The following is a 72,089-nucleotide window of genomic DNA, read 5'->3' on the forward strand; positions in this document are numbered from 1 at the left end:
TCAAAGTATATACTAGCTAGAATTAGTTTTTTCAGTAAGAATGTCTTACCACATTCACTAGGACCAGATATTATTCATCTAAAGTTATCTGGGAATGCGGCTTCGGTAATTATACCATCATCATTTGACCATAAATATAGATCATCATTTATGTTTACAGATATCGGTGTAACCGCTTCACGGATATTATTAGTAGGACTATTACTAATGCTATTACTATTGCTATTCCTATTAGATTTACTCCTTTGATATTTTTCATCAAATAGATATATAAAATTATCATTATCATTATCATTATCATTATCATTATCACTATCATTATCATCATCATTATCATTATCATTATCATTATCATTATCATTATCATTATCAATGACATTATCCTTATCATTAACATTATCATTATCATTAACATTATCATTATCATTTTTAGCAAAGCTACTTCGTAGTTCATTAACATTATCATTAACATTATTCTTATCTTTATCACCACCTCTACTACAACTTAAACAAGAACACTCATTATATATTCCTGGATATTTACATTGATTAACTAGAATATTCAAAGCACTTTTAATTCTAAATCCTCTATCAATAAGATAGTTCATATATAAACAATAAGCCCCACAATAAGATTCATCATATTGTTGTATTCTCTCATTAGAGCCCAGATCATTATATTCTTCTAAAATAAAGGTGGAGTTTCTACACCAAAACTTTCAAAGTAATATGTTGGACCACCTTCTCTTCTTATAACTAAAACCCAATGTGCATCTTCAGTTGGATGTAGATTTACAATAATGTTAGAGTTAGGTTCACTTACCATTTCTGGTTTATCATCTCTCATTACAATCTCAATTGGTGTTAGACTTATATCTTTACCTATATATTTTATTCTGATATCACTCATAGCATTATTATCAATATTAAATTTATTATTGAATTCCTCAAAAGTTAGGATGAACATTTTTATATAATAAATTTATTAAATCTAAGTCTAAGTCTCAGTCTAAATCTAAATCTAAATCAAATATATAATTTATTATATAAAAATGGAAACAGGTAGTGCAGTTTTTATTTTTATTATTATAATTGGATTTTGTTATATATTATATGATTCAAGACCAAGTAAATATACAAAACTAGAAGAAAGCTTTGGTGGATTTATGAATAGGAGTCTAGTTAGATTTGAATATGAAAAGTCACCACTACATACTATTGTTTATGGTGGAACTGGGACGGGTAAAACATATTTTATTAGACAATACTTAAAGTTATACTTAGACCATGATCAAGTTCAAGATCAAGTTCAAGATCAAGTTCAACATCAAGTTCAAGTTCAAGATCAAGTTCAAGATCAAATTCAAGATCCAGTTCAACATCAAGTTCAAGATCAAGATCAAGTTCACGATCAAGTTCAAGATCTGCGAAGCAGTTTCACTGATCAAGTTCGAGATCAAGTTCAACATCAAGTTCAAGATCAAGATCAAGTTCAAGATCAAGACCAAAGGTCCATAGTTATAGTTTGTAAAGATGACAGAGACTGGATAGATCCTGAGTCTAATAAATTTTGTACTGGGTTTAATAAATGTGATATAAATATGATCACAAAAAAAAATGCATAAATTTCAAAATTGTGTAATAGTACTTGATGATATGGGTGATAGGTTAAATAAGGTTATAGGTTATTATTTTACTGAAGGTAGACATTATAATATTCAAATGATTGTAATGTGTCATAAACCAGTTCAAATAATTAATACAGCAAGAATGAGTTGTTATACTATTTATTTAACAACTTATAATGGACCTGACCTATTTAAAAACTTTAATGAGATATATAAATGTGAACATGACTTCAATAAAATAATTAGTGAATTAAATAGTAACTATTATAATTGTACAGATGGAATGTCAGATGAACTTCGTTATGGTATAATTAAAAATAATAAAAACGAAAATACTTTTATTATTATTAGTAGTAATAGAACAATGATATATGATTCAAGAGTTGGTTTCCTTGACTTAAAAGGTCTTAGTTTAAAAGATGATATAGAATGAGAAGATATAAATAAACTTAAAGCATATATGAAACCACTAATGATTAATGCAACAGATAGAAATGTTATTTATCATGATAATTATCAGTTTTATTTTAATAAACTTCTTACTTTAAATAATATTAAAATTCAGAATGATGTTTTAACAAAAGAGATGATTGAGGGCAAAGGAATGAAAATTTTATCAAATATTGGTGGAATTATAGGCACAAGTTTATTTATATTTAATTGTTTTTATCCTGATTCAATATCAAGAAATGCTGAAACTGTAGCAATGGGAGCAAGCACAATGTTGAGTAGAGTAAATACATTAGTTAATGTTGGATTTGGAGAAGAGTTGGAAGGTGAAACACGAAGCAGTTATACTGATCAGGGAAGCAGTTATACTGATCAGTGTAACTGTGACTTCGTCAAGGAAGAGATGGGAATTTTGAATAGAAAGGGAGGAAAGTTTTTAAACAAACTATATATGAATAATGAAGAATTTAGATAAGAGATTATAAATTTTGTTAAAGATAAAAAAGAATTAGACCTTGATTTGATCTTAGATAAGAGATGTAAAACTAATACACTCAATAATTTAGGAAATAAATATTTAACAGAGTGTATCACATCTAAAGATAATACTAAAGATTTAATTGAAATCATGGCTATATATTATCCACAAAGTCTGTACACCGATTCTACAGCATAGCTAATATTATCTGCGAATTTGCAAAACAACTCCGTTGAGCAGTTTGGTAAACCATGAACAAAGTTCGTTGGAGAACCACGAGCAAAGCTCGTTCACTGATAATTTTATCTATTAAAAATGCTTTTACAATGTTTAGAGTATAACTATAAATGTGGAAACATTGCTGTTTTAAAATATCATTATGAATTATATCATAAAGATAAAACTGATAAATGTATGTGTGGTAATATAATATTAAGTGGTATTTGTGCTAATGATTTTTCCCCATGGGGTTGTTAATTAAAAAATGAATCTAGTTCTAGTTCTAATTCTAGTTCTAACCCTAGTTCTAATTCTAATTCTAATTCTAGTTCTAACCCTAGTTCTAGTTCTAACCCTAATTCTAACTCTAGTTCTAACCCTAGTTCTAGTTCTAGTTTTAGTTCTGGTTCTGGTTCTAACCCCAGTTCTAGCTCTAGTTCTGGTTCTGGTTCCTAACCCTAACCCTAACCCTAACCTTATCCCCAACTCTAACCCTAACCTTATCCCTAACCCTAACCTTAACCCCAGCTCAAAAGTATTAACTAGATGTTGTAATAAGTGTAATTATATAAAACCACTAAAATTTGATGATGAGGGTAAGTCTACATGTAGAAGTTGTACTTCAGCTAAAGTTAATTGTCCATATTGTAGTTCTGTTGTGAGATAGGATGGGATACGGGCTCATGTAAAGAAACAACGTCCAGATATAGAATTGACTAGAGGATTTATTAGAAATATAACTAATCGGTGTAACCGCTTCGCGGATAAAACAATTACTCCTAGTTGGCAAAGTCCTAGAGCTGTAAGTCCTTTAGTTAATGTTGGATTTGGAGAAGAGTTGGAAGGTGAAACACGAAGCAGTTATACTGATCAGGGAAGCAGTTATACTGATCAGTGTAACTTTGACTTCGTCGAGGAAGAGATGGGAATTTTGAATAGAAAGGGAGGAAAGTTTTTAAACAAACTATATATAAATAATGAAGAATTTAGATAAGAGATTATAAATTTTGTTAAAGATAAAAAAGAATTAGACCTTGATTTGATCTTAGATAAGAGATGTAAAACTAATACACTCAATACTTTAGGAAATAAATATTTAACAGAGTGTATCACATCTAAAGATAATACTAAAGATTTAATTGAAATCATGGCTAAATATTATCCACAAAGTTTGTACACCGATTCTACAGCATAGCTATTATTATCTGCGAATTTGCAAAACAACTCCGTTGAGCAGTTTGGTAAACCATGAACAACTTTCGTTGGAGAACCGCGAGCAAAGCTCGTTCACTGATAATTTTATCTATTAAAAATGCTATCACAATGTTTAGAGTATAACTATAAATGTGGAAACATTGCTGTTTTAAAATATCATTATGAATTAAATCATAAAGATAAAACTGATAAATGTATGTGTGGTAATATAATATTAAATGGTATTTGTGCTAATGATTTTTCCCCATGGGTTCTTCATTAAAAAATGAATCTAGTTCTAGTTCTAATTCTAGTTCTAACCCTAGTTCTAATTCTAATTCTTATTCTAGTTCTAACCCTAGTTCTAGTTCTAACACAAATTCTAACTCTAGTTCTAACCCTAGTTCTAGTTCTAGTTCTAGTTCTGGTTCTGGTTCTAACCCAAGTTCTAGCTCTAGTTCTGGTTCTGGTTCCTAACCCTAACCCTAACCCTAGCCTTATCCCCAACCCTAACCCTAACCTTATCCCTAACCCTAACCTTAACCCCAGCTCAAAAGTATTAACTAGATGTTGTAATAAGTGTAATTATATAAAACCACTAAATAATTTTGATGAGGGTAAGTCTACATGTAGAAGTTGTACTTCAGCTAAAGTTAATTGACCATATTGTACTTCTGTTGTGAGATATGATGGGATACGCGCTCATGTAAAGAAACAACGTCCAGATATAGAATTGACTAGAGGATTTAGTAGAAATATAACTAATCGGTGTAACCGCTTCGCGGATAAAACAATTAATCCTAGTTGGCAAAGTCCTAGAGCTGTAAGTCCTTTAGTTAATGTTGGACTTGGCGATGAGTTGGAAGGTGAAACACGAAGCAGTTATACTGATCAGGGAAGCAGTTATACTGATCAGTGTAACTGTGACTTCGTCAAGGAAGAAATGGGAATTTTGAATAGAAAGGGAGGAAAGTTTTTAAACAAACTATATATAAATAAGGAAGAATTTAGATAAGAGATTATAAATTTTGTTAAAGATAAAAAAGAATTTGACCTTGATTTGATCTTAGATAAGAGATGTGAAACTAATACACTCAATACTTTAGGAAATAAATATTTAACAGAGTGCATCACATCTAAAGATAATACTAAAGATTTAATTGAAATCATGGCTAAATATTATCCACAAAGTTTGTACACCGATTCTACAGCATAGCTAATATTATCTGCGAATTTGCAAAACAACTCCGTTGAGCAGTTTGGTAAACCATGAACAAAGTTCGTTGGAGAACCACGAGCAAAGCTCGTTCACTGATAATTTTATCTATTAAAAATGCTTTTACAATGTTTAGAGTATAACTATAATTGTGGAAACATTGCTGTTTTAAAACATCATTATGAATTATATCATAAAGATAAAACTGATAAATGTATGTGTGGTAATAAAATATTAAGTGGTATTTGTGCTAATGATTTTTCCCCATGGGGTTGTTCATTAAAAAATGAATCTAGTTCTAGTTCTAATTCTAGTTCTAACCCTAGTTCTAATTCTAATTCTAACTCTAGTTCTAACCCTAGTTCTAGTTCTAACCCTAATTCTAACTCTAGTTCTAACCCTAGTTCTAGTTCTAGTTCTAGTTCTGGTTCTGGTTCTAACCCCAGTTCTAGCTCTAGTTCTGGTTCTGGTTCCTAACCCTAACCCTAACCCTAACCTTATCCCCAACCCTAACCCTAACCTTATCTCTAACCCTAACCTTAACCCCAGCTCAAAAGTATTAACTAGATGTTGTAATAAGTGTAATTATATAAAACCACTAAATAATTTTGATGAGGGTAAGTCTACATGTAGAAGTTGTACTTCAGCTAAAGTTAATTGTCCATATTGTACTTCTGTTGTGAGATATGATGGGATACAGGCTCATGTAAAGAAACAACGTCCAGATATAGAATTGACTAGAGGATTTAGTAGAAATATAACTAATCGGTGTAACCGCTTCGCGGATAAAACAATTAATCCTAGTTGGCAAAGTCCTAGAGCTGTAAGTCCTTTAGTTATTAACCAAACAGAGGATCTGCGATGCAATTTCACTGATAGTTGTTCATGTAAATACTATAATTTTGTATCATTTCTTATTAATAATGGAATAAATATAGAAAAAAATAAAAGAAAATATAAATTTATTGAAAAGTATAGATAATTTGAAATAAAAAGTATAAAAAAATAATAAAATATCAAAAAAGAGGGATTCACTCTTTAAGAGCGAAAAAGAGCGATCTTTTCCACTGGGGATAACTCCGAATAAGAGTGAATCACTCTTAAAGAGTGAAATGTAAATTTTGCTTCGATTTTTTGATTTTTTGTTTTTATTTTTGATTTTAATTGATTTTTTATTGAATATAGAGCTAATATATAGTAGTGGATAAAACAAGGGATTCAACAAACAGTAAAATTTGGCCCGATTCGATATGCGCGATTAGCGTTAGGAGAAAGGGACAAAATTTACTGGTGGTTGAATCCCTTGTTTTATCCACTACTGTTCTCAAGTTGTTGTTTTCATTTTAAATTTTCATCAAATAACTTGCCAGCTTCGATTTAAGCTTTCATTTAGTCAACTATCTGTTTCTAGTTAGTGAAGAAGATACTAAAGTAACATAAACACACCCTCAAAACAAAAGACTGTTAATGAAAATTTTTCGACATACTATAATGGCGTTGGAACTATATTTTTGAACGGATTTCTTCTTGTTCAGTCAATTTTGGCCGATCTATATATTCATCGTAGGAGGTTGTGAGTGGCATCACAAGACAGCCCGTCCAGCGTAGAATTAAAAAGACTTTTTCTTCAATATCATTTTTCCACTGAGTTATCGAGACTTCACTTTTGACTAAGTTTTGTTATTTTTGTTCCCATTTCCCCTATCTTTACATATTTTTTGCCAATTTCGCCGAAAAATATGTTTAACCCGCTAACCAGAGCGTTAACCAACCAATAATTTTGGATTAACCTCTAAAGATAAAAAATATTTCATAAGTAGTATGATCTTTTTTATGGCTAAAAGTTTTTGCTATACTTTTTTGAAATAAGCCGCTTTTTTAATTTAAAAACACGGCATTAAATAAAGTTGTTCAATCCACTCTGTTTGAATTTGCTGGTTTAATCTTACTGAAAACTGCTTACACAATATTCGTTAACCCCAAAACAGCTAGTTGATTTTTTGCGTCCTGTTAACGTGTTCTTGATTGAAAACTCTGCTGGTTTCTTGCTAACTTAATTCGATAATTATGAAAGATGCATAATTTATATTTTGTTTATTGATTTTTTTGGTCAATCTATCCGTATCCAAAACATTAGGAACAATTACGTGACCCTATTGAACGAACAGCATTATTAACAGCAGTTTTCATTTGACCGATGTTTCTTACAGTCCAAAAGGAGTTCGGATCATAATCAATCGTGGTATTTTTTTGCGTTTTTCTTCTTTTATGTTAATTACAGAAGAAGACAGTGTAAACCAAGGTTTAATAAAGACTTCCTAGCATTTTAATTACTATGGAGTTTCAACGAAACCTATCTAGTTAGTTGGAAGCTTATGGTTGTTTTGATTTTTAGAAAACACTTGCTTTCAAAATAAAAACAAATTATTGCGCCATTTATCTTCTGTTTTATGACATATCGTACTGTCTTTGTAATGGATTATGAATTAAATTTTTTCTGTTTTTTTTTGTTTTAAATAATTGTGTTCGACTTTTGACAAGAAATGAAGTTCTCTTTCGTGTTTTGCCACGTTTTTGACAGGTGAAATATCCCATTTCTGAAAAACCTAAAATATTTTTTTGAAACGCAAAATTAAATACATCATTTTTTCAGTGAATAGATTATGGTTTTAACGGCTTCCAAGTTGTCCTCTACAGAAAATAACCGAAATTTAATTTGTACTCACTTTGTGTTCTTTTTGTGGTCGTTTGAAAAACACTTAATATTATTTAACCTTAGCAGCCTCCTATGGATAAAAATCCTCTTGCTGATTTCACCTCATAGCTAACTCATTTTCATAACTTTAAGGTCACACGTTTTAAAAAATATTCCCAAACGTATTTTTTTGATCTTCTTTTTTGTTTATTTGATACCGACTCTCGTCAACTACCTTTAATTGCCAGCCGCATGAAACTTCATTGTTGTGTGTTGAAAAAAAAATTGAGCACATCTGATCTCTTTACAGCGTTAAATACTTTTCAAACTGCTTTGAAACAGGTTTTTCGCCAAAACTTATTTTTTTTGGATTATTTTCAGTATTTGTCCGCTTTTTGTAGACTTGTGAAATATTCTGAATAATGAGAAGTCTCAATGGTTTTTTCTGTGAAATAAATGAAACTATTTAATGATTTTATTTCATAACTAATACTTTTACAACAACGAAAGTAATTGTTTTCGAAAAACACATGCGCATTATGTTTGAACTTTACACTTTTTGTCTTTTCGTCTATTTGTTATCTAGTGTCGCACATTAATTTTGAGCTTTACACTTCTTGTCTTTTTGTTTAATTATTATCTAGTGTCACTATTCGAAGGTCAAATATCAAATATGTGGTATGCAAAAAAGGCGCCATTGACTATGTCTTTTTGAAAATTTAGTTGAGTTTTTTATTTTTGTCTGAAGTTGTTGCTTGTTTTTGTAGGCGTAGGGCTCTGGATAATGAAAGACGTCAATGTCTTCATATTCAGGTTTGAATGAACATAAATTTATTTAAGATTTCCGTTGATATCTAAAGATTTTCATTGCTTGAAATTATTTGCTTTCAAAAATAAACGTGTTTTTAAACTTGGCCATATTTGTTTACTTGTTACCGAGTCTAATCAAGGACCAAAACCCTTTTTTTACTGAAGAAAATAATATGTGTGGCCCTATTTTGTTTGACTTATTTTGACTACATTATTCAAAAGTAGACGTTGGGTTTTGGATACAAATAAATTTTGTTGTTTTCACTTGATTTTGTTTTTGTCTTGTCTCGTAGTCCTAATAATTACAGATCTTATTGGTTTTCTAATGCTTTAATGTAATATTATTCACTTTACTGAGAGATTTGAGTTGGATGCTCTATCGCGCATTGTTTTTTTTCAAAACATTATTTGAAAATTTGAACTTTTTTGAACTCTTCCCATCTGGTTGACAAGTAAACCAAGTATGTTTTTGAACGGTGACGCAGCATCACGTTCGAACAAGCCGCCTTTTTCTTGTTTTATGTGTCATATATGACCTTGTATGTTTTCCAAGAAATTTCCTCAACTTCTATAGAAAATGAAAATTATGCAGCTTTCAGGCTTTCTAGGAAGTTATATATGATCTTTCTAGGATCTTTTAAGCTTTCTAGGAAATTATATATGATCTCGCATGAATACGAGGAGTTCATACAAATTATATATGACCTAGTATGATTACTAAGAATCATATATGACCTACTATGACTACTTAGAGTTTTGTATGATGAGCAACCCGAGTCCATCAGAAATTTAAAACTCCGAACGATAATCCAAAGTGTAAAGTTTTCTGAAGTACTTTTAGTTGTCCTTTGATGACGGCGTTTGATGACAGTTTTTTCACTATCAACAGAGTTTTGAATATACACACCAGATCGTGTATATGCAATTTTAGAAAGTGTGAGCAACCTTCGAGTGCATCTGCATAATAATGTGATCTCATATTCTCACTGTTCTAATTTGGATATCGTCTTCGAGATAAAAAAAAAAGAGACACAAAGACAACGCATTTCAAATTGAGATTAATTTGAGATTGACTTTAGATAAAATATAGTGTAGTTAATATTTTACGAATTATTAGTTTGAATCTTTGCTCCTGTTTGAGTTTTAGTTTGATCAATTAACATATTGTATGTTACAGATCAACTTCTAGTAGTTAGTAGTGGATAAAACAGATTATGTGCAAAAATAAAATTTTACTCGCAATAAGGATATTCAATCAAATCAAAACATCAACTTTAAGCTTGTGAATGTGTAAATGTATTTAATTAAAATAATTGTTGCGATGTGGAACACTCTTAGATTAACATCTGTGGTTTAGTTTTCTTTTTTAAATCAGTATTACCACTGCATCATTGTTTTTAGTTGGTGAATATCCTTATTTCGAGTATAATTCTGTTGGTACCTAATTTCCTAATAACTTAATTTATTCACTACTGGCACATACCGTAATTGTGAACTTATGCGTTGCCACTTTACTGCCTGTGATCTCCTCCGTTGGCTCTGTCGACTGGTCGTCCCAGGACCACAGAAATGTCTGGTTCACCATTCCTACAAAACAAACATTGGTGGACACATTGTGAAACATAACTTGAGACATAATTTCCGGACACGAAAAACCTTCATTTCCTGGACATGACCTGGAATTGCTAATCAATACTTCGTTGGGCTAAAATTTCATGCTAAATCTTAAAATTCCTCGGTAAGATCAGTCTAAAGTTCTTGATCTTGAACTCGGAAAAATGTTAAGATATTAAAGGTTTGTTCACATCTGCTTTGAGGTGTGCATTTGAGGAAACCTGTCTAGATTTTGTCATCTTTTTTCAATGATGCGTTCGTAGTCGTGGTAATACAGTTTTTGGCCAATATCAGACGTGATCAAACCATCCTCAATCAAAATTCGGTATGAAAAAAATGGTTTTCTTTATATTATTTGTGCTTGGATTTTAGTGTGACACTAATTTTTGAATTAAGGCGAAATTCAAAAATTGATCAACATTTATTGAACCAAGAAATTTCAAAAGTCTTAAAAGTCATTAGCTTTTAACTAAATAATCCTTGATAAGTAATTAAAAAGTTACGACAAAACAAAAAGGCCTTGTCTTTGGGTAGTTTAAGACTTACAAACGAACTAAAGAAAAACTTTAAAAAACGATTTGCGAAAACACAAACTATTGCTACCATTAAAATCATTAGCTATTATTTGAATAATGTATTTTTAATTCTGAAATAATGTATTTTTAATTCTATTATCTGGATAATGTAATTTTTAAAGAAAAAAATGGTTTCCGTTTCCTTTATATTATTCGTGCTTGGATTTTAGTGTGACACTATAATTACTGTTCCCAATAACCGCAGCAACTTCCGCGGTTTTAATTTTACACCAAACATTAAGATACTAAAGATCTTTCCTAACTTTTTCGCAGTAAATTTTTCATAGTTCTGTGATATTAAAAACTGCTGAAAAAAACAGTACTTTACATTCCAATTTAATTCAATTGTGCTTATAATATGAAGCCCTCGAAACATCATCTTAGTCATCATTAGTTGTCCGCAATAGAAAATGAAAAAAAAAATTAGTGGCCAATAGGTTTAAGAATTTTTTTCTATTTTTCAAGTATAAAAAAGGCGGCTGGTTAATGTGCGTTTGCAAATGATGTTCCGACCCGAGCTCATCTATACTTTTAACTTAATTGTCAACCAAATGAAGAAATAACAAAAATAGATGTTTGAGTATAAAACAATCGCTACACTACCTATCTACTAATTCATTTACATAATGCCATGCCTTATTACAACCCCAATGAGATCTGACTTAAAAGAGACTACGAGACAAAAAAAACAACCAAAAAATTAGCAAAAACAAAAATTTCACAGCAACAACTGAATATCTAAATTTAAAAACACATAGTAATAACGTCAAAATGCAGTCAGACAAAACCTTAACCACTGAATTTTTATTTCTCCTGAAAATACAGCGGATGGAAAGTTTTCTTAATGAGACTATGTCACAAGTCAACAAAGAGAACGATAATTAAGGCGAAATTCAAAAATTTATCAACATTTATTGAACCAAGAAATTTCAAAAGGCTTAAAAATCATTAGCTTTTAACTAAATAATCCTTGATAAGTAATTAAAAAGTTACAAAACAAAAAAGCCTTGTCTTTGGGTAGTTTAAGACTTACAAACGAACTAAAGAAAAACTTTACAAAACGATTTGCGAAAACACAAACTATTGCTACCATTAAAATCATTAGCTATTATTTGAATAATGTATTTTTAATTCTGAAATAATGTATTTTTAATTCTATTATCTGGATAATGTAATTTTTAAAGAAAAAAATGGTTTCCTTTATATTATTTGTGCTGGGATTTTAGTGTGACACTATAATTACTGTTCCCAATAACCGCAGCAACTTCTGCGGTTTTTATTTTACACCAAACATTAAGATACTAAAGATCTTTCCTAACTTTTTTGCAGTAAATTTTTCATAATTCTGTGATATTAAAAACTGCTGACAATAAACAGTACTTAAACATTCCAATTTAATTCAATTGTGCTTATAATATGAAGCCCTCGAAACATCATCTTAGTCATCATTAGTTGTCCGAAATAGAAAATGAAAAAAAATTAGTGGCCAATAGGTTTAAGAATTTTTTTCTATTTTTCAAGTATAAAAAAGGCGGCTGGTTAACGTGCGTTTGCAAATGATGTTCCGACCCGAGCTCATTTATACTTTTAACTTAATTGTCAACCAAATGAAGAAATAACAAAAATAGATGTTTGAGTATAAAACAATCGCTACACTACCTATCTACTAATTGAATTACATAATGCCATGCCTTATTACAGCGCCAACAAGATCTGACCTGAAAGAGACAGCGAGACAAAAAAACAACCAAAAAATTAGCAAAAACAAAAATTTCACAGCAAAAACTGAATATCTAAATTTAAAAACACATAGTAATAACGTCAAAATGCAGTCAGACAAAACCTTAACTACTGAATTTTTATTTCTCCTAAAAAAACAGCGGATGGAAATTTTTTTCTTAATGAGACTATGTCACAAGGGATCTGTTACTACGCGATTGTTCTGAAAAAAGAGAAAAAGGAGCGCAAAAATGACCACTCAAAAAACGTTTATAAACTTTTACCGCATTACAGCTAAATTTGAGTGCGTGTGTTATGCCTCTTGCTACTGCTAGTTTTTTGTTCTCTTTTAACCTCCAGCTATATTTTGAAATTTTTAAATTTTTTTGAGGAATGAGTCAAAGTCTTGAAAAAACCAATCTCAATTTAGGCAAAGTTCGGGGCTCATTTGCACCTTTGTAAATAAAATCACAACTTTTTAGAAGTTCCTTTTTATTTGCCCTTAATGTTCTTTGTAGAATCGCTGATTGAGATGATAGTTCTGGATGCTATTTTATATATTTCATGAGAATGCTGCAGTAATTGACGACTACAATTTTTAATCTAGAGCAGCTGAATCTAAACAAGAAATTGTTTTAGCTGAACAATTGGAACTTTTCTCCGCCAGAATGGTTTTTCTTTATTTGTTTCCAGAAATTAGTTTTTGGTTTTATAAGCGTAATTAAATTTTTAATCTACATTCCCAAATGTACACAAAAGGGTTTTTCTTATTCCCTTGACTTGGACTAAAGCTATTTTTGAGGATTAAACGCACTCGTTAAAAAATTGAAATGTATAGGAAAATTGTCAAATGAGAACAAGTCAAAGTCACAGCTTTGAAAATTCATTAGCAAAAAAGATTGTTAAAAAACCAACCATAGATTTTAATCAAAGATGCATTCATATAAGAACATTGTCATATGAGAGAACATCTGAGCTTTGGAAATTCAATAGCCAAAAAAGATTGTAAAAAAACCAACCATAGAAGCAAATTATAAATTCAAGCTAAATCAGATTGTTTATTACGCCTGCTTATAACGCCTGCATTGCCATTTTCTTGTTTTATTGGGACTCGCTTTAACTTTCGAAGGCAACTGAGCTTACAACGACACACCACTTGTTCTAAGAACTCTTCTAATCAATGAAACACGCTGCGCAACATAACGGTAAATTAAATATAGTTGTCTTTTTTACTACTTTTACGCACGTCTGTGGTCTTTGTTGTGTGTGTGTGTGTGTGTGTGTTTGTGTGTGTGTGTGTGTGTGTGTGTGTGTGTGTGTGTTTGTGTGTGTGTGTGTGTGTGTGTGTGTGTGTGTGTGTGTGTGTGTGTGTGTGTGTGTGTGTGTGTATTTGTGTGTATGTGTGTGCGTGTGTGTTTGTGTGTGTGTTTGTGAGTATATGTGTATGTGTGTATTGTGTGTATATGGTGTGGGGGTGTGCGTGTGTACCGCCTAAATACCCTACATATGCCAAAATGCCTTAAAGCCAAAAATAAGCAAAGTATATACAATAGTTTTTCTAATAGATCCATTAGTACAGTACCCTTATCCGTCAGCAGGTCACGGGACTTAAAATGAAACGATTGGAGCCATACAATAGGATCCATTTCTCCTGATTGTAATGGAAAAAGTTATTTTTCTTCTTTAGGTTTATGACATTGGATATTTAATTCATATTGGATTCATTGTTTAATGAAACCGCGATCATATTTTACAATTGTATTGCGGCTTTATTTGCAGCTAATTTATTTAAAAGCATGAAAACTTTTGTTTTGGATACGATGATAATTAGAACTATTAGTTACTACCGAGAGATTATTTAAGTCAACTCGCTCATTCACACTTCAATTTATTTTTCATGCTGCGACACGAACAGTAATCTAAACAATTAAATAGTTATCTGAACTAAGATCTAATTAGAACATTCAAACTAGTTTGCGTTTAAATTTTGATTTTCTATCTTGAAAAATATCCACTTTAAAATTGAAATTTTGTATTATTTTTTGCCTATACTTACTCAACTTTCGTTTTTGAAAAAAGTTTGTTTGTATAGCCTATACCTCGTTCATCAAATTCCAAAAAAATAATCATTTTTGCATGCTTATTTTTGTTTAAGCGATTTTCATTTGTAACATTAAGCGATTTTCATCGCAAAAATCGTATCTACAACCCTAAAAATTTTTTTGAAAATTTTAGAAAACTGCAATTTAGATGGCTCTGAAGCAATACGTGAGTAAATTATGGAGGACAAAAAACATGGAGGGAGATTTGATGAAAACAGAGTTGAAAAGATGCCTGACGACTTTTGACATGACAATGATGGGAATCGCGACAGTCCTTGGAAGTGGTCCTTATGTCCTGGTGGGAGTCATTGCCAGAGAGGTAACGGGACCGGCTCTGTTCTTGTCCTGTTTGATTGCAGGTATGGTGGTAGAATTTTCCTATGGTGCTCATATGGAAACATCCATCGTGATTGTTAAATTTTTATTGTTACAGTTATTGACGAAATTGTTTCATGGTAAAAGACAGTAAGGGCATACTTCATTTAATGACAATGACTGTCCCAACACCCTCAATTGAATACGGGGGGGGGGGGAGAATTTCGTATCAGTTGGTCCAATTTTTTTTGTTGCTTATTCAATTCTGGCAACAATCGATATCTTTTCTCTGCGGAGAGATAAAATATTGCTACCATAACATCCGCAAAACTACTGTAAAACAGGAAGTCTCATTTTTGTTCTTAATTCATGAGGAAAAAAATAAGCGTTAGAGTTTTCTAAAAATTATCATCTTTCTCTCCTTTTAACATTTCAAATACTCTTAACTACTTTGATTTGTATAAATATTCTTGAAATTGGTTCAAATAGTCAAAAGAATAAAACAAACTTAGTATCTATGTCTGGTATAATCCCCAGTGATTGTGGAATTTTTATCGTGTAAGATCTGACAAATTTCTGACAAAACCATCTTGCTAATAGCCTGTAAGGGGATGCATCTTCTTATAAGATCTTATAAGACGTTTATCAGATCTTATACGATAAAAATTCCTCTTATAAGATCTTACACGATAAAAATTCCTCTTATAAGATCTTACACGATAAAAATTCCGCTTATAAGATCTTACACGATAAAAATTCTTCTTATAAGATCTTACACGACAAAAATCTCTCTTATAAGATCTTACACGATAAAAATTCCTCTTATAAGATCTTACACGATAAAAATTCCTCTTATAAGATCTTACACGATAAAAATTCCTCTTATATAAATTCCTGAAGTATGGTATATTCTCCATATTGAAGACAATACAGAGTTGCTCTCAAGCAGTAGCCGAAAAGCTACAGCATGCAACACTTAAGTGTCAGAGCAACAAAGAAAAAAATATCTTATACTGTCTTTTAAGACTTATAAGATATTGTAAAAGAGTTTATTTGAGTGGCAGGGGCTTTCTCCGAAAAGGTGATTATCAAACTAGACTGAATTTTTTTTTCAAAGACCAAAACTATCTTGGACTGCTAAGTTTAGCCATAGTACACAGTTAAGACACACACTAAAACTTCCGCCAAAACAGAATCAACAAGCATTTTTTTGTTTCATAATTGGTTAGGTGACCGATTCTTTTTTTACATTCATAGGACCTTGACTACGTTATACGATTATATTGAAAAAATTAAAACATGTCATATCAGATCTTACACGATAAAAATTCCGTCTTATCAGATCTTACACGATAAAAATTCTGGTAAGGGGAGTGTTTATCTTATAAGATGTCTTATCAGATCTTACACGATAAAAATTCTGATAAGAAGAATGTTTATCTTATAAGATGTTTTATCAGATCTTACACGATAAAAATTCTGATAAGAGGAATGTTTATCTTATAAGATGTCTTATCAGATCTTACACGATAAAAATTCCTCTTACCAGAATTTTAATCGTGTAAGATCTGATAAGAGGGATTTTTATCGTGTAAGATCTGATAAGATCTTGCACGATAAAAATTCTTAGTCAGCATCTTATCAGATCTTACACGATAAAAATTCCACAATCACTGGGGATCTTTTTCTGGTATAATTCTGTCGTTCATCTGATATTTCAAGACATAAGTTATAAGTAAGGCATAGTATTATATGCTAGACCACCAAAAAAACCACATCAAAACGCGTCTTTATCAATTATCTAAAATCGTTCATCAACAATGTGGGGCAGTTATGGGGTTAAAAAATTGAAAGTTGACCAGGTTGTGCCTTAAATGAAAAAATTTCTTGTCGCAAGTTGGATTGAAAAATCAAGAAAATGCTCGTTTTTGAACCCGCTTCTGACCCCTTAATGGCATTTTAAAGCATATTTGTGTTTTTGAGCGCCTCTGAAATTGACAAGAAACAGGTCAGCTTTTGAGTCTTTTCTAGTCAAACGAATATTGTTCTATAACAATTCAAAGAATTTGAATTGTATTGGGGCGCTGTTTTTTTTACAATTCAAAGAATTTGAATTGCATTGGGGCTCTGTCTTTTTTAAAGATCTGTTCACACATTTACATGATTTTTGAAGTCAAATTGGAGTAGTGATTTTGGTCACGCTGAAACAGGAAATGAAGCGAAAAAGCGAGCGGTTTTGCGGCGTGAATTTTTTTCGCTCTAATTTTGAAGTAGAGTGAGAAAACGGTGTTTGAACAAAATATTGGTTTCTCGGTTGTGGTTTTCTGTTAACATGCAGCAATTTCACTCTGATTTTTACTGTTTCTTCAATTTTTTGGATTGGATTTTTTTCTAAATGGTTTTTCGAATCCATTCAAAGCTCATTCTAGGCCTAGTTTTTTTGTTTGAAATAAATTTTCAATTCTCGCTAGTGGTGTTTTTGTTCACATGCGGCTTTTTGACATTGATTTTCTGTTTTTTTCTTATTTTTTTGATCTTATTTTTTTAAAACTGTTTTTTCAATTCCCTCATAGTTCATTCTGGGTCTAGTATTTTTGTTTAGTCAATGAAAATTCTTAGAATTGTACGTCAGGACTTGTCCTGCTTTGTTTTTTTTTAAGATCTGTTCACAAGTTTCATGATTTTTGAAGTCAAATTGGAGTAGTGATTTTGGTCACGCCGAAACGAGAAATTGAGCGAAAAGCGAGTGGTTTTGCGGCGTGCATTTTTTTCGCTCTAATTTTGAAGTAGAGTGAGAAAACGGTGTTTGAACAAAAATTCGCTTTGTAGCTAGTGGCTTTTTGTTTACATGCGGCAATTTCATTTGGATTTTTATTGTTTTTCCGATTTTTTTTGATCTGTTTTTTTTCTAAATTGTTCTCCCAATTCACTCGTAGCCCGTTCTAGGTCTACTTTTTTAGTCAAATTTTTTTAGTCAAATTCTTTTTTTCTTTCTTATTTGTTCTTATTTTTTTGATCTGATTTTTTTAAAACTGTTTTTGCAATTCACTCATATTTCATTCTGGGTCTAGTATTTCTGTGTAGTCAATGAAAATTCTTAGAATTGTACGTCAGGACTTGTTCTGCTATGTTTTTTTTTATTTATTAACTAAAAATGTAAATTCAGATTTCAAACCTTGAAAAAAAATTTTGCTGCCGGCAATCTACAATTGAGAAAGTATCCGAAATTGCCACCGAATCGAAATCACTGTAAAGTAATGGTGCTGTGGGAGGGCATTTGAGTTACCATATTTTGAGAACCATATCAAGAACTTTGAATCTGATTCGCATTCCTATACGTTGAAAAACAAGGAGACAAATTAAAAATTCTTGCGAAATACCACAAAACACCCGTTCAGTCAAAAATGATGCGCATTTAAAGTAAAGCTGCAAAAAATCCCATCCCGGGTCGAATTTGAAAAGTTAACTTGTAAGATCTTGCAAGTATCTTGCAAGTTCTTTAATGGCGATGCCTTACTTTACAAGTTTTTCTTCCAAAAACTTACAAGTTCTTACAAGTGTGATAAAAAAAATTAAGCAGCTTACAATTCTTATATCAAATATAAGTATGTCGTGTCGTCATTAGGAGTGTGAGATTATAATAATCGCCTTAAAGTTCTGAGCTGAATCTATATCAATCAAACTTTTTTTGTGTATATATATATATATATATATATATATATATATATATATAATTTTTGGTAGTTTTCTTTTTAAATTAAGCGTGTATCACTCTCATTGATATAATTTTTATTTCTGGGAAAACTTAATCTACAAATATTTAATGTGCATTTTTAATATTTCGTTAGGTTCTATTTCCCAACATTTTGAAGCAAATCAGGAAATTTTGTCGTTGAGTCAACATTAGAAAACACAGCTTCCGTTGTTATCGGTTGTTCTTCACGTTTATCTGGTGAACACTTCAATTTTTTGTCATTTTTTCTGTCTAACAACTGCAACTTTTACTGTAGTAAGTTCAAAATTGAATTATTTTGTTCCCTTATTAATTAAATTATAGTTTAATTGAACCTGTTGAAAAGTTCACATTAGTCATGGTTCACTTTAATTAAATTATAGTTTAATTGAACCTGTTGAAAAGTTCACATTAGTCATGGTTCACTTTAATTAAATTATAGTTTAATTGAACCTGTTGAAAAGTTCACATTAGTCATGGTTCACTTTAATTAAATTATAGTTTAATTGAACCTGTTGAAAAGTTCACATTAGTCATGGTTCTTAAGTGTAAACGAGTTATAACTTGCTCAACTTCGAGCAGAAACTGGCTCAATATTGGGATTCTTGTCTTTAAAACCAAAACTTTCTTGAACTTTCAAAAACCTCTCGATCAAGCTCAAAGAGCAGACTTTTGTGGGCTAATTGTTCTTGACCTAATTCACACTTGTTCTATCAAATTTGGCTGGGCTATTACAGATCACACAATACGGGATCTCTTTATGTATGCCAGTCAAACTTGACAAAAGATATAACAAATCGAAGGCAAAGATATATGCCTAAGACCTGTCTGTGCTATAAGTCTCAATTTAAAATAGTTGGGGGGCTGAAAAGTTCAATTAATTAAATAAATAGTTTAAATGATCAAGCTTACTAATTACCAGTTGTGTAGTGGTGAAATGGAGGTGAGCTGCTGGGCGATCGTTCACTTGGGTGTTTCTTCAGTTATGTTATTTGTCGAAAAAGAAAGTTATAAAATCAAATCAGGAATTATTTGTCTAAGTTATTAAACAATTATGTTCGACTATTTTATTGTAACAGTGAAGTTAAATTTTGAGAAAAATGAAAGCAGTTGTCTGCTGCTTGCTTCTGGGAGTGATTTCTGTCTCTCTAATTTTATTCCGTCCCACTTCGCTGAGAGAAACAATTAATTCCTCTCAGCTCCGTTTGGGCCGATAGGGAGCGAATCACAAACTCACGTTCATAGTGAGGTGCTTCTTAATTTTCCTATTGGCCGAGAAGGCAAGAGAATTAACTCTTTTTTATCTCACGGAGAAATTATTGAAACTCCAAAAAATAATAAAAATCTAAAAAGCTTAGAGCATCAATTATTGATTTCGTAGGCGCCTGTTTTCTGCTTTTCCCCTCTTCTAAAACCGCAACAATTATGGTTTTCTTGGGGGCTTTTTATGAGACTCTATTGTCTTTTCCCCTGAAGCAATCTGCTTCATCTTTATTGAACTTGGGGGGAAGGATCTGCATTGCAACTGTCAAAAGCAGAAGTAATTTAAATCAAAAGAAACTGTGGTTTTACAGGCCGCCTACGTTCAACAACGTACATTTTCTATCCTGGATATAAGCGAGGAGATCCAGGCCTAAAGTTGTGTTAATTAAATAAGTCGAACTGAGTTGTTTAAACACTTGTGTACTGGTAGTCTTAACAAGCGTTAGTTCGTTTAGCGCGCGGCGAAAGAATGGTTAATTAGCGCCTAAATACGTTCGCTCTAATGCGGGATTAATTATCCGTTCATTTGTAACGGCTCTCGTAATACTACAGCTCACCCCGATTTTTAAGATAGAAAAGAAAATGATTAAAAAGAAGAAATATATTGCATCGTAAATAATTTTATTGCGCTTGAGACATATAAATGAGTTACTACAAGTTCAGACAGTTATCAAATTAATCGCAAAGGGCGACAATGGTATGCTATAAAATTAATCGCAAAGGGCGATAATGTTTTGCTGTATTATTCAAAAAATTCTGGGGGCAAAATGACTGGGCTTTGCATCGGACTGTTACCATCGTCTTCGATCAAAAGAACCTCTTGTATATCTTGACTGTCATCGCATGGCTCTGGGGTCTTTTCGTGCTTAGGGATCAGTGACTTTATTTTGTTTTTGCCTCTTCCTTTTTTCTTTCTCTAACTTGCAGTTCAGTTGTTTGACCTGTTCAACTAATTCCTTGTTTGCCATTCTTAGCTTTTTGTTGGCCGACGTTATTTCAAGATGCTTCTGAGCAAATGCTTTGTTAATTTGCTTCAGGTTGCTGTCTTCTGTTTTTTGTAGCTGTTTCGTTAGGACGTACTGCCTTCTCCAGTAGTCATCACTTGTTGTTTTTCCTTTCTCTGTATTGCTCATTTGCAGACTTTCGAATTTCATTTGCAGTTCCTGCAATTCCGTCTCTTTGATGAACAATTCCTGTCTGAACCTCGTATTCTCCGAAATAAGTGAAGCTTCAGTGACTTCTTCGATGGCATCCGCGGGTGTCGGAAAGGCAGTCAAGTGGGAATAGGGAAAGTTGACATACGAGTCCAGCTGATTGTTTCTGGCGAGGTAAGTGTTCTTTTGGGTATCTCTGTCTTTTATTCTCCAGACGTTTGTTGTTTCTGGTAATGAGAACTCTTTCAAAATAGGCAGGTTTTCAGTTTTCGCAAGAAATTCTTCGCCGGTTGAAATGTTCTGAACCTTAACTTTGTCAGAGATTCTGAACTTATTGGCTCAAAGTGTACTCATTTTCAAAGTGTACCTCAAGTTCGTCACAAATCTGGGGTTCATGGGATTTACAACGTTTTCTCTAATTTTCTGAATTTTCAAGCAATAGGGGATGTCCTTTCGCTCTTTGTCACTAATGAGGTCATCTATATTTGCCATTTTTCTTATCTTTTCTGCGTGACTGCTTTGTTGATTTCCTGGTGCTGGTCTCTTGCGATTGACTATCCAGTTGTTTTGGGGATCATATTGGTCCTGTTGTTCTCGCATTGGTCGAAATGGCGGAGTTGATGATGGTTTCTGTTGATGTTGTAGTGTTGGTTGTTGGCTTGATGAAGATGGTGAAGCAGCGGGGACGATTACACTTGAGAGGTTGTGCTTGATGCTCATTTTGTGGTTGAGGTCTAAAATATTTTGATATTATTAGCCTGTGTCATTAGTATCACACATTATGGCTTCTTTTCATGTTTGCAAATGTATTGCTAATATAGAAAAGTATTCTATTGTAAAAATGTTTTTGTAAGGTTTTGTTGCTAACTGCTTTACTTAAAAATTATAATGCTAAATGCATTTGTTATTAAATTTTGGTAGAAAATCGTTTGTTTTGCTAAATGCAAAGTTAACTTTAATAAAGAGAGGGGGATCAATAATTAAAAAATTTTTATACTTATGCCAGGCGGGCAGCCCTGGCACAAGTACGTCTTTCTCCGCTGCCCGGAGGTGTGAGTCTTGGGGCGTGCGTCACACTAACACGGCTGCAACGACCCGTGCAGCTGGGGAGACAACTTTGCTGAGCTGAAAGAAAAATTTTTCGGGTCATTTTTGAAAATTTCAGTTATCGTGTTAGTGTTCTGAATTATTTAGGTTCAAAAGCCAGGGGGGCAGGCTGGAGAAAGCTGAGGTAACCCCTTCCCGAGGAAAAGTTAAAAGGGAAAAAAGATCGTTGGGACTTGAGTTGTTTTGGTTTATTAGACAACATCGTCTAAACAATTTTTGCAAATGGGACATTTTGTCTGCTTATTTATGCATACGCGACAGAATCGGTGTTCGTCATGTTGGGAAAAATGTGGGTGTTTTGTTACTCCTAATTCTGTTTTCATTTTTTTGCATAAATTGCATCGGAAATAGGATGTGATCAGGACGGGAAGACATGGTCGAAGACAGATGGGACATTTAGGGTTTGTGTATCTTTTAAAAAGTGCCTTTCTGCAAGGAATACATACATAGTGAGGATTTTCGTTGGGGAATTGCTTGTGTAGTTTTTCTACAATAACGGTTTTTCGTGAACATATGGGGCAGATAATGTCCTTATGGGGATAGAGCCAACGGAAACTGTCGAATAGGGATTGTGAAAGACCCATCGAGTGACTGTTCTCTTATTTTCCTTAGACAAAAACAGGAAAATTTCTGAGAAACTGCAGTAGGATGAGGTTAATGAGGAACGATATGGCAAGCAAGGTAATTAGGATTAAGATAAATATTTTTGTGGATAGCTCTAGATTGGTCATTTTCCGTATCTGGAGAAGATGGAAAGGAGGTAGTGATTAATAAAAAGGGATATTGCCAATGGGCATAAGAGGACAAAAAGAAGAATAAACAATGTTATGGGATGCGTTTTGTCAATTCAATGAGTAGTGTAGAACTAGGGTGAAGGAGGTGATTTGCTCCTGGTAAAAACTGAATTGAATTAGGGATATCGAGTGGATCAAAAATGAAAACAGGAAAAGAATTAAAATTTTGGGAGTTCTTGGATGCATTATGTAATTATTTTTTCGCAACGAGGGCATAATTTATAGTCTTCTACGCAAAATTTACAAAAGTTGACGGGCTTGTGATCACTGTGATGAAACGTTTTTGCAACAGAATATTGAAATCTTGTTTGTTTGCAAATATCACATTGAAACCAGTTAAAGATTGAAAGGATAACATTAAATTTAGAGCATTTTGGACAAAAATCATAGCCCATATCTTTTATAACATATTGGTAACAGAGCAGACACATTACGTGGGGTAGTTCGTTAGGGGGGTTTTCGTGTAATTTCTTGAAAACAATTGTTTCGCGTCTGCAGCATAAACAAATTAATGAGACCGGTTTGGATTCTATAGTATTGGTTTCTTTGTCAATTGTATTCATTTTTGGAAGATTGTTATTGGAGGGGATTATGGGACTGGTATGGTTGGAGGATTCAGTTGTTGGTTATTTTGGGATTTTATTGTTTGGTCTATTACTAATATAACTATTAACATCAAAAAATTGAAAGGAATACTTACAACAACGAGGAAAACGGTTAAAACGAAGGAGAAGGCTGCTGCAATAATCATGAGGGCCATTAATAAAAAATCAAGTACTTTGGGGATAAACATTTTGGATAATTTGTGAAGGTAGTTTTGAATCAAGGATTTTACCACGGGTTGTTTGGGTCAATTGTTTGTTTGCATAAGGGGCATTTAGTAGTTGTAAAGGTCATACACTGCAAACAAATTGATTGTTTTGGGTGAAAATCCCTGAAGTGACTGTGGCAGGTGGATAACTTTTTGACTTCTTGACAAGAATCACACTGGAAATAATGGCAATGACTGATTGTATAAATGGGAGTTACGCAAATGGGACATTTAGGTTGGTTCCAATATTTAAATAATTCATTTCTACAAGGAATGCAAGCAAAATGGGGGGGCTGACCATTTGGGTTTTTGTGCAATTTTTTGAATTGACGGCAAGGGAGATAACAAACAGGGCATTCAATTTTAGGGGTTGTATCAATTTGAGGTTGCTGAGACGATATTTTCAGAATGTTTCCCATTATAAGGACAAATCAGAAAGATCCGGGTATACGAGTTCTAATCCATGGTGTTCGAGTTCGTTGGGAATAGTTACATTTAAATCTGCAATAGCAAAAAAGAAATTCCAGTGTTTCTCGTTTGGATAAACGTAATAATGATTAATGGTATCGGTGCTTAAAAACATATAAGTTATCTTGATACATGCTTTATACTGTGTGAAACAAATATTGAACCATCTTTCTACTTTAACAATTTTAATTTTTTCCTTACCAATAAACAAAATCATTTTAGTTTTAACAATTTGGAAAGAAATGAAGGGAAAAGAACAAATTGATCAGAAAAAAAAGGATAGAAAAAAATGAAGAAGAGGAAAGGAGAGAAAAAAAAATTTTTGTGGAGAGCAAGTTATGTAAAACAAATTACTTTACTGAAGAGCGCCCAAGTTGACTGGGAAGTGCTCTTCGATATCGATGAGTGCGAGAAAGAATTCCCAATGCATCATTCCCATGGTGACTCGAGTAGAACCCTCACATCCACGTTCGTAGTCAGTATAATGTATGATTATACAGGGCTTTATTTCTGCAGTGGGAGTTTCAATGAATGATCTCTCGAGGGATTCTACTTTGACTAGTCGCTCACCAAAGTGGAACAGCATTATAGGAGATCTAAATTAAAAGGGATTTTGGAACCATTTAAAGCTTGGGATATATTTATGAAAAATGTCCAATAGGGGGAAGATGTTGTTAAAATGATGGTTCCATCAGTCCAAGTGTTTAAATATTCGAAATGGAGTAATAGCTGTGGTATAACTCTGTTACTTTTTGTTGTCACAAATGATTTTTCAAAAAATTGAATTTGTATAAGGCAATTTTGGTATGAGAATATCATTGCTGTTTTTTAATTGTTAATTGTTTCCAATTCTTTAGTAATGAAATCGTTTTGAGAAGAATCACTTTTCGGCAATTCAAAATAAAGATTGTGAGGTATACAATTTGGGTTTTCTAGAATAAAGAGGAAGAATTTCCAATGAACTGAAAGAGGATTAATACTTATTAAACAAATTTTTTCACTTTGGATTTCTTTGAGCGTTACTAGCATAGTAGGTACAGGTGTTGGGTATGCATCAAAAGATCGTTGAATTTTTTGTAACTCTACAAATTTATTGTTAACTGCAAATATCATAGTTTAGAATGATACTTAAGCAATATAGATTGGGTGTTGTACTTGAAATACCGAGTTCTCTTTGAATGCTAGAAAAATGGTGAATTCGGCGAACTGAGGATGAGTAATGAAAATAGTTAAAAGTCTGTAAATATTTGTCATGGGTTTTTTTGCGAAAGTCATTATACTTATAGCGGAAACATAGTATACGGCTAATAGCTCAAAATTTTGGTTTCCGATTCTGATTTGTAAGTTTCTATTAGTTAAATGAATCATGTTGCTGATCTAGCTCATTTGGCAAACTATTAGGGTCGAATTGTGCTAAATACACGAAATAATTCCAATACAACGAATGAGGGGATAAAATCACAATATCGTTTTCCCAAGTGTCCCAAAACTCAAAATTTATAACAATTTGAGGGAAAATGTTTCCGTGATTTTCTTCAAAAGTTTTCTTTATTTGATAAATTGTAACGAGTCTATCTTGAAACAAAAAGTACATTAATGGAAGCGTTTTAGTTGTTAATTAACTTATTGTTCTTCATTTCAAAACTATGTATAAAAGTATGTAAATGTAAAAAAAGGATAAAAAAGGGTGTGTCAATTATTTCTGAAAAGAGGATTATTGACAACGATTGATATTTATAGATAATATATCAATCGGATTCAATGTAGCAAAATCGGAGTAGGGGAAGAGTGCAGGCAATAGCTAGATAGACATAGTTGCGATTACATAGATGAAAATGGATTATAAGAAATGAAAAGCAAGAAAGGAAGCCACACATGTCTCTTACAGGAAAAGTCAAAGTCTAATAATATTTTTCTTCAGACGCTTTGAAACAATTTTGTATTCGACTCCAATGTTTACAAAAGTAATTGTGTCATCAATCAGGGCTCTTAACAATGAGAAGTATTGAAAATTTGAATGCGGTACGTCCAAGTCTATGATGTCACTGAAGTAGAAAGATGCAACTCTAATAGTTACAGTAGTTTTTAAATCGGAAATACTTGATGATAATATTTGTCCGGTGTATTGTCCAAATCGAATGAATAAAGCGTTAGGCTGTTTTATGAATTTGGGTTGCATAGCATAGCATCCTTGAGGTGTATCTAAACAAGATATTAATTAACTTATAGAGTCTAATACAAATAATTTTTTTTTTTTATTATTATTATTTAGACAAACTATAGAGACAAATTATTTTTTTATGAAAAAGATGATTTTTTAATTAACAGCTTTAAGGAGGTGCCACCACACTTAGAATGGTTGCATCATTTTGTGTTTGTGGTTGATGTGATGCTAGATTTGGTATTCTACTTTATTATTTTCTGTATGACAATGCTCATCAATTTTATTTTCTCGAGGTTGATCCTCAACGCATTTGTAAGTTTTTTCCATTGTGCTGTAAGGTTGATAATTACTAAGCGGTAGAAAATGATTGTTGTTCTGCGGGGCCGACGGTTTGGTTTCGTTAGAGAATACCGGTGTAAAGAACGATAAGATACAAAGATTATATGTTGCTCCTAATAGAATTTTCCAAAAACCCATTGTTTTGTTGGATATTTTGTGGATTTCGAACGCTCTTATGATTGTTAAAATTACATCAGTTAAAAATTTTATGCACAGGAAACAAGCAAAATAAACTCCAATTTTTTCCAAATAGAAAGTGATAATTCCAAAAGTGCCTTTAAACTGCTCGGTAAAAAATGTAGGTGAGAGTAGAGAGTCTAGATAAATTTGTCTATTTACGCCCATCGCGGACGCATAAATATCTTTTTGAGAGTAGTCTATGCTTCTTCCTTCTAGAACTTCTCTTGAAATTTTTGTCAAAACTGATTTTGATGCTTCCGAATGCAAGATATTGTCCCAAAAAGATTTTAGTTGATTCGGTGTGTAAATTCCGGCACGTTGTGATTCGTAACCGGTAAATTTTGGAACAGAACCAACAACTCTTGAAGAGAATATTTTTGGCGGTTGTAAAGGAACAGGTGCTGGCATCAAATGGTACCATGAATTATCATTATCAATATCTAATTGGTAGGCATTTTTGTAGCCTCCAATACAATTTACTTCGTTAGCAAATGGATAGGTTTGTCGAGAAATTGGATCGACGAACATTGTCCTATCATCATAGTGAATAGGAATCCTATCAAAACACTGATCAAGAACCTTAAGTGGTGAGTTTCGTTTTGGACAGTGGTACAGCCAACCTATGCTACCATCTGTGTCTAAGAACATCGAGCGGTTGCCGGTTAACATGTATCCAGCTAAACGATTATTTTGGATAGCCTGCATTAGTATCATTTGTTTTTGAGTTCGATCAAGTTCGCATTGCTCTATGACCAAACCTTTCCATGCTTGTTTTATTTGCATGTAATTATGATATATGACAAAATCCATTTTTACCGCAAGGTTAAGATCATAGTCTAACTTGTCTTTGTCTAAGTGTTCCCATGCAACAAAACCATTGTCGGATGTTCGGATCTGATCATCTGAAGGCTTCCTATTAAACCCATTTACACTTCGGCTGTTGTCAGAATCAATACGAAGTTTATGAAAAAATTGTTGAGTTTTTGATTTATAAGGTTTGCCAGTTTTCATATTAAATCCGCCTGTATAAGAAACATATAAAGAATCTAAATTTGTTCTGTAAATAAACTCAGGTTTTCCACACACCTTTTCCTTTTCATCAACTACTCTAATTTTTATATCCATTTCAGCAGGAGAATACGTTCCTGGTCCTTCATAGGGCGTCTCCGATTTTTCATCACTCACTATGAAATACTGTACGTTACCAAGTTCGTTTTCATGTTTTAGCATTTTTGCGTTTTGTGAAAATCTTTTAGTAACTATACAATTTTCCGGTGCCTCCCAATTGTATGCAAAGGGGTCGAGTGATGTCGAATGACAACCTCCTTCTGAGAGGGCACAAGGAAGTTTTAGTCCTTGACTGTTATAGACAGTTCTGTCATTAAGATCAATATCGAGTACAGTTTCTTGCATCAGGGTTTCAAAAGAGAAGTGTTTAATTTGACCACGATTATCACAAGATGTTGATGATTCACCTTCAAGATCAACTCCCTGGTTTTTATAGGAGACAGTTTTTATTCCATGTTTTATATCAATTTCCATTTCATCATCATCAAATTCTGTAACAGCAATTTTTCCAGTTTTGTTAGCATTTAAACATTGTTCAGGCGAAACAATAATATCATATGTTATTATTGGAGCGTTGTGTACAATTGAAGAATGGGAAAACATACCACAATTATAACGAATGAGCATTGCAGTGACTTTGCACATAAGAGCTTTGACGAAGGTCCGATAAGACCGTTGGTAAAGTGTTACATGTGTATCAACCATCTGAATGTTTTCGGGTGTGATTTTGCAAGGAGAAACTTGTGTTAGAGCATACATTTTGTTTTCTTTCATTTTAGAACAGTCATAATGAATGACCCTTAGTTTGTTAGATACATCATTAATATCGTCAAGGAGGGGTTCAGTAGAGTTAATAACTATAAAAGGAGTACAAAAGTAGAAAAGATTTATAAGTAAATAAGAAAAATAGAGTTTTTCAAAACAAAGATATCTTTTCATCCTGTTTTTTTAGCGCTTCAAGCCGGGAGTTAAGGCTAAGAGTTGTAGTAATAGGCACGTCCAGAAAATGTTGACTGGGTTTTGGTACCTAAAACAAAGTTAAGTAAATCCGGCTTGATAACGTGATGGCGGCTTGGCCGAGCGACTAGAAGTTCGCCTATTATTATTATTTTCTAAAGTTTGTAAATTAGAAGGTCCTTGTTCCGATGTATTAGGGCGGAGAGGACTTAAATTAGGGTCTAGAGGTATTCTAGAATTGTGCTGTGGGCAAGGAGTTGAACTTCTTGTTCGACTGCCGCTAGGCAGGTGTGTTTGGACTGGAGGTGGGTTGTCACGACCACCTGAACTTGCTTCGTTGAATCCAGAATCGAAATTGGTAGGTGTTCGGTCAGGGTCGATGTTCTGCACAGGGGAGTCTCTTCGTATGAAATTATCCACGGGGAAATATTCGGTGTTAGTGGGGCTTTGGAAGGAGAATTTAGTCAAGGGACTGTTGAGTTTATTCATCTGACTTGTCATTAGATTATTATAGAATGTGTCACAATTATTTTTATCTATACCATACTCTAGGGTTAACTCTGGTATAGTTTCAGTAGCTGGGTAACACTCGACTAGGTGATTTCTATGAGCGACCTTCCTTGTGGCCGGGTTGCTATCTAAAGTTAATTCATAGTTAACATTGGTTAGTTTTTTGTCTATAGTATAAGGACCTGATCTTAGTTCATGTTGTTTTTTTGACTTTCCTAACTCAATTTGATGGTTTTCCATTAGAACTTTTTGTCCAACCTCAAGTGGCTTGCCTAATTTGTGTTTGTTTCTATGTTTATGTGCGCGGTTATTGTTTTCTAAGCTCCTTTTATAAGCGTTATTGTATATTTGTTTGAATTGGTTTTCTCGCATTAGCAACGCATTGTTAATAGTTGGTTTTAGAAGTTTGTCAATTTCGGTGATTTTTGAAGTTTGCAAGGTATGCCTGTGAAGAGGCAGGTCTTTGCAAAGCTCGGAAGAGCATGTGAGTTGTGAATTTCGTAGGAGTCCTAACTTAAGTGACAGAGGTATCTGTGGTTTTTGTCCAAACACAATTTCATAAGGTGAGATTCCAGTACTAGCATTTGGAACCGTGTTATGAGAAAAAGCAAATTTTGGTGCCAGTTCGTCCCATTTACCTCGAGCTTGTTCTAGAAAAATTCGGAAATGTGCTCCTAAATGTTTGTTTTGGATCTCGACTTTGCCATTAGTCCAAGGCGCATAAGCAGTTCGAGGTGCGGGTGTTATACCTAATTCATGAATATGTAACTCGCAAAATCTTGGTTCATGAATGCCGAACCCTTATCATAAACAAGTTTTTGTGGTATTCCAAAAGACAAGATGAACTTTTCTAAAGCTTTTATGGTGTCTACTGCGTCTGTGGAACGTACAGGGTATACTTGAATGAAACGCGAAAATGAATCAACAATAACTAAACAATGATGTTCACCGTTCGACGGAGGATTTAAAGGTCCTTTGTGATCAATATGGACCGTATGAAAGGGGAATGGGACTGTATCAGTCCACTTTTCGAGGGGTGCTTCGTGGATATCTCTCCGTTTTTGTTTATTTTTTTGGCATTCAAGGCAATCAGCAATTAGATTTTCAATCCATTTATACATTCCGGGCCAATAAAAAAATCGTTTTACATTAGCAAGTGTTTTATCTAAGCCTACATGACCTGACAGTTCACAATGAGCTAGCTGAAAAACTTTAAAGAACAATGACAGTGGTACACAAATTTTTAAGTATTCAATATCTGGTTCGTCAGTTTGTTGTTGAATACATAAGATGTTACCTACAAAACTCAGTTTCTCAAAGTTATTAATGTACGACATTATGGCTTTAGATTGTCGGAATTCAATTTTCTTCTCGTCTTTGTTATTGTTCGTCCTTAATTGGCGAATTTGTTGTATCACTGGATCTTTTAATTGTTCTTGACAAATTACCGATGTATTTAAATCAACTTCTTTAGAGAAGATTGTCAGTTTATCGATGAGTTCTCTTGCATCTCGTATTTTTGTATTTTCGGGAAATTTTTTTGCTAATTCGGTTTTATCTATACAAGTGCTATTTTTCACGAGAAAAACTTTATCGTATTCTAGAGGGAATCTGTACTCCGAGTCTGTGGTATTAGTTTGATCAATGTAGAGTTTGTCAAAGTCTAATTCCGGTGACTGGTTCTCATTGAACAATTCAAATTCCGAAATTGGGTCAAAATTTTGTTCGGTTATCCCTTCATCAGGGTAGGAATCAATTTCTGTATAGTGATCAGACCTTTCGTCTTCCTCCTGTTCTGATACAGGGGTTATTACATGTTTGCGATGACGCCTATAGTGGTTAATTGATGAACCATACGAGAAATCTTCCGAAATATTGTTTATTGAGCAAAGTCTGTTTTGGTTATTGTCGTACTTTTGCTTTACCATTTTGTCATTTTTGAAACTGAATTTGTCGATACCCGTTATGCTTTGTTTTAGGATTGGAAAAAAATCATCTGCTGGTCCCCTTTCATTATCACGCAAAATGAAGTATTTTTCCTCGTTACCATGCTCGTCGTAAAAACTAATGTCTTTTGGTATCTTTTTGTGTTTAAGTTGATACTTGTCCAAATCTTTAAGTTTTACATTGCGACTAAGGATGTCGGGGAAGGCTAAGTTTTTTCCTTCAGTCCAAATAATTTTCAAGTTTTGAAATTGAGATATTACTAACTGGTATCTAAAAAACCTGTGAGAGAGTTTTCCTCTTCTACCCCATAGATACATTAAAGGCTTATGGTCTGTGTACACGTATACAGGATGGGGAGAACCAATTAGGTAATGCTCATAAGTTTGTAATGCCGATATTACACCGCAAAGTTCGCGTGCTGTGGTACTCATTTTTTGTTCCTCTTTAGTGTAAATTCTAGAATTGAAAGACACTATTCGTTTCCCTTCCGGAAATTCTTGAACGAGAATTGAGCCTACTCCTATAGAAGAAGCGTCTACATGCACGTGGAATGGGTATTTAGTATCAGGTATTGCTAAGATAGTATCTTCGCTAATTCTGTTTTTAATGTCGTTAAACAGTTTTTCGTGTTCCGTTGTCCAAACAAATTTAGTTTCTGTGCGGGTTAAGTCATAGAATGGTTTGCAGTCAACATGCAAATTTTTGATGTACATGCTGTAGAATCCTAAACAACCTAGAACTCTCATGACGTCACGTTTGTTTTCGGGTGACTTGAGTGCTTTTAAATCTGCTACTCGCTTCTTGACTGGTTGTATCCCATCTTTACCTACTACGTGTCCCAAGAACTGTACTTTCCTAAGGAAAAATTTAGTCTTTTCAGGTTGAGCTTTCAATCCTGATTTCCTTAAAAGTTCATGGTACTTGTCAATTATTTCAAACAATTCGGTTTCATCTTGCGCTTGCATGATGGTGTCATCAATGTAGGTTATAGCTTGTTTTTTTCTAATTAATGGTGCAAAATGGATAGTCATTATACGACTGAAGAAATTAGGTAGACCGCATAGACCATAAAATCCGCGTTCAAATGTGTATTGCTTTGGACCAATTACAAAGCTTACCAGCTGTTTAGTTTCCTCAGTTAAAGGAACCTGGTTATAAGCTGAACAAAGATCACTGGTTGTGAAGAAATTGCCTTTAAGTCTAGTTAATAGGCTTCCGATTGGCTCTAGTGGCCATGAATATCGACTAAGATCTGTTATTGAATTCAAATATCGGGCATCTATAACCAGTTTTACTGTGTTCCCCTTGGGTAGGATTATGATTGGATTAATAAATTCTGATCCCATTTCTTTATCATTACCCATTTCCCGGATTATACCTGTTTTACACAGTTGTTCCAAAAGGTTTTCTAGTTTTTCCTGATAATGTAATGGTACTTTGGATGGTCTTTGTTTTGTCAAAGTTGAATTAGGTAAAAGTTTAACATGAAACTTTTGTTTTATCTTTCCAACATCGTATTTGTGTTGAGAGTAAACGTCTTTATTTTTAGTTAAAGTCCTCAGTAACTTGTCTAAGTTTTCGTCATTGATATCAGCTTGACTGAAATCAAATTTTTTGAGAAACGCTTGATCGGTTTTGTCAAATCTGTTAAGTTTTTCTTTGGGAAGTTCAACGGGTCTGATGTTCTCATCAGTTGTTTCTAATTGTGGCTTAAGATCCTTGAGGTCGTCGCTAAAGTCTGTTTCTAATTCGTAGTTGTTGGTAAAATCTTGTTGCCTTTTTCGCTTTTCGGTTTTCTTTTGTTTTTCAGGAGTTTTGCCTGCAAAGAAATTTTGAATTTTTGAAACTTTTGGACCTTGTTTTTCACTAACTTGGAATATTTGATCCCAATTAGTGTCACTATTCATTAGGTGGTTTATGAATGCAACGTTGTCAACTACAGAAAATTCTGGGTCTTGTCTAATTTCAATGTCTTCTAAAGTGTGCCCAATAGGACCCTTTTGGATGAAAACCTTGTTGTTTTGAGGATTGTTTAGCATTATTGGTAATTCCTTTTCTTTTCTAAAACACTGAACGTTGTAAGTATAAATTCCTTGAGCTTGCAGTTCACTTCCAATTACGAAGGAGGTTCCCTTTCTGAAGAATTCATTTGGTGGTCTAATTGATATTACTCGAGTTGATTTTGGTGCTAATGGTAGTTGCTGGTCAAGAGTTACAATTTTATAAGAGCTAATGTATGGATAGCTTTTTGTTTGGTATCTAGATAATGTGACGGCTACTTCAGGGTAAGTTTTTAAGTCAATTTTTGGAGTGGTTAGGTCAATAGATTTTACTGTAGATTCAAGGAAATCCATTCCCAACAAATTCGGCTTGCAACCATCTTTGGCTGAAACCCATGCGGTAACTTCCACTTGATACTTTCCTTCAATGTCGAAAGAAGTTTTGAAAGTAATTTGACCTAGAAGTTTCAGTTTCTCACCATTAACCGCTAAAGTATGATTTTTCGAAGCTTTCATTTCAATGTGTTGTAATTTACATAGTTCAAAGTAAGTGTGGTAATTAATTATAGAGCTTGATGCTCCTGTGTCCAACAAAAACTGTGTTTCTAAGCCGTTATTTTTATTTTTGTCTCCGACGGATTGGTATAAATTAATATGAATATGTGAGTAACTTGCTTTGTTATCAGTAGTGTTTATGAACGGAGACCTGTCTAGTTTAAATACTCGTCGTTGTGATTCTCATTATTGTAATAGTCTCTGGAAGTTTCGCTGGTAAAGTGAACTCGAGGGCTTCGCCCTTCACTGCTATCTCTTGAATGAGTATTATTGTTTTGTCTAGTAGGTGTCCTATCCCTGTCATGATCTCTACTCCTATCACGATATCGATTATCTGATCTTGGAGGACCGTTGCTTTGTCTGTCCCTACTATTTTGCCTATTGTTATCTCTGTAAGAATTGTTTCGATAGTTATTTTGTCGTTCCTGTGATCGGTTATCGTAAGAAGATGATCGGTAATTGTTTGAAGAGTTTGATGGGTACGGTGATCGATGTCGGTAGTCTGATCTGGAGTTGTTTTGATAATTGGATTGATTTTGGTTATAACTATTTCTCTGTCTGTCCCTAGAATTTCGATTGTCATAATTGTTTGATTTGTAATTTTGTTGACCTGGTGAATGGCTCCTACTACGTTTATAATTATCTGTGAACTTTTCTCGTTGTTGAGATGGGTTTCGGTTTTCGTTTTTAAAGTCCTTGTATTTAAAGCAGAAAGCTATTGTGTGACCTGAACGTTTGCAAAACTTGCAGAATCTAGTCTGGTTTTGTTTGAATCTGGGATTGTCGTTGTTGTATGTGGCGTTTATTTTATGATCTTTCATTAGATTTGCAATTTCTGTGAGTTGGTTTTTTAACCCTTCTATTTCTATTTTATTGTCGATACTACTTGAGGCAGTACCCGTGAATTCACTGCTAACAGAAAAACTTAAGTCTTTAGTTGCTACATGATACTGTAATTGTTGCCAAGTTGTAGCTGGGTTTTCTATTAACCGCTGATGTGCCTTTTGCTTGAGTGTAGGTGGCGTTAATCCTCTTACAAAGTATTCCATACACTTAGCGTTACGCTGGTCGTTGTTAAAATCTGGATCTGGCCATCCTTTTTCAACTGCTTTTGTTACTCGGTGTGTATAGTTTTTTATCAACTCATCTGGTTGCCTTTTAATACTCTCGACTTCAATTCTTTTCCTATACTTGTCTTTTGCATCAGTAAAACGGGTAATGAACTGATTTCTAACTTCGTTCCATGTTAAACCTGGTGCTAAGGTTTCAAACCATTGGGCTGCGGGCCAACGCAAAACCGAACCAAACAATGCTTTTTGTCTAGCGTCGTATGCTGCTTGCAAATCAGCATCCGCAGGATCTCTTGTTCCTAGTGAGAATTGGATTTTTCTTTGTATTAAACTAAAGAATTCCTGGGCATCTTCAGATGGGTCTAAACCTGTAAATTTCTCTAACGCTATGTCGGGGTACGCAACAACGTTCGCTGCCATTTTTTGTTTTAGTATATGAAAAGAATATTTTATACGAAAGTACTATTAGTTTGGGTAATTGGTGTAGAAAATATTTTTGTTATAACAATTAAGTAATAAAACACTAATACTAAAGTAGAAAGTTGAACTGTTTGTTTTGTGTTATGAATTTTATTTGTTTAGGACCGTTTAATGATTGTATTTTAAATTCAAAGTTTTTGCCGTTATCAGTGCTAAAAATTTCAACCCAAGAGTAAATATCGGTTTGCTAAACGGTAAAATTTAATAACCAAGGATAAGTGCTTTCAGAGTGTTTAAATTCAACAGAGTATTGGTGAAGTCTGTTTATTTTTGAAAATCTAATTTGTGTGACAAATTCTGTTTTTATAAGTAATTTAACTCTATCTGGTAAACTCGGATCGTCAGGAGAAACGTTGATGTATTTGGGTTTAATGATTTTTAAGATTTGTAAGCCAAACGGGGGAATTATATTTTGGTGGCTCATCCACACGCTAGATGATAACGTTTATGCTAATTCTATTACACTGTTTTGATTTCTTAGAGCATCCAAAAGTTCATTAAAGTTTGGGTTAGTCCACTTATAAGTAATGTAGATTTCGGTCTGTGTTTCGTTAGAAGAGTGATGGTAAATGCATAAAAAGTTTCTGTTCTGATCAGTTAAATAATATGAAACTTTGCCTATTTCGTTATGTACTTTAATACTTATATTTAAATCTTGAACGTTTACTTTAATATATGACATATAAATAACATAGAACAATTGTTTTTGTTGTTTTATTATTGTATTTTTGTATGAAACACACAGAAGACAGTATAAAAACGTTTAATACGGGATGTTTAGTACATCAGTAGTAGTATTTTTGTAGCTATTATTGTGTTTAAATATTGTTTCTAAAGTGCTTGAGTCTGTTAATGACCGTATTTTAACATGAGACAACAACTTTTCTATGATAAATTTGTGTACAAATTGGGTTAAAAAGGCTAGTTTGCGCTCTTTTAATTAATTATTGGCTAAATTTTCTGCGGGAATCTCGATCACACTGTTTTTAGTTTTTAACAAAGTTAGTAAATTCTGAAAATTTGGGTTCTCAGATGCATAAGTTATACAAAAATCAGCGGGAAAATTATGTTCAAACACGTAGAAAATAGCTAAGAAAGTAATTCCGTCAGTAAAAAACCGTGTTATTTTACCCCTTCTAGTGTTTTCTATTGCTGTTAGATTAAGATGTTCTACAATAACTATTCCAGTTTGGTCCATGCACTGTTTAAAACCTCTATTGGTGAGAATGTTCGTGTGAAACCGGTTAAAATGGGGGAATTCTCATCAATTTATGTTATTTTCAGGCTAAAAATCTATGTTGGGGGGTTAAAATTTAGTTTAAAACCCGTTATTCTTTGTTAAATTTGAGCCTTATTGAGTTTTATGTGGTCAAAACTTGGTTAATATTGACTAATTTTATGTTCAAATGACGTTATTATGGCTATTTTCTTGAGTAATATTGGTTAAAATTGGATAAGAGTGATGTTTTTAAGGCTTAAATGTGATTAGTATCCGTTAAATTATGATAAAAGTGACGTTAATTTTGTTAAAATCTGGTTAATATTTGAGAATTTAGGTCAAAATGATGTTTATTTGGTTAAAATTTGATTAATATTACCCCACCCGGGTCAAGGAATTGATAAAACAGAGTGAATATTCAACTAAGGAAGGCTTATATTTAAACAAAATTGGGTTAGTTAATGTGAAAGTGCAACAACGTGTGCTTAAATGTGTAGAAAATTGGATATAAATTACACTAAACACGTATTGGGGGGATGAATTCTGGTTAAATTTACGTTAAATTGTTTGAGAATGCTATATTTTGGTTAAAAATTCAGTAAAAATTAGACATATGTTACTCTAAATATGATTTGGGGGGATGATTTCTGGTTAAAAATCGGCTATTTAGTGTGAAAATGCTAAAAATCTACTGTGAATTTGGTGAAAATCGGCTAAAGTTTAGTTTAATTAGGTGTTGGGGCGGTGAAATTTGGATAATTTTTGGTTATTTGGAGTGCATATGCTAAAATTTAACCATAAATTTGGTCCAAATTGGGTCAGAAATAGTCTAAACAAGTTTTGGGGGGATAAATTCTGTATAAATTTCGATTATTTAGAGTAAAAATACTAAAATTTAACCATAAATTTGGTCAAAATCGGGTTAGAAATAGACTAAATAGGTTATGGGGTGATGAATTTTGTATAACTTTCAATTATTTAGAGTGAAAATACTAAAATTCAACCATAAATTTGGTGAAAATTGGGTTAAAATCAAATTAAATATGTTTTGGGGGGATAAAATCTGGTTGAATTTCGGTTATTTAAAGTGTAAATACTAAAATTTAACCATAAATTTGATGAAAACTGGGTGAAAATTAGGTTAAATAGGTTTTGGGGGGATGATTTTTGGTTAAATTCCGACTATAAATTGTGAAAGTACTTCGATTGTTATATAAATAAACTCAAAATCGGACATAGATTACCCCCACCCGGGTCAGAACAATTTTACAAGAGCAAAGAATCAGTTGCCTGTTACTATTTTAATGTAAATTTACTGTATTTCGGCCGTAAATTTGATATAAATTACTCTATTTGTTCGTCTATTAGTGTGCTTTCACTTCTGTGCTAGTGGTTATTTTACTATTTTAATCCGATCGGATAGAAAAACAAAAATTCAGGCGTGATTCTTTCCTCTGGGCGCACCAGTTATCAAATTTGGTTGTGCTATTACAGATCACACAATACGGGATCTCTTTATGTATGCCAGTCAAACTTGACAAAAGATATAACAAATCGAAGGCAAAGATATATGCCTAAGACCTGTCTGTGCTATAAGTCTCAATTTAAAATAGTTGGGGGGCTGAAAAGTTCAATTAATTAAATAAATAGTTTAAATGATCAAGCTTACTAATTACCAGTTGTGTAGTGGTGAAATGGAGGTGAGCTGCTGGGCGATCGTTCACTTGGGTGTTTCTTCAGTTATGTTATTTGTCGAAAAAGAAAGTTATAAAATCAAATCAGGAATTATTTGTCTAAGTTATTAAACAATTATGTTCGACTATTTTATTGTAACAGTGAAGTTAAATTTTGAGAAAAATGAAAGCAGTTGTCTGCTGCTTGCTTCTGGGAGTGATTTCTGTCTCTCTAATTTTATTCCGTCCCACTTCGCTGAGAGAAACAATTAATTCCTCTCAGCTCCGTTTGGGCCGATAGGGAGCGAATCACAAACTCACGTTTATAGTGAGGTGCTTCTTAATTTTCCTATTGGCCGAGAAGGCAAGAGAATTAACTCTTTTTTATCTCACGGAGAAATTATTGAAACTCCAAAAAATAATAAAAATCTAAAAAGCTTAGAGCATCAATTATTGATTTCGTAGGCGCCTGTTTTCTGCTTTTCCCCTCTTCTAAAACCGCAACAATTATGGTTTTCATGGGGGCTTTTTATGAGACTCTATTGTCTTTTCCCCTGAAGCAATCTGCTTCATCTTTATTGAACTTGGGGGGAAGGATCTGCATTGCAACTGTCAAAAGCAGAAGTAATTTAAATCAAAAGAAACTGTGGTTTTACAGGCCGCCTACGTTCAACAACGTACATTTTCTATCCTGGATATAAGCGAGGAGATCCAGGCCTAAAGTTGTGTTAATTAAATAAGTCGAACTGAGTTGTTTAAACACTTGTGTACTGGTAGTCTTAACAAGCGTTAGTTCGTTTAGCGCGCGGCGAAAGAATGGTTAATTAGCGCCTAAATACGTTCGCTCTAATGCGGGATTAATTATCCGTTCATTTGTAACGGCTCTCGTAATACTACAGTTCACATGTCAATGCTATTCAAAAGTCGCCTGACAAGTTGACAATTTTATGAAGACGAAAGAATTTGTTTTAACTTTTGTGCCGTCTTCTAATTTTCAAGGACTCGGAGAAATAAATGCGTATGAATGATTACTTTTTCTTTCATAAGTTCTTACAATATGGATAGTAATCTTGTTATTTCTGTTTTGAAGTTTTGTAAAACGTGCTTTCTTTTAGCGTGTTGTGAAAACATGAATTTTAAAAGCTTTTGTCGACTAAAAATCAGTTATTATAAATGCTTTTTTGAAGCAAATGCTTTGAGAATACACAATTTGAAATTGCCTTTTAGACAATTTTTTGTCAAAAATCAGCTGTCTTCTACTGAGCAATCTTTCGAAAAATGAATCAAACAAAATAAAATCATTCAACTTAAAATGTTGAAAAAGTTGAAATGTTTAAGTGTTCAAAATGTTCAATATTTTCAGAATGTTAAAAATTTCAGAATGTTTAAGTGTTCAAAATATTCATTATTTTCAGATTCTTCAAACTTTCAAATTGAACAAATATTCAAAATGTGTAAATGATCAAAAAAAATTATTTACTTGTTTTAAAAACTGCGTTTTAGGTTTTGCCCACTTCCTAACATCTACATGTTTTGCGGAACTGGGAAGTCGGATTCCGAAGACAGGATCAGCCTATATATACGCATATGCTGTATTGGGGGAGTTGATCGCATTTGTTGTGGGGTGGAGTCTGCTTCTCGAACATATCATGGCTGCATCTATGGCTGCCAAAGGTATGAATTATCTCTCTCTCAAGGTTACAGATTTTGAGCTATTCTTATTTCGGATGCTTTATTTTACTGTCAGCCATAAATGCTTTCTGACTTTTGGAAAGCTGGACATTTGCCGGAAAAAGAGTTTGCTCACATGAGACAGAAGTTGCTCTGGATTAAAAAAGTTGACTTATTAGAATGAACGACCCATTTTTTAGACGCTCTTTTGGGAACTGTTATTAACTGAATAACAAATATCAGATAAATGTAACCTGCTATCGATTTGTACACTATAGACAATCTTACTTTTTATAGAAAAGTTTTTCCGCACATGAATTGCGGTGTAGCAACTTTCTACAAAGCGCAAAAAAAACCGAGTTTTCTACCTGTTGCGGCTTGTACCTACCTGTACCTAACTATAACCACTCAAGAGTGAAGGACCTTTTAACGTACTGGATTTTTTAAATCGTATGTTGATCGACAAGTAAGTGATGTGACTGCCCATTAACGATAGTGTAGATTTCTGCAGGAGGAATTTATGGAAGCTGAGTGCTTAAATGATGTGAATTTGTCCGTTGAATGTGAATGTAATTTACTCTTCAGAAATTTTACTTAGCTTGAGAACGGGGCGGATTTTTTCACCGTATGCAGTCTTTATTTTGACTGACCGAACTACTTTATCCGAGCCTGGATACACTTCAATTACCTTTGCTAGAGGCCAGAGACCACGAGGTGTGAAATCTTCCAAAATCCAGACTAAGTCGTGAACTTTTAAATTCTGATTTACTTTATGCCATTTAGAGCGTTTCTGCTGGTTAGGGAGATACTCTCTAATAAATCGGTTCCAAAAATGTTGGGCTAGAATTTGTGATGTTTTCCAAGATTTAGTAACTGCTACTTTGCTTTGAGAGAAGACTCCTGAAGGGAGATTGATTGAGGGTCTACCCAAAAGGAAATGATTTGGCGTTAAAGGGAGTGGATCTTTTATATCGCTAGAAACATTCGTCAATGGTCGCGAATTCATGTTGGACTCAATTTCACAAGTGAATGTCGACAGCGTTTCGTCTGTTAGCGTTCTTGAGCCAATAACTTTGTAGAGGGAGAATTTGAAAACTTGAACTAATCTTTCCCAGCTGCCGCCAAAATGCGGAGCCAGAGGGGGGTTAAGTTTCCACTTGATGTCTACGTCTAAGATGTGGAGCTTAGATGCAAATTCTCGCGAGGATCTGAGAGTTTCTATTCCTTTTCTCAATTCGGTACAAGAGCCGACAAAAGATTTTCCGTTGTCAGAATAAAATATTTTTGGTTTTCCGCGGCGGCTAATGAATCTGCGGATGCAACTCATTGTAGAATCTGTAGAAAGACTTTCAGAAACCTCCAAATGAACGGCTCTTACAACTAAGCATGAAAATAGAAGGATATAACGGGTAGCAAATTTACCACACTGTTTTATAGGAAAAGGACCTATGAAGTCCAGGCCTGTTGTGGCAAACGCAAAGTGATTTTGTAGCGGTAAACGTTCACTGGGCAAATCTGACATCTGAGGTGGACTAATTTCTTGAGCCATTCTTCGGCAGGGAATGCACTGACGTATTGTTTGTCTAACGACAGCTCGGCATTTCAGAATCCAATAGTATTCCATTAGAAAGGAACGTGTTTGTTCAACACCAGAGTGACTATTCACCACGTGAGTGTTTTTGATGAGGAGCTTAACGATTGGGTTAACCCCGTCTAAAATTAACGGATGGCGAGCAGTTTCTAAGACCCTTGCCTTAGACAGCCGACCTTTGGCGCGGAGTTCATTTTTTCCGTTAACAAAAGGACAGAGTGTCTTTAGAGGGCTCGACGAAATTATCTCCTTGCCTTTTTGTAAAGACAAAATCTCACTTCCAAAGTTCTGATTTTGAGCAACGCCGATGAGGTACTTGTAAGCTAGTGTGTGATGTGCGAGCGATAAGCTACTGCTCTGTTTTTTCAAGCGATCGAGGAAGAAGAAGCAGTATGCTGCAACTCTAACCAGACGATTCCAATTGCTGAAGCGTGCAATGTCGATGGGACATTGAATTGCTGAGTGCAGATCGGTTTGCAACGCATGAACGATGAGAACGTTTGAATTTCGTGCTTTCAAGATGTCCTGACTTGGCCAGTCACTTTTTGGTAACTGTAGAAAGGAAGGACCGTTGAGCCATCGAGAACTGCAGTTCATCTGTTTAACTTCATAGCCTCTTGAGCCATCATCGGCTGGATTGTCAGCTGAGGTGATGTAATTCCAGTCATGTGCTGTTGATACATCAAGTATCTTCGCCAACCTGTTAGCAACAAATATGCGATGACGTATCTCTGGGGTTCTGAGCCAATAAAGAACTGTGGTACTATCGGACCAGAAAACTTTTTCATTAATGTGAATGTCGTGCTCTTCTGTCACGAATTGTGCGAGCAGAGCTGCGTAGACGGCGGCTTGCAACTCGAGATTTGGAATTGTCATTCTTTTGATTGGAGCTACGCGGGCTTTTCCCATGATGAATTTCACTTGAACGGTTTCATCAACGTATTCAATCCTAAGATACGAAACTGCTGAGAGTGCATACTCCGACTCGTCTGAGAATGTATGGAGAGCTGTTTCCTTTATTGCTTTGTTAATGAATAAACAGCGAGGAATTGAAATTTCGCGGAATTCCCGTAGTTCGTTTTGCAGCTGAGTTAGATCTGCAAATTCATTGAGGTCCAATGGTTTGTCCCATTTTGGTCCATGATTCCAGGCGGCCTGTAGACTTTTACGAACTCGGATGGTGAGCGGTGCTATAAAACCTAGGGGGTCAAAAATGGATGCGACAAACCGCAGAAGTTTTCTTTGGGTTACCATAGTGTTATCCAAGGGAAACTTCTTGAAAAGTTTCTTCTCGATTACATAAGTGTCTGTTTTTGCATTCCACGGTAATCCGAGGACCTTTTGAATTTGAGGTGAAGCTTCGTTTGCGTTTAAAAGTTGATCCCTACTGACTTGTTGCAAAAACGCAGCCGAACTAGAATTCCACTTGGTGAGGTTAAAACCCCCAAGAGACAGGCAAGCTTTAGTGCTGCTCATTATGTTTACAGCTTTTTCAACGTCGTCAGTGGAAATATACAAATCGTCCATGTAGATATTGCGTTCAACGATACGGGAAACCTCAGGAAAATGTTTCTCATTATCTATTGCAGAGCGACGTAGAGCGTACGATGCAATGCAAGGCGATGACGTTGCACCAAATATGTGGCTAGTGTATTCATATTCTTCTATTTTGCCGTTGTGATCCCACAAGAAACGAAGATATGAACGGTCTGAAGGAGCAACTTTGACTTGCATAAACATTTGCTCAATGTCAGCGGATATTGCGATATGACTTTCTCTGAAACGCAAAATAATCCCAACAAGATTGCTGAGCAAGTCCGGGCCTTTCAACAGATTTGAGTTGAGAGATTGGCCTTGAAAGATGCTGGATGCGTTGGTCACCCGTCGAATTTTTCCGGGCTTATTTTCGTTTGAGACCGGATGATGAGGTAGATAAGAAACTGACTTTGTGTTGTCGGTACAAGGATCAATTTTTACAACATATCCGTTTTGCAAGTCCTTTTGCAAAGTCTCTTCATATTTTTCTCTTAATACTGGCTTTGTGGAAAGCTTTGCTTTTAGCTGTTTCAACTGTTTCTCAGCGAGCCATCTGTTATTCGGCAATTTTGCGTTCTCTTTCCACAAGAGACCAACTTCGTAATGACCATCCTTGAATCTGGTTGAGGATTGTAAAATTTCCAGAGCCTTTTCATCGTTCTTGGACAGTGCTTTTTTCTTGGATGCAATGCCATAATTTTCGATCTTCATCCAATCCTGAACTTTAGTGAAAAGTTCGTTGTCCAATTGGTCATGGGAACAAATTTGGGTTTTGAGAACTGGATTTTGCTCATCTGCAATTATGTTGGTCTTTCCGGCACAAGTCCAACCTAATGGTGTCTTGACAGCCCAAGGTGTGTTTTTCGGGCCTTTAACTATCTCATTGTAGTGGATTAAATCAAGGTTATCAATTCCAATGATTATACACACTTGATTTTGTCTGACATTTGGAAACGTGATGTGTTTAAGGTGATCAAACTTACTACAAAGTTTGTTCAGCTCACTGGTTTTAACTGGTGCCATATTGAGATCTGGTACTGCTAGCACATCGATTGAAACTACTGAGCTATTCTGGGATCTGTATGGCTTGATTTGGACAGAAACTTGAGAACAGTCTATTTCTCTGGTTGTATGGTAGCCACTGATAGGCATTTTAGCGACTGTGTTCATGTCAATCTCCAATTCTGATGCTGCAGATGTAAGCAGCAAGCTTTGACAACTTCCGTTGTCTAGATACGCATAAGTATCAAGAGTTTTTACACCATTGGAAAGTTCAACGGGAACAAGGGCTACTTGTCCTGTTCCATGTAATTGAACGGATTTAACGGCCGATGGCGGCTTCACTCTCTGATTATTGTCTCCAAAGCTCTCATGGAGCAGAGTATGATGCTTTCGGCCACAATTGCCAGTTCGACAAACATTTTTTGAATTGCAATTTTGAACATGATGACTGCCAAAGCAGTTGAAGCAAAGTTTTAAGTTTTTGACATGTTCTCTCCGATCGAAAGGAGAGAGGGTTTGGAAATGAGAACATTTGTAGAGATATTGACAGGTCTCATTACTGGGGCAAACAACAGTTCTGGATGGGCCTTGTTTGTTACCGTCTGAAAAGGAGCCACCTTGTTGACCATTGCTTGTCGTTCTCGTAGATGAGGGCAAGGGACTTTGAGTTTTCTGAATCCATGGTTTATGGGCAAAGTTTGATCTTCCATGGCTGGGTCGTGTTATGGAAATTGGCGCTGGCAAATCTCTACAAGCCTTTGCGTAGATTGATAACCAATCAGAAAGGTCTTTAAGAGACGGCTGGAGTGAAAACTTTTCGAGGGCATACTTGTTCCAGTCCAGGCGGACTGGTGTCGGAAGTTTATTTAATGCCTGATTGAGATTTGTAGTAGAATGGATGTCGTGATTGAATCCCAGTTGTTGAAATGTATCCACTAGGGTCAAGAGAAAGGCTGAAAATTGGGTATAACTTTCAGGGACAGTCAGATTAGGTGGTTTGAACTGCGAGAGTTTATCAAGAAAGGCATTTACTATCCGGTTTGGGTTTCCGAAGTGTTCCTCAAGACGATTCAACGCTGGGACATACAGACTACCGTTGCAGCCGTATCCATCTATTAAATGCTTTGCCTCTCCAGTTAATAGCGATTGAAGATGTATCATCTTTTCTGATAATGACATAGGCGATCTATCTATTGTGGCTTGAAAAATGCTGAACCACTTCATCCAGTCGAGTGGGTTGCCATCAAATTTTGTTGCCTGCAACTTGGGTACAGATTTCTGGAAACAAGTGGACATGGAGATGGGGTTCTGATATGAAGCAGAGCCAAGTGTAGCGGACGCCGACGGATCTGAGAATTGTTGATTGGAAAGGAATCTCCATGATGGATTGCTGTTCGAAACATGAAATGATGTGTCTTGGTTGACTGAACTACTGTTTGAATTAGCAAGAAACGGTTCCGAAGACAAGGCACTGTGAACAGGATTTCCAGATGAAGTAGCCGTTGAGAAACCAATATTGGATTCCATATTAGCCGGCGGCGAAATGGAATTGGATTGAACTGAGCTAGCGGGCGCTGCAGAGTCCGACGAAAAAAGTTGACCTGACACTTCGTTCCCAGCGGATGCTGAGAAATTTGTAGAGGTCCTGTTGGTGTTAAGAATGGTTGGGTTACTGCTGCTACTATCAAATGTTACCCTTAAGTTGCCTGATGAAACATTGCTTACTTCTGCGCTTTGAGTTTCTTTTTTGTGTTTGCGGAGGGCAGCGGTTGTTTTTCGAATCTTGAATTTTAGTTTGCTAAGTTGAAAACAGAGCGTATCTGCGTCTTCTGATGGTGAGATGTCCAAAAGCTCTTGAACGGAGTTGTCGAGTTTCTCTTGCAGCTCTTTAATTTCGCTCAATGTTTCTTCTAGAGTTTCCGTGTCCTCCCCGGAATCGATTCCTGAAACAACAAATTCGATGCAGGATTCAATTTCGCTTTCAAACATTAGCTTTTGGTTTTTAATGTGTTTCAAATGAGGATCAACAGAGGATTCTTCGTTTTCACCCATTGCTGGTGTTTGTGAACTCGTAGAATTTACCTGATGTTTAACTCTTGTTGATTTTCCGGTTCGAGTAAGAACCATTAACTCTGTTTTGTTTAGTGGGTCTAGAGCTTTGAATTTAATTTAGCCACTTTTAGTAGCATTGTTAACCAAATCTCAAGACCAAAACCTGTGTATTTAACTACCGGTTAACAATTACCTACCAAAGTTTACTAAACCCTGCCAAAACCTTGATACGGTACTTTACCAAAACTACCGAACCCTACCCTACCTTACCGAACCTGATCAAGGCTTACCGAACCTTACCAAGCCTTACCGAACCTTACCAAGCCTTACCGAACCTTACCAATCGTTACCGAGTCTGATCAAACCTTACCAAGCCTTACCGAACCTTACCAAGCCTTACCGAACCTTACCAAACCTTACCGAACCTTACCAAGCCTTACCGAACCTTACCAATATCTACTGAACTTTACCAAGCCTTACCGAACCTTACCAATACTTACCAAACCTTACCAAGCCTACCGAACCTTACCGGATACCATCAAATACCCATACCAGAATGATAAACTCAAAATCTACCAAATAACCACAGTAAAATCCGGACACAAACCGAGGTTTATGCCAAAACACACGGTAGGAAACGTTGGTTTTGCCAATAGCGAAATAAAATTTTAATGGCGGTATCGGAGCAATAAATCAAATGGGTTGAATTTTTTTGCAAATTGTTAACACGTCCGGAAAAAATTCTCTAGGTGCGAGAAAAAAACAACGCTGGGGAAATTACTGGCGAATCACCAGAGTCAAAGGAAATAAGAATAAGGTAATCAAGGAAGTCCCAGATATAAACTCTCTGTTGGGTTGGGCGATGATGGGTTGCCTCGGGTTGGGTTGGTTGGGATGGGTCTTTGTCTAAAATTTCCTTCTCTACCCTGATCACGAGAAAAAAAATTCTCGAGAAGGAAATTTTAGCTGTCCATTCTTTCGTTGGGCGCCAGAATGTTACGTTGGCCGCCTTAGGAACTTTGTGAGATTTATTTGATTATTGAATTAATAAAGGATTACATTGGTTTAGTATAAATTAATCAGTTTCCAGTTTCTAGTTTTGTTAAATTGACTGTTCTTCACGATTTCTGATGTTGTTATGGCTGAATACTTGCATGACTTTTCTTAACCATGTCGAATCAGTATCGGGCACAGATGGTAAATAGTGCACATATGGCAAATAATCCACTGGGCATCAATGTTGATGACAACTGTTATTAACTGAATAACAAATATCAGATAAATGTAACCTGCTATCGATTTGTACACTATAGACAATCTTACTTTTTATAGAAAAGTTTTTCCGCACATGAATTCCCTGGCCCCTACCATCGCGTATATATATTTATATATATATATATATATATATATATATATATATATATAAAAAATATATATATATATATATATATATAAATATATAGACACCGAAAAATAAGCACATGCTTATGATTGAGTTACTGAGTTGATGGAATCTGGAACTTGAAAACTGAAAATTCTTATTGAAAAACTTACACACCTTTCCTACAATCTGTTTTTTTTGTGTAGTGCAAGTGGAGTGCAGTTTATTTAATTGGGTCTACGGGGGCTAGCCGAAGTGCTCAATATCAGTTCTCCGGTGAGATCGAACCTTTTCTTTGTTCAATTTTCCGGGGTGGTCTAACTGTGAAGGTTCAGTGTGCCCCCCCAAGTTTTCTGGGGCGGATTGACTGTGAAAAAATAAATTGAAAAATATTCCCCAACGCCTATTTTTTATGCACAAGTCAGAAATGGGAAAACAGAAAGGCGCAAAAGACAAGTGACAACGCCTCTGAAAATTTTCCTTGCGGCAAATTAAATTGCAAAAATTACTGCATTAACTGCTTTAAATGCAAATTATGGTTTCACGTTGCATGTACAGATTTGTCGGATGAGAAGATCATGGCATTGGACAAGATAAATGGTGCTTTTTGGGCCTGCGTAGCCTGTAGAGCAAACGTCATAGGTACCCATAACAATGAAATAGAAAATTTGCCAAAAAATTTTCAACAGAGCGTTGCTGGAATAAGAGACGACGTGCGAAAAGAGATTACTGATTGTAAATGCGAAATGCTTAACATCATAGAGAAAATTAATTTGACGCTTGAAAATTCACGATATGCAAATGAACCTCAAAAGATAACTGAGAACTTAAGATCGATTGCTGATCTAACTAATCAATCAGAGCGAAAAAATAAAATAATAGTTTTCGGAGTACCAGAGAAAACAAGCGATATAATGGTAACCGTATTGGACAGAATCAGTCATGACAAAAAAACAGTTGAAGAACTTGCTCGAAAAGTTGGAATCCAGACATTAAATATCGAAGACATTTTTCGTCTGGGTAATTTTAGCTCAACCCAAACTCGTCCGCAACCACTGGTGGTGAAACTCTCAAACACTTGGAATTGTAGAATCACGATGATGTCAAACTCAAAATTGAAGGCCGAAAGTTTTTTATCAAACAGTTTTCATCGAAAAATGAGTGGAAAAAGAAAAACAAGCTCTAGAGTATCGATTTAAACTTGCTCCAGCCATGAAAATCAACCGTTCAGACATTAAAATTAGATCAGCTAGGCTGTTTTTCAGGAACAAAATGATTGATACTAATTTATCTATAGACGAAAATAGTTGCCTAATAACGAACTCTCCTGATTTCAGTTGCCTAAAATCAAGTTATATTTTACGTTTACTATCAATGAGTTGTCGTTCTTTTTTAAGTATGGATAGACGAGTGATGTTGGATATCCTCCTGAAAACTATTAATCCCGATTTTGTTTGCCTCAGAGAAACCTGGTTAAACCCAATTATTGAAAACCAGGAAGTCCTAATTAGTCAATCTCTTTCAATCCAGTCGCAATCAGATAGAAAACTTGGACCGCATGGGGTGTCGTAATAGCACACCGCAAAACATTATCATGCAAAAGGGAGGTTTTGCGAGCAAATTCAGATTTCATTTGTTGTTGCTTATACATCTTCAAGGAGGTTACAGTCGCTATTATCACCATTTATTATCCTCTAGTCCCCCAGCTGACAAAAAAATAGACTCAGTGCAGATTTGCTCTGCAAAACCATTCACGAGATTTTCAGAGATGTCAGAGAATCCATTGAATTCTTCACTTTCCTTTTGAATGGTGACATTAGTATCACTCAAACAGATTGGCTTACTTTAAGTAGTAATTATTCATACAGAAAAGCAGGTTTGAACGAATTCAAAAAAATAAAAATGATATCACTGCAATCTCATTCAAGCTGGCTGGACATTTTTCTTAGTAACAATGCTAATTTGTGTAGCGAAATATTAGAGGCTAAATCGTTCTCAGATCACAAGTATTTGTTAGCTGAAATTTCGATTGAATATGCTGAACAAGAAGCTTTGCCTAAAATGAAACCTTTGAATATTGGCAAAGCTAATTGGGACGAATTTACGATCAGTTTTTTTTTTCCAATGTCTTCATTTGACTAATTGATAATATTGTCGACTCCTTTTACCATAAATTAGAACTAGCGTCTTCTATTGCAATTCCAATCAAAACCTCTAGAAGAACCAATGCTCCTTTTTAAATGTCCTTTAACAGTATACATTAAGAAAATAAACTCAGAACAGCTTTGAAAAGTACACAAAACGCAGAGAAAAATTTACGACTTAGAGGCGAATTATCCATTTCTCTAAATAATAACAAAATATTTCGTTGAAAAAAGCAAAATCTGGTCAACAAACAATGCATATAAGTTAATCAGACAAATAACAAAACAACAAGCTCTGCCTGAGAAAATGGTGTACATGGAAAAAGATGTTTTTGGGTACAAGAAAATTGCAGAATGTTCTAACAATTATTTCGCTTCTGTTTTTGTTCAAGAACATTCTAAAGTTGTTATGCCATTCGATCAATGTCGAGAAATATTTCTTGATGACATTCTGTTCAGCAGAGCGACTCTGAGCGAGGAAATCAAATACATACCTAGTGGTGCTAACTCTTTTGACGGAATTAGCCCAAAAATTTTGAAGTCTGTTTTACCGTACATTTCGAATCAACTTTTGTTTATCTTCAGTTGTTGTGTTAGCAAATGTGAATTTCTCAGTTTTTGGAAAAAAAATGCATGTACGACCCCAATTTAAAAGCGGTAGCAAATTACATATCAAGAACTAACGACCTATTGCCATTCTTAGCTCCTTGTCAGTGCTATTTGAGCGTATGGTGTATAAACAGTTCTCAATCTTTCTTCAACAAAAGCTTTGCGTAGAGCATCATTGTTTTAGGAAAAATCGTTCAACCATCACTCAATTAGTTTTCTGCTGCAACAGGTTGTATGAGTTACTTGAAGCAAACAAAATGCCAATGACAGTGCATCTAGACATAGCAAAGGCCATTGATACCATCAATTATAATATCATACTTTTAAAATTATGTCGAATGGGATTTGACAGTGCTTTCAAGGGGTTTTTAGCGTCAAATTTAACTGATCGACAGCAGAGTTGTAATATCTTGCGGAAACTCGGACTTTCGACCAATCACCAGTGGTGGGCCTCAAGGGTCAATTTTCACAGTGTTTCTTTTTTCCGTTTATATAAATCACCTACCCGAATTAATTGTCAATGAGTGCTATTTATACGCGGATGACTCAAAAATTGTCCGCATTGTAGACAATAAATTACAGCTGGAAATAGAGCTGGAAAAAGTTATTGAAAATGCTACTGTTCGGAGCAAGGAGAATCGGTTAAACTTCATTTCGATAAGTTTAAAAACATACAATTTTCATTGCGTAAAAACCAAATCAAGCAAATTTTGCGTCTTACCAGCATTGGAGCCATCTCACAGGAAACACACTTCAAAGACTTGGGCATATATATTTCAGAAACTTTATCGAGGGATCATCACTTAAATTTTGTTCTACATAAAGAAATCAGAATCTTGCTTATCTAAGGAGAACAATTCCAAATGAAACAAAATTGTCAATCGAATGCAACCTAGTCAAAACTTATATAATATCCCTTTTGTTTTATGGATCAAATGTTTGGTATGCCAGTAAAACTATGGTCAGACAAATGGAAAGGCTTGAGAGAAAAACTCTAAAAATTGATACAATCAAACAGCCATTTTACTGATAAAGAATACAATGATTGTCTTCGATCAGTAAATTTACTTCCGATCACATATCAATTTGTTTTTTTTTTGGATCTCTTAGTTTTAAACAGAATTTTGACAAGAAAACTTCCACTTGAGGCAGAGCAATTTTGGCAAATAAAGAAAGGACATCCGAAATTACGATCAAACGGGAAAATATTTTTATACTCAAACGAATGTAATCGCCAGCGTTGCCGATCTAATTTTTTCTACCGAGTTACAAACTTCAACAATTCTATGTCACTGGCTTGTAATTGTCCAAACTATAACCCATATTCAAGTCCGCCCAAATTCGAAAAAGACGTCAAAGAATATCTATTTGATTTAGCTAAGATGAATTTCAAGTACAAATCGTACCCATATGGATGGACAGTGTTTGAGGGAAATCAAATTAAAACCCCACGAGTGACTTACTAAGCTTGGTGAAACCAAGTTTAGCGAAATTCATTATGATTATCATTATATATATATATATATATATATATATATATATATATACATATTAAGAAAATAAGAACCGAAAAATTGACTCAGAATGTGTGTGGAACCTGCTGTTTGTTAGCAAGATGTCAGAAGAAAGAGGCCTGATCTACAATACAAATTTCAACTTTTTCTATTTTTGTTATGCAATTTTAATGGAGACAGACACACTTAATTTCCAAAGGTTAAACTATTTTATATCATGCAACTTTGCTTTTCGAAATTTTGTTCAACCTTGTTTTTGAAGCTTGAAACGTAATTGGAGCCCCTATGTTCAGTTTTGGGATCAAATTGTGAGTGTGTTCGTGTTTTGATATATTCACGTGTGTTGGATTTATTCGCTGGGGGCAGCGGAGTAGGGGGTGGGGGGGGGGGTCCAGCGATGGGGGGGGGGGTGGGCAATGGGGGGGTAGGTTTGGCTTGACTGGAGGAGCGGGGGGTCACCACTGCTAGGTAGAGGAGTGGTTAGATGCCGGCGGCTTTTTTTAGATACTGGTTAGACGCAAGGTGGCTCTGAGAGAACTTAATACCCTCCGAGCGTTACCTGTTTATCCCTGTTTTTGAGGACAAAAGGTCAAATGGGTCAGACAAAAAATCAATCAAGCAAAATATCGCGTTAAAAAAAAAGACAACATGTCTAATATAATTGGTACAAACTTCGTTTGAGGCAATAAAGAGTTTTTTTTTGAAAAAAAGCTATTTTTTACTTCCAGTTCTACAGGCATACGGTCCAAATGCAAAATATGTGCATCTACACTAAAAAATCACTTCTCGCATCTACTTCTTTAAGTTTACCCCATTTCGTAACGGCTTGATTTTCTAATTACTCCATCAGTACGATTATAGTACGATATTAGTAAGATATTTAGTTCTAAGTATCCTGTTAGTAATATCCTAAAATTTTTTATTAGGTTGCCACCAAAATCTCGTTTTTGGGATAATGGCGAAAAAATTGCTTTTGAGGATAACAGTAATTTTGCAGCGGAAATTTTGGGCTAAAACAATTTTGAATAAACGGTTTCCATTGTTTTTTGAGATCATAAAAGAAACGGCGAGATATTTGAAAAACAATAAATTATCTCAGCAGTTGATAAATAAATAGAACCCAACAAAAAATCATTTTTTTTTCAAATTTTCCCTTTCGTTTAAGAAACAGAAAGAAAGGCAACTCAAAATTATTTTGTCGCCACTTTTAAAGCTTAAGTCTTTTCTTATTTTTTGTATAAAAAGTAAGGATAAAATTCAGGCCTATCTTTAAAATTTAAAATATATTCCAGAAGCATTGCGTGGTTGAAATTACATGGTAGCAATATAAAAACCAAAAATATTCATTTTTAACAAGTCAAAATTAACGTTACATTTTATTTCTTCTAACGATATTTCAAATCACTCTAACACGTTCGGTGTTCTGCTTAAAATATCAAATCTTGATGTTCATATACTGTGAGGATACCGAAAAAAAAACAAATTTTTTCGGTACTTAAAAAACACCATCTAGTAGAACTTTATAGAAGCAAAAAAGATTTGAATATTTCTTTGCAAAAAATTAAGCGAACGTTTTCCGTAAATTAGCAAAATTTCACTGAAGCTAACAATGCTCTCATTTTACAGGTGTGGTTGCATATATCGACGATGCTACTTCGGAGGGTGTGATGAAGGCAACCCCAGAAGTCCTGGAGAGATTCGACCTCTACTCTGTGGTTCTGGTCATTCTCATCACAATCATCGCATGTATTGGTAAGTTTTGAAAAATAGTTGCCTAATTAAAAACACAACTGGCTAACGCGTCGGATGAATTGCTCTTAAACAACTGGCGGGGAGTTAGCTCCGTTAGTTGCTAGCTGTGGCTTTTGGAGGCTGCTATCAGCTTAATGGGGGGGGGGGGGGTGAGCATGGTGGAGGTGAAGAGGTGGGGGCTGTGAGCGATGGGGCAAGAGTGAGAGGTCACGGGTGAAATGAGGTGGACGGGTGGAATGGTAGGGGGTGGGGGTGAAATGGTGGTAAGGTGTGTGTGTGTGTGTGTGTATGTGTGTGTGGGGGGGGGGGGGGTAAGTAAGTGCGAAGGGTGTGAAACTCTAAGAACCACCCTTCAAACCATGAATTTATGTATCTTAAACTTTTTTTTGGCGAATCGCGTACATATAAACTTTTGAGCCGTTAGGCTCTAAGCGAACTTAATTCACTCTGGCATTTACCTGTTTATCCCGTTTTGAGGACGAAAAATCATATGATCAGACAAAAAAAGGCCGGAATACGAAAATAGCGCAATAGCAAAGATCAGCGAGACTAAAATGTTAACAACGGGATGATTCCATGGGTTTTTGAGAAGATTATGATTTCTGCGATTCTTATAGCGGATACACTAATTTTTTCCCAAGAGGATGATCAATTTCAAGCAAGCAGCATTTTATTGCTGGTATTTAAAAAATTTTACGGGCTCTCACTTTCCTCTTGGCAAAAAATGTCTTTAGCAGAGAACATTTGGTGTAACATACATTTTTTTTTGCAATAATAGTAGTTTCTTACCCCCCCCCCCAAAAAAACAGGGGAGCGCAACAGATCTCAAATAAAGTCGAATTGAGAACGCGCCTCTAGTTTGGCTGACAATGAAAAAGAGAAAACACAAAAAAATAGAGGGCAAGAAGGGAAAAAATGATGTTTCGAACAGGACAACATAAACTGAACAGGCATTTTTGCTTTAATTTCAACTGCCAGTTTTAAAAAAAAAACCATGAACCTTGTAGGTGAAAATTTTAGGATCTATTCTGCTCCCCCCAGTGTTTTTATGACTCCCAGTTACATATTATATGTTGTTATATAGCACGTTTCTATGTAAGAAATTAGCACGTGCAACTAGGGGTCATAAAAGATTTATGCTCACTAAGCTGATTAAGATAGAATAGAACAGAATAGATCAAAATTTTAATTTTCTGTTGTTTTATTTCAGGCGTGAAGCTCACATCCCTAGTCAACGATGCCTTATCCCTTCTCAATCTGGCGACCCTCACTTTCGTCACCTTAAGCGGATTCATTCTGGCAGACTGGAGTAACTGGTCGGATGACTTCATGCCCTACGGAATTTCCTCAATTTTCACGGGAGCTGCTGAAATCTACTTCGCCTCGGGGGGCTACGACGTAGTCAACATAGCCACGGTGGAAGCTATAAACCCTGCCAAGTCGGTCCCGGTCGCTTTGTTCACGGCGGTGGGTTTTATAACAGTCCTTCTGTGTTCTATATCAGCTTCAGTGACCCTGATGATACCATATAAGGAAATTGCCCAGTCGACTGCCCTGTCCCAGGCGCTGGAGTACAATGGGTGGGGTTGGGCTTCTGCTCTGGTAACTGTTGGGGCGGTGGTGGCTATGACGAGCACAGTTATGGCCAACACGATTTGTTCCTCACGCATAATATACGGAATGGCATCGGAAGGTATGAAAAAAAAACAGAACCGACTAGCCGGGGTCGAATTGCTATCAAGGCGGCCCGTTTTATTTACCTCTTTTTGCTTAATCCCATCATTTCAAGCCTCCATCATTTTACCCCTCTATCATTTCACCCCTCTGTCATTTAACCCCTTTATCACTTAACCCCCATTTTTGGTACTTTAAACTTAGTAATATAATGATTTAAACATGCCTCAGCAGCCCGTGAGAATTGCTATGAAGCTATCACAACCAAACATGGGATCAATTTATCCGCTTATTTACGAAAGAGCACGCTTGTAATGTCGACTCAAAATTTGCAGGTTGAAATTCTAGAAAGGTTAAATGATAGAGGTGTGAAATGATAGTGGGTTAATATTTCTGGGGTTGAATTAATCGGGTTGAAGAGAATTTAAAACGGTATCAAACCGGGTGGGTGGGGGTGGGGGGATGGGATGCCATTAGGGTAAAATGGAGTGGGGGCTACATCTTTGTATAATGGGAAAGACCCAAATTTTCTAACTTTCTGCTCAATTCAACTGAAAAATTTCGCGTTTTTAAATTGAAAAAAAAAATCAATTCCGCTTCTTAAGGCGTTCAAAATTATTCCAAAAGAATGCTAATAATCCAGTTAGAGCAAATAGCCAACAATGAAAATTTACAAAGTTATGTGGAGCAAACAATTTGACAATGTTCTTATGGTTTGTTAGGTCTCATCTTCCGAGGTCTCTCCCGTGTGAACAAACTGACCCAGGTGCCAATTTGGGCAACATTGGTCGCTTCTACGGCCTCAGCAGTAGTAGCTTTCTTCATAAATATTGAAGATCTGGCTCAAATGCTTGCTTTTGGAGCTCTTCTGGCATTCTCGTGCGTCGCCTTAGTTATCATCAAGATTCGATGCGACCCCAGCAGTGCCACGTTTTACGATACGGGAAAAGATTTTGCCAAAATTACTGAAAAAGTGGACGATGAAAAAATGGCACTAGTTCATAAGCCGGGAAAAGAGTGGGGTGATAAACATACCCTGGCTACTGGGCTTTTTATCACGTTTATGATGCTTTCTGTCTGCTGTCTGGCTGTTATTCAAGACACGAAAAACGACATTCTATTTTGGGTTGCAACTGGGCTTTTCTTTATCGTCCTCGTATTGATGATAGCGACCATTGTATATTTATGGTTTTTCATTTCTGATCCCGCAAAATTCCAGGACTCTAACTTTCGGGTGCCTTTGGTTCCTCCTATTCCCGTAATTTCCATATTCGTGAACCTGTACCTTATAACTCAATTAACAGCTATGACTTGGCTCAGATCGGGTGTTTGGTTGATCATTGGTTCGGTGATTTATTTCACGTACGGTGTCAGAAACAGCGGAATCGAAAATGAAAGCAAAGAGATCGCAGAAGTTCCTGATCATGAATCGAAGAACAACGAATGAAAAAGGATTGAGGTTTCCGGACCCTGAATTCAGTTGGAACTTTTGTTTCAAAAACTTTCAACGAATTCTCGTAAGCATTGCCGTGAGTGCTGTGAAATTTTGTTTTCATTGCAGTGAATTGATTGCAGAGAAGTTGAAACAATGTTGAACGTTTAAAATCGTAATTCGTATAATAATTCGCAGTAAAATCGTTGTTCCTTCAAAAAACGTAAGTTTTCGCGGAGACTTTTTTCACCGCAATTCATATATCATTGACCTCCGCCAAACGGAAAGAAAAATCTTTCTACTATTTCACTACTTTTTTCATTCCTTTTCATATATTTTTTAAGTGATGTAATTGTAATTCAATTATGCTGAAAATTTGAAATTATTTTTAAAATCATTGAACGATAGAGATAACCAACTCATTTAAAAATTGTGTACGTGCTGACTCTGTCTTTCCCATTAGCCCGCTCCCTTCCCCCCCCCCCCACAGCTTATTGGTCAGATAACCTATCGCCACCCAATCGCCCAATCGTTGTAATTTAATTATACCATAAAATGGAACTCTAATTTCATGGGGGGGGGGGGGGGTGTAAAGGGAAAGACCCGCTGACTCGAACAATCTCCCTCAGTGCAGTCAAATTCATTATTGTTAAAAGAGTTGCTGAAATTGTAGTTGAATTTTGTCTCATTGTTAACAATTCTATCACAGCTTTCCTAATAAGGACGGCGAATTGCATTGTATAAACAACTGTTGATAGTGTTTTTAACAGAACAAATGGAATAAATAGTCTCACTCAAAAAATATGTCTCAAGAATCTTTGGAGCTTTAAGTTTTCAGTTTGAGATCAATCGAAGCTAACTAACTAGATGCAGAAGAGTATTATAAAAGATATGCATCTTATTCCTCATAATCATTTAAAAAAATAACAAAATAAGGAAAAGATAGTGTTAAAAACGAAACACTAAAATGAAAAGTGATTTAAAATAGCATATCTAACAAGAGCTCACGTCAAGATATATTTTTCAAAGTTTGTGTCAATAACGGATTGAATTCTAGACACAATCTTGGCATGATTGAATTCTAGACACCCGAGGCATGGCCAAATAACTATATTGCTAATTTAATAATCCTTATTTTGTAGAAAGAATAAAATCGGGGTGAAATGATAGAGGGGTTAAAATATAGAGGGGTTAAATGATACAGGGGTGAATAAATTGGGGTTAAATGATAGGGGGTTAAAAGAATAGGGGTAAAAAAGCGAGACACCCAATCTTGTACAGTTTTTTGCCTATTAGTGAAGTTATTGGTTAGTTCCGATCTGCTTCGAAAGCTCTGCTACTAAGAGATTTGATCGGGAACGTCTTCATGACCAGAAGCTCATAAAATTTGCGCTGATCTGCTCTTCAAAATGATGATCTCAAGAATTCTACAGATTGCCTGACGTAGACGTTTAGTAATTTTTATTTTTCTGATTTACATGTAAATTATTGTAAATGTATGTAAATGTTGATACTACTAAATTTTATTCGATTTGTTGACTGCTTTCAAAACCGTCGAACTATATGTTGTGTGCTCTGTACACTCACGTTGATTGTTGTTTTCTAATATTTGCAACAGTTTTGCGAAAAATTTTCTACTGGCCTTCTTCAAATTGGCTTGCTCTCAAATTGAATCGAATTTTAAACTCTGGTGAACTTGCGCTGAGCCCCCTTTTGTTAAAATTCCCTCAAATGATAGTCCACAAGTCACAATTGATTGAAAAAAAAACAATTAAAACTTATTCGAAGTAAACCGATGACTGGATATTCACAAAATAAATTGTCAAGCCAAGCCTACAAACAGAAAAGAAAATGAATATATTTGCTTCAAAAATTAGAGCTTTGCTTTCAAAAACTAGTTGATTATCTTTAAAATTTAAGTCAAGTAAACGATTTTGCCTCAAAATGATTTAAAATGGAACGATACAAAAATGTTTAAATAATTTAAGGTAGACTCAATATTATATTTTTAAGAAAATTTCTGGCTATCAAAAATGTTGCACAATAGTTTATAACAGGACAGATCTCATTTTCAGATTCGTTTTTCTTGCAACGTTGATTTTTATTTTGATGATTTTTTTCAGTTTCAAACTATATCATTTTCTAGGTTACCAACTCGTAATACCGAAAGAAAGATTAAGAACAAAAAATTTAGATAAAACATTTTCTCAATACATCGAAAACAGATTTTGATAGATTCGAATTTTTTTTACTATAAAAGATTTTATTGGTCACACTCTTTTCATTTTTGTAAGACTTTGCTGAAATATTATTTATGACTTAGGACAATAATAAGCACAGAAAAATATTTGAAGTGATTTTTCATGTTAGGAAATAATCTACAAACTATCTTCCGAAACATTTTCTAGGAGATACAAAACTTTATTTTAATTTAAGTGTTTAATTTTATGATTTTTAAAACAATAAAACTGGGAATTACAATCACAGAATAGTACGGTGAATGTAAATTCTTTGAGCAAAACATTTTTTTTGTGTAATTATTTAATTTAAAATCTTTGATTTCATTAACATAATCTGCGCTGCCCGATGTAAACGTTATTAAACGCAGAAGTATGTAAGATGAGTCCCAATTTTATGGCGTCTAAGTGCTTAGAAAAAAACTTTCGTGTTTTTATTGCGTTGGTGTTACATGTTTTTGTCATTCACTATAGTGCTTATCTTATGCAAAGTAAACCTTCAAATTTTAGCGTTAAAACCTTTGATCTTAGGTAATTTATCGTTTTTTAGGAATTAAATTCATTTCTTAACCTGAGTGAGACAGAATTTTCAAAAGTCTATTATCTTATAAGATATCAAAATATCTCAAAATTCCTCCCAAAATTATGTATCTGGTTAGCTGTTACAAAATTAAACGGTATCCTGCAATAATTTTGCAAGTGTCTTACACTTCGTTTAATCCCTTTAAAACCAGAAAAATGCTTTCGAGTGTTTAAGTGATTTCTAAATGCATTCAATTATTTTTAAAATGAAAACACCAATTTTATTGCCTTATTGCTAAAATATTTTGGTATTTATTTATGGACAAATATCAAAAAATTGTTGCTTCCAACAGCAAAACATGAATTAATTTATTATAGTTTACTTTAATAATTTGTTGACTGTGCTGTTCTGAACAACCAATTGGTAGTTAAATTTGAAATATTGATATGTTTTTATGATACTAGAGTGGTTGATAGCTATGCAAAATTCATGCAATACAAAAATTGTTCTTCTAACAATTTTGTAACACGAATGTCAGTCATGCAATAAATTTGTAAGAGGAATGCTTATAATGTAAGATTTTGTCATAAATTTCAAGATCTTGATCTTAGAAGATAACCATTCCTCATTCACTCTGGTAGCTGTCACCGTTGATCTTATGACAGTTAAACTCTTTTATTGTTGTTTATTCATGGATTTGTTTAGAGATGATCTCACATAATCTCAACACTCGCACTGCTTTCACCGCAAAACTATGTGAAATTTCGCTGAAATTTTAAGCTTTTCAGCAGGCTTGTTGCCATCAATCTTGCATACTTTGCTAAAGTTCCTCCGCGCGGGTATTGTTTCTTTAGGAACCGCGTCGGGGATTTTGTCAAAATTTATGTACGAAATGCGCTGAAAACTGCTTAAAAAGTATTTTTCAGCGGTTAAATCTTACATAATAGTCCGCTTAATCTGCTGAATTTTCAGCATCTTTCTTCCATAATTTTCCCATTTTTTAGCAAATTGAGCCGACATTTTCAGCGCATTGCTTCCTTAATTTTCAGCAATTTCAGCATGTATCCTAAACAATTTCAGCACTCGTCTTACGCATTTTCAAGGTTTTCCTTAAACAGTTTTGGAAACTTTGTTTTATTGTTTTTCTTCTTCTGTTCAACGAAGGACCGCACATGTTGACTACGTTATAAGCAATAGTGAGCAAAAAAATTGCACGTTAAGTTATGTAAGAAAGGCGCTGAGTACACTGAATTAAAATTTTTCACAAATTCTGAAAATGTGTAAGGCATGTGTTGAATCAAATGCTGACTTTATGTAACAAATGTTCTGAAATGTGCTGAGATATTTTTTTTCAGCTGATTCAGCGGCAAATTTTCAAGTTTCAGCGCAATCAGCATAAATGTTTCGTAATTTCCGCACATTGTTACAAAAATATCTGCTTACAGGTGCTGACCCCTTACCCGGGGATCGCGGTTCAACTTACGGGATGTCTGGCTGAGGGTGACTCGATGATAGAGGTCCTTGTTTAAGTAGACTGGACAGCTGGATCGGGGGGATGAGGGAGACGATGATTCACCCCCACACACCCTTGTATCGGCTGGGATAGTCGCTGGATTGGCAGAGTCCAGTTGACCTTTGTTCATAGACACTATCTCTTGAATGGCGACGTTTGTTATTCTCTCGTATACGCAAATCTGTGATTATAACAGAATTAAATGAGCTCTAGAACAGAACACGCAACAGAAACGACGTAAGATAACGGTGATATCTTTGGTGTCTTATTTGCGTCTTTGGTCGGTATAACATAAGAGAGATTCGATATCTTCTGAAAAAGACGATACTGAATCTCTCTAATGTTAAATGCCGACCAAAAACGCCGATACCGATTTAGAAATCATAAGAACTAACATCGCTTTTCGCTAGAAAAAAAAAGATTATACCGACGACATCTTATGACTAAAAACTGATAATTTTCAGCTCAAATGACAGCCTTTAGGCTGGTTTTGGTAGTGGAGGTTTTACCACGTTATATGGTTTCTCTCCACTAAAAGTTAAGAGGTCGGTCAAATAAAAATACATATGAAAAAAACTACAAGACTACGTTCTAAAAAATTTTCAGGTAAATTTATTATAAAATGCGCAGGTAAAATTATTGACTTACCGGACTTACTTTGTAAGATTGTAATCATCCGTTGAGAAATATTAACTAATTTTTAATCTGAGTTTTTGAAGATTTTTTACGTCAAAATCTACGAACATAACATAATATTCTTCTATTGAGTTTGCAAGTAATTTCTAATTAATGTATTTTAGGTAAATTGCACGTAAAATTTTTCTGGTTGTAATCTTGCATGTATTGTTACCTGCAAATTGTGCTTACCTGCAAACGTTGAAGGTAAATTTATAATGCCTTGTTTTAGAGTGTACAATGATGAAAGCAAATTTTTTGAGAGCAAATATCAAAAAAGTCAATAAACAATAAAATTTAGATCTATGATTGTACGATGCGTGCAGAAGACATACCAACTCCCTTTTTTTGGTATTGATATTGCAGCATAATCATAAGAGGCTGAGAATTTGACTTAAAAAAGACTAAGATGGGCAGAAAATGGTATAACGATATCATCTTCTGAACAAATTGTCTGAGAAAAGACTTTTGCTTGACTCAATCAGCTCCTTTATTTGTCGTCATACCTTTAATTCACCGCCGGACTAAAGTTTGAACCGTAACTTCCATGCTTTTACGTAGCTCGATCCAGTTTTGTCATAATCACGCTGTATTTCTCTAAAGCTAGAAGTCGGTACTCTGGAGTTTTGTTTATGATCAAAAAGTGAATTACAAAAAAAATGTAGCGCTTTCATCAAATCGAGAGAAGGGTTTTTTAACGGACTGCTATGTTACCAAATATGTTCTCAAGCAATTATTATTATACAAAATTTTTATTTCAATGTGAACTATGACTTAGTCAACCGGTTGTCGTCATCATTTATTGGAATATCGAACAACAACTAATCAAATTTGTAAATTAAGTCAACGCAATTATTGTGTTTCACAATTAAACACAATAGAAAAGAGTAAAATTGAAGTATTGAATATTACATTACGAGCCCCTGCCATATACAAAAAAAAGCAAGCAAATATGTTTGGTCTAGCTTGCGAAGTTCATTTTAAATTTCTATTCCAAATAGGTGAGAAGACAGAGAGAGAGAGAGAAAAGAAAATATTAATGAATGATTTGCCACTAGTTTTTGGTTTTTCTGCATTTGATAAAATATTACAATAAAACGGAGTTGAAGACGCTTGTCTTATCATTTCTTTCAAGGAAAATTGCAGCAAATTGCAATTAACACGCCCAAGAAGTAGATAATAACTGTTTTGCTGAAAAGCCTTCTTATAGTTGCCTTCTTATTGTTGTATGTTAGTTACGACGGTCTCTGTAATGCAGTTACTTATAAAAACTTCACTGTTGTTCATTGATCGGTTAGCAGCTTCATGGTTCTGATGAGTTTTGTATGAGATTGAGAATTGATTACTACAATTTGTCCCAATCAATATGGTTGTTTGTAGAAAACTGTTGACGATGTTTTAGGGTTCCCTGCCATTAGGTTGAGATATTGAAAACGGATATAAAATGAAGTTTAAAAAAAAATTTTCGATTTCGAGACTTATAGTTCTTTTTCTATAGTAAATTATGCATTGTAAAAGACCATTAGGCCAGCAGTTTTTTTCTTGTGCATTTTTTTTACTTGAAAATTAATTAAATGTAGCCACTCGTGTGAGAGCTCTGGTAAAAAGCAAATTGGATTTTTTGCAGAACTTATTTGAAAAACATTTTTTTGTCAAGGTTGAAAGCCGCTTATTGATACGAAGGTTTATTTACTGTTTTTGAACAGATTCTTTCTAGGACAGAGATCAATAGTTTTTGAATATAAAAATGATATGCACAAATTTTTACGCAACAATTGAATTGCAGATGAGAATTTGAATGCCAGCTCGCTCAGTTTTGTTTTCAAACAGGAACATTGTTGGTGTGGAACATTTATAAACTGGAAAAAACTTACTCCCACGATGAAACTAGATTATAGTCCAGAAATCTTCATTTTTTAAATGTATTTAGATGTAATTAAATAGTCAGTTTTAGTGGTTTCAGCTAGACAAAAACTAGAAAAGCCCCACAATTTCTCTGTATTAGCAATTTTGTTCTGTTTTGAAATTTAAAAAAATCGTCGGTTTTTTCCTTTTCTCAGATTTGGTAAGTTCAGCTTGAAAATGACTTATGAATCCCCATAAAGGTGCAACAACACAGACAAAATTTTCACCTAGTTACATGAATGAGCTAAAGTCGAAAGTCAATAAATTTTCCTTTTTTATGAAGTTGTCTCCTAGAGGTTTAAAAGTCCTGCGATTAGAAAGCTATAACATGATTTAACTGCATTATAAACCAAAGCTCAATTTTTTGTACAGGAACAACGATTTCCTACGTTTCAAACCGAAAATACCAAACATAAGAAGCCAAACAAACCAACAGTTTCAACGTTTAAATGCCGAACAAACCGAATCTAAGCAACCGATTATAGCGACGCTTTCTTTCTACTTAGACTGAACATACCAATGATTTCTTACGTTTGAAGCAGGACATACCGAATAAATCAAACATACCGACAATTTTTTACGTGGAAAACCAAAATAAATATACCAAAAATTTCTTAAGTAGGTTTTGTTTGGCCTTCGGATAATAGAGGACCAAATATAAATGATTTCTTATAACAAAGTAATTGTAAATTTTTCAAAATTTTAGCCTCCGTTCCCACTTCCTATTACGGCATTAAAATCTCACGGTAAAAAGGCATACATTTGTTTGATCGCAGTCTGATAAAAATTTATTTTCACGAGTTTACGTGAAGAGAATTTTCATTCAGCTATGTGGTTGATAGGAGGCATTAAAAAACTAGCTGATTGAAAACTTTTCAAACCTTTTTCTTGTATTCGACAGTCGACACTTTGTTGCCGATGGTTAGAGATACATTTCGGCATCCACTGCTGAAGTAAGTCACTGAGAACTCAATCGGGTCCTCTGATGGCTCCAACGGCTAAAAGTCAAAAGATTGTTGTGATGATGGGAAAATACGGAGGAACAATCTTTCAAAAAACGCCTTTTTTTTCTTTTCAACTGTTCTCTAGTTCGACCAATTTCTCCCATTATGGCCACACAGTTTGTGGTCATATAACGTAGGGCCCTCTAACCATGGTAAACATACCACAATTGAGGGGCTGTCATTTGATGAGGGCTATAATGGCAGACACCCAAAAGATCTTCGGTTCGTTGTCATCATGGGTTTAAAATTTCTGTTGTTGAAACTATTTGAAACTTTTCTGAAAACAAAAACATGTTATTTTTAGTACAACGATTGTAGCTTGATTTTACTGTTATTGTGATTACCCCAGTAACAGTGACATCATAATGTGTTAGTTCCAATAAAAAAATCAGGTCTTTTCCATATTATAGGCCCCCATCTTAGTGGTCAGGTAACCTATACCCCCCCACGCAATCTTCGTAGTCGTACTATACTGGGGGGACTATATATTTTCGTGGGGTGCTATAATGACAAACACTCAATTTTTTTATGAGAAAAGGCCACCACTATTGAGTTCTGAGAATTCTAAATAAAAAATTTTAAGTGATAAGACGCGATGTTAAAGAAAAAACGGGATAATTTGTGGGACTTTCCCAAATTGTAATTTTGCTTCTTATCTGTTGTACTATAATAATTTCCATCAAAAAACTGTTTCTCCTGATTTTTATGGGATTAAAAATTGGAAAAATTAACTCGATGACAAACACGAGTGATCTGATATTGCCAATAAGGGTTTAGCTGCAGTTACAATCATAACCCTTGAATTAAATGTTTAACAGGATTTGAACAATAATGTAATCAATCTAAAATTGCTCGTTGATTTTAAAGTTGGACGCAGATTTAACATGAGCAAAGCAACTCTTGGAAACATTTTCGCACGATTTCCAGTCATCTGTATTTTTTCCAAATTTCCATTTTTAGCAGTAACATTATTTTGTGGTCATGTCAAAGGCTATTTAATAAAGAAATAGTGAGCAGTTAAAGTCACACTTTTCTGTATTATTTCGTCCAAACCGTTACCTACGATTTTCCTTCAAATATTTAATGGGCTTCATTTTATATCAATTGCAGAAAAATGCCATAAAAGTTAGAGTTTAGTTTGTCCATCAAGGTTTGATATCTTCCATAAAATGTACACTATGCTATAACTCATGAAAAATAAATTACAGCATCACAAAAACCAAAAAGTTTTCATTTCTGTCTTTATTTTCTATACTTAGCTTAAAATGCAATAACTTTTACTAGCTATAAAATAATTAGCCAGCTCTACTGATTTTGTCAGAACACTGGGATCAATCTATGCATTAAATTACAAAAAAATACTTCTTGGCAATTATCGAAAAAATTTAAATTCTTGAAAGTATTTATCAAAAAGAGATAACCAAATTTAAATTTTCTGGATATTATTTTTTGTTGAGAAATTACTGACACCTTTTTACTTAACAACTTATTCACTTAACAATCCTTTATTCAACAATTTTTCAGAGTTCAAATTAATTTGAAAAATATTAGGCAGTTGCATTATTCTATGTAAGAAAAGCAAAGAATGGACTTTAAATTTCCAAAAAAAACTTCGGAACATATCAACAAAATATGTTATGCAACGTTTTCTTTGGCAAATTATCAGTGGCACAAACCCAAGCATACACACACAAAAACACAGACAAATAGAAACACAGTCACATTTTTCAATTCATTTAACATTTTCATACATATTTCATTTCTCAAGCCTGAATTTCATTGGGTGGTAACAAAGATCACGATGAATTTACTACCCTGGAGGATAAATATTTAAGTGTTTGATGCATTTATAGTGCAGACAGTTTCAAGATAAATTTTTGTCAATCGAAATATCTTCTATAAAGTTAAGAAGTAAAATTTTAGCTTTTAGCGTATCCAGCTCCAAGTGTAAATCAGCACTGGGCAAGTACAAAACCGATTTAATATCAGTGCTTTATTATGAATGGATTTTGCCACAACCTTTGCACGCTCCTGACAGTTATGATGTCTCATTTGAACCACTTAAAACAGCAATCCATAGACGATCAATAACTCAACTGTTTGACATCAGCACTTAGTTTAAAGATATCAAGGATTTTTTATCCGTTGATTTCAATGTACTTGATGTTATGAGACAAATGAGCTATTGAAGTTAATTAGATACCTTTCGTACGTCTTAAATTTTGGGGACCTCAAATTATTGTTTTTTGATGCTTTGAAATATGCAAAGCTTTGCAAAGATGCTTTGCAAAAACGTGGACAGTAACTCAGCTATTCAGTAACTTATTTGCCCCCCCCCCTAACTCAACTCTTTAATATCAGCACTTAGTTTACTGATGTTAAGGATTTTTTATGCGTAAGTTTGGCTGAACATGGTTTGGCTGAACGTGAATAAATGAGTTAATGAAAATAGTTTGCCCTAAACGACTATTTTTAAGTTAGTTAGAATGCTTCTTTTTGACACTGTTTTTTACACTGATTTCACTGAATTGCCTTCACCACTTATTTCAATCACCTCCCAATTTGTCTCCTCAAAACAGTTTTGGTGAATCGCTTTCTTAGAGTATAGTTGCATAGTAAAACTAAGGACTCTAAGAGCACTTAATAACCTTCCGAGCGCCACTTGGTTATCCCGTTTTTGAGGACAAAAGGTCAAATAGGTCAGACAGAAAGTCGCTCATGTGAAAAATCGCATTAAAAAGACCACAGGACTATTACAATTGCTACAAACTTCGTTTGAGAGCAATTAAATATTATTATTATTATTGCTAACGCTATTTTCAATGTAAATGAACAGTTTTGCTCATAATACAGCTCACAGTTTCAAGTGCCCAGACCGACTAAGTTTCTGATCAGACCATCTTTGACGGCGCACCTCTGCATTGTGCGTTTGAACTACATTTTCTGGGAAACATCTTCCCTGTTCTGGAAAATGTCTGCTCAGAAGTTGATTCGAGTGCACACCAGTGTGATCAGAAACTACATCCAAGGCCTTTTTTTCTGTGCTGGCTTTTTTATTGAAAGATGTTGGCTCTGCGGAGAGGCAACAATACAGCAACTCAGCTCTCTGATCAGAGACTTATCTAGTATCTGATGGTACTGATCAAAACCAAGAAGTCCAAATTAAAGTCATTGCAGGTCTCCTTTACAAGTAATTTGGAATAACTGCTTGTCAAAACTTTCTTAAGGAAAGGTGTCAAGTTCATCTACCAAATCAGAAATGTGTGGTGCGCCAAAACATATTAAATTAATTATTTTCTCGCCATATGGGTTTTGTTTTCATTAGCAATTTTCTTAGGATCGGCTTTTCCATAATTATTTTACTGGAAACAACAATCTTCATGAAATGAAAATATTATTTCAATTTTTAGAGATTGTTTAAAACGATTCTCTGATAAGACTAATTTGAGCACACTTGGGTCTGATCAGAGGCGATTTCGATTGCACTTAAGTGGGATCAGAGGGAATTTTCAGCGCACTTGAGTCTGATCAAAGTCAATTTCGATTGCAACTGAGGCTGATCTTAGTTGAATTCAAACGCACGCTAGTCTGCTCGAGCGCACATTATTCTGACCGGGAAGGGCCTTTGATGGCACGATAGGCTGATCAGAGGAGGCTTTCGGGTGCCCTTCGAGCGCACATGGAGTAACGAGCGTATATAGTCTGCTCAGTGGTTACTTCGGTCTGGGTCGGTCTGATCAGAGAGGTCACTTTTGCCTGGGACAGTCTAATCAGAGAAGATTTCGGTCTGGACCTCGACCTGGGCTGTTCTGAGGGATATAAAAACTACTCTCATTCATAAAATAATGACGTCACCGCTTCTACCTGTGTTATCGCCTCCTCTTTATCAGGATCCCAGTCGAAGCGAACTGTTGCATTTGTGGGGAAGCTGACTTCAGAATCGACACTCACAGTAACATTCAGGATTCCTGGAAATCAGAAAAATTTTTTGATCAAATTTTGCGTCACATGAAAGCTCGAAATTTTCTGAATTTGACTTCGTATATACAATGAGAGAAGCTGCACTGCATGACTTATGCTCTATGCATGGTCCCGGTTAAGATTTATCGAAAAAAATAATCAAATAAATGTGGCTATCAGCGGCGGAAAAAAATTCAGCAAAACTTCCTCATCTTGTAAGGTTTGCGGTTCTTAACCGTCATTTCTTCTGCTAGGATTAACCTAAAGAAAAAAAACTACTTGCATTAATCTTATTTGATGCAGAAATTTTATTGAAATACATTTTTGTGAATTATAGTTGTTCTACAAAAAAAATATAAATAGGAAATCCATCTTTAAAGAAAAATAACAAACTTTGCTACTACTACTACAGGTATGCGAATTTTGCATTAAAGGCGGTGAAAATTTATTTATCGCTCTTTTTGACGCATTTCAAGCTATTCTTACATCTTTTTTTTTCAATGATACCTGCGGTAATGATATTTGGTAGTTTTAACAGTGAATTTTTTTCTCAGAGTTGCAATTTTTAGCTGTAAATTGTTTGCCACCACATTTACTGAACTCAACGCTAATAACCACAATTGTTAAATCTTTTCACCGCATTTATCAAAATTCTTACATTTTTAAGCTCTTTTTTAGCGTTTAACCTCGAACCGGGTCTGCGTATGTTACTTTGCATTCCGGCAATCTCAAGATTACTTCAAATACGAGCCACAGAATAGCCTCGAATTATCCGAGTCAATCAATTTATTCGTGAAATTATTGTAATTCTCTGAAACAGAAGGCCTAAATTACTTCTTTATATTTCAAGCAATTTAATTTGTCTCAAGTTCAATCCCTAAAAATTTATTAAAAAAATTTGTTTTATTAATTTAACACTTGCAGATTTTAGAAAAATAAGTCAACATCATCAAAATCAGACCGCACGAAACACTTCAACTGTATGTATTCATATAAACGAGATATTTTAATTGAGGCAAGTTTCAGTAACGTTGCATTTCAGGGTATAATTAGTTCAATATGCTCGCTTTTTTTGTCTCACAATTGATATTCTTGAGCATAAATTTTTTAATTGAAGTTTTTGCTTATAAAGGAGACAAAATTTTTTGTTTGAGATAAGAACCAATTAACCGAGATGTAGTCAATGATCTAAATGATTCATTGGAAGCGGTTAAAAAAGAAAATAAGATGCTACACGAATGTGATAAATTACGATGAGGAAGGAGATGTGAAAATTGAGTCGAACAGACAAAAAATTGACCAGAAACGCCCCATATATAGAAAACAAAACGAATGTCATATATCAAGATGCCCTCCGCCACTTCAGATGCCCTCCGTCTTTAACAAGTATCAAAGAAAAATCTCAGCAAAAATTAATTCTGAAAATTGATTTTTTGAAATTAATAGCTTTTCTCGTCTTCTCGTACATTATTACTCTTCCTGGTTAACTCAACTGATGATTAGCTCGGTCGAGACCGGATGGTTTACATGTAAAAACTTGCAACTTTCTTGCAAGAGATGGTTACATGTACCAATTTGCAAGTTTCTCACCAAAAATGGTTTTGCTTGTAAAAACTTCCAAGTCAAATGTCAAACTTGCATGAACTTGCAAAATGAATAGCTAACTTGTAAGTTTCGCTCAAATTCGTTTCTGTTGAACTCGATTCTTATTTATTATATCAATTTAACACCAAGTCATTTAACGCAGAAAACTTGTGGGAGTTTGCTGCTCAGTTTGGATAACATAAAACAATGCAACCTAAGTTGACAAAATGGTTACTTTTCAATTTAATCAACTCGAAAGGTCCTTTCGCCACTCAATTAATGAATAGTAGATCTCAATTAGCTTATTCACGATTGCTTTTTTAAAAAGTGATTCTAAAATTGCATACGCTTTTTTTTAGTACAGATTGCACTCTTATGTCTGCATTTTCTCAAAAATATTTCTTGACCCTTCGATTTTTATACGAATTTTTATTTATAAATTCAATTCACACCTTTGAAACATCTGTTAAAAATCATTTTCTGTAACGTTTTATTGTTTTTGCTACAATATTGGCAGAATTGTTATCTGGTAAAAGCTCATAATCTATGAACTTATGTACACACGTAAAAATTAGTTTGATTTTTTTAATTTATAAGAACCCTGTGAGTCGAGTGGTTAATTTTCAAAAGCGTTATAAGTCAAATGGTTTACATGTAAGTTGAATGGTGAAATTTTAGGAGCTTGTCAAATGTTTAACTTGCATGAACTTCCAAATTTTTTGAAGAAAAACCTGCGATGTATCGCCTTGTAAGAACTTGCAAGAAACTTGCAAGTTTTTACAAGCTAACCATTTGAATTCGACCCGGGTTAAAAAAACCTATTCAGACCGAAGTATAAATTATGTCGAAAACTACCATGTGTCTCCAAAATTATTCAACAAAAGATCCCCATCGTCGAATTTGGAAAAAAAAAGATTTTAGCTTGAAACGTAATTGATATTCTCCCGAGTTTGACTTGACAGTAAACAATGCCATCGACCTTAGATTTTAATCATGTCAAACATTTCTGTTCTGCATATATCTTAGCTCCGACAATGTTTAAGTTCAAAATGAACAAGACCTTCATCAATGTTTCTCACGCATGAGTAAAATTTACTGTATTGCTGCTTGTAATCGATCTATAACGGAGCCATACAAAACGTTCATTATTGAAACAAATATCCTAAGTTGTAACAGTCAATTGTCATTTTGAAGAGACATTTGAATTTAATTGTTGTCCTTGATACAAAAAAAATATGAGAACTATTGTAATTGCCCCCCCCCCCCTCCCACTCCCCCCCCCCCCTACCCCCCCCCCCGTTACAATTTTGTCAGTTAATTAGTTAACCCCTTGCACTGGGGACTTAAAATTTTTATTCCCATTAAGCCCGAGGGAGGGGAGGGACAGAACAGGGGCAAGAAATTTTTTAGATGATGATGAGGAAAATGGGTTCCAGACTCTGACCGTCTTTATTGCCCAGCCATGGCTCCTCTCCACACGGACACCCAATGTGGACACTGGACCAATCCACTATCAAGTGTCTCTCATCGACTGGGTTCAAAACCACAACATACCAACACTGCTCATCGTGTGATACCTATAATATATAATACACTTTTTTACTCTGGTCTCGAAACTGCCCCCACCCCCGCACTCACACTGACCCACGTTCTAGCATCGGATTATCTGGACACAAACTAATTACCACCTAAATTAGATGATTATTTTTATATAGAACAAACATAATGAAATATAGTCCTATTTTTTCATTAGCTAATACGAAACTTTATTCAAATTTTTTTTTAATTCAACCGATGAAGTGTAAATTTCTAGAAATATTCGG

The 72,089-nt window shown here is 34.5% G+C and overlaps 1 protein-coding gene across 3 annotated transcripts; it reads left to right on the forward strand.

The window, feature by feature from the left end:
• Window positions 1-10,296: 10,296 nt before the first annotated feature.
• Window positions 10,297-57,335, forward strand: LOC142335502 (cationic amino acid transporter 3-like). Of its 3 annotated transcripts, none has more exons than XM_075384031.1 (6): window positions 10,297-10,428; window positions 14,849-15,059; window positions 40,011-40,181; window positions 53,634-53,759; window positions 54,970-55,452; window positions 56,156-57,335. In XM_075384031.1, the coding sequence occupies exons 2-6, from the start codon at window positions 14,849-14,851 to the stop codon at window positions 56,878-56,880; spliced, it is 1,716 nt and encodes a 571-aa protein (XP_075240146.1). In that variant the 5' UTR covers window positions 10,297-10,428; the 3' UTR covers window positions 56,881-57,335. The 3 variants fall into 3 exon arrangements, with proteins under 3 accessions (XP_075240146.1, XP_075240144.1, XP_075240145.1); XM_075384029.1 differs by lacking the exon at window positions 10,297-10,428 and adding an exon at window positions 13,549-13,803 and having other exon boundaries at window positions 14,834-15,059; XM_075384030.1 differs by lacking the exon at window positions 10,297-10,428 and adding an exon at window positions 13,549-13,803.
• Window positions 57,336-72,089: the final 14,754 nt, after the last annotated feature.

This window comes from Convolutriloba macropyga, chromosome 2 (assembly GCF_964194025.1).
Source record: "Convolutriloba macropyga chromosome 2, txConMacr16.3, whole genome shotgun sequence".
Taxonomy (NCBI): Eukaryota; Metazoa; Xenacoelomorpha; order Acoela; family Convolutidae; genus Convolutriloba; species Convolutriloba macropyga.

Bases quoted from the DNA above. Each gene is read 5' to 3' on its own strand.
- LOC142335502 (XM_075384031.1), top strand. From the start codon at position 14,849: ATGGCTCTGAAGCAATACGTGAGTAAATTATGGAGGACAAAAAACATG. The intron at 40,182-53,633 runs GTATGAATTATC...CTCATTTTACAG, and splicing joins TGCATCTATGGCTGCCAAAG to GTGTGGTTGCATATATCGAC. The intron at 53,760-54,969 runs GTAAGTTTTGAA...GTTTTATTTCAG, and splicing joins CACAATCATCGCATGTATTG to GCGTGAAGCTCACATCCCTA.